This window comes from Cornus florida, unplaced genomic scaffold (genome assembly GCF_030987335.1).
Source record: "Cornus florida cultivar Cherokee Brave unplaced genomic scaffold, ASM3098733v1 CherokeeBrave_3.0.0_Hap2_Chr02, whole genome shotgun sequence".
Classification (NCBI taxonomy): Eukaryota; Viridiplantae; Streptophyta; class Magnoliopsida; order Cornales; family Cornaceae; genus Cornus; species Cornus florida.
The window spans coordinates 60553695-60617752 of NW_026775572.1; the positions used below are offsets into that span (position 1 = coordinate 60553695).

At 37.3% G+C, this 64058-nt stretch overlaps 2 protein-coding genes across 8 annotated transcripts; one reads left to right on the forward strand and one right to left on the reverse strand.

Moving 5' to 3' along the window:
* Window positions 1-4494: 4494 nt before the first annotated feature.
* Window positions 4495-6140, reverse strand: LOC132296300 (uncharacterized). The gene is made up of 2 exons (XM_059794511.1): window positions 5648-6140; window positions 4495-5132 (listed from the first exon to the last, which is right to left on the reverse strand). The coding sequence occupies exons 1-2, from the start codon at window positions 6138-6140 to the stop codon at window positions 4495-4497; spliced, it is 1131 nt and encodes a 376-aa protein (XP_059650494.1).
* A 5701-nt stretch (window positions 6141-11841) lies between these two features.
* On the forward strand, window positions 11842-54725 carry LOC132295107 (putative disease resistance RPP13-like protein 1). 7 transcript variants are annotated; one of them, XM_059793199.1, is made up of 7 exons: window positions 11842-17197; window positions 17281-17454; window positions 17640-17731; window positions 18061-18159; window positions 18422-18618; window positions 19633-19662; window positions 54430-54725. In XM_059793199.1, exon 1 carries the CDS (start codon window positions 12579-12581, stop codon window positions 16398-16400), a length of 3822 nt encoding a protein of 1273 aa, XP_059649182.1. In that variant the 5' UTR covers window positions 11842-12578; the 3' UTR covers window positions 16401-17197; window positions 17281-17454; window positions 17640-17731; window positions 18061-18159; window positions 18422-18618; window positions 19633-19662; window positions 54430-54725. The 7 variants fall into 7 exon arrangements, with proteins under 7 accessions (XP_059649182.1, XP_059649185.1, XP_059649188.1 ...); XM_059793202.1 differs by lacking the exon at window positions 18422-18618; XM_059793205.1 differs by lacking the exons at window positions 18061-18159; window positions 18422-18618; window positions 19633-19662; window positions 54430-54725 and having other exon boundaries at window positions 11842-16468; window positions 16674-16694; window positions 16818-17197; window positions 17640-17985.
* Window positions 54726-64058: the final 9333 nt, after the last annotated feature.

Sequence of the window (64058 nt, forward strand, 5' to 3'; positions counted from 1 at the left end):
TTTTCAATAGAAATAAAGTATGTTGAAGTCATGCTGACTAAAGTCTGGTAGAATCAAATTTCAAAACAAAAATGTTTGACCTTCGAAATTGAAATTTCAAAAACATGTCGTATTTTTCAAACATAACAACTATATTGACTAAATGCTCAGTATATTAGAAAGTCAACAATCTTAAACGGCATTGCTATGAAATGGCTCTATATATATCAGCTTTGTATAGCTGAAATAAGTAGAACTGAAAAACCAACTTAGAGAGCCATTTTCGTGAACCTCATCAGAGCTTCTATTCTAGGTTTCACTTAGCATTTATAGAGATTTTGTTCTGTGTTCGAATTCGATCATCTCTAGTAGAGCTTTTGTTCTGGTCTCTAATTCACATTTACAAAGCTTTTGTTCTGTGTTCAAATTCATCTCTGCAGAGCTTTTGTTCTGTGTTCGAATTTATCTTTAGCAGAGCTTTTGTTATAATCTCTGATTCATATTTACATAGCTTTTTGTTTTGTGTTCGAATTCATTCTTAGAGTTTGAGCCTCAATTGAATTCATATGTACTCTATTATGAGGTTTGATTTGTATTAGTTTTTAAGAGAAAATCTTGTACTACAAATTTCATTTTCAAATCAATTGTAAGGGTTAGTGTGACCTAAAGCCTAAGAAAAGGAGTTTTCTTAGCAAACAAATTGTATGGGTTGGTGTGACCCACGAATTGGGTGGTGTGATTCAAAGGAAGTCTAAAGGAATGTTATTCTCTTAGCAAGGAGAAGCAACTTGCTTCTTGAAGGTTTGCTCTCTACCCATAAGGATATGCCATAGTGGATTGAGAAATGTCAAGAGGGATCTGGAGCCTAGAAGTAGGAGTTTCTAAACCTCATAAAAATCGCAGTGTTATAGTTTGCAATTTCTCTTCCCTTATCTCTCTTATAATTGTGTTATTTAATTGCTTATTTTATATTTTTATAATTGCATAATTGTGTTAAGTACTTTACTTGAAATTTCTTTTTTATAAACTGAAAAATTGTTTGTTGTTTTCCACATGGGCAGAGCTTTTAATGGGCTAACATAGGCTATAGCCCAGGTCCAAAAAATTTTTTAAAAAATAGTACTACTATTCTTATCAGTCAAGTCCATATGTAATTAATTTTAGTACTACTCTTTCTCTTCCTATCAGCCCAATCCATAATAATACTTTTCATCTTCCTATCAGTCCAATCCATGCATATGTGATATGTAATCAATTTTTACTACTCTTGAGCCACTTTCTCTCAACATACGGTGATATTTTTCCTTATCTGTTTGGGGTCTAGCAAAGAAATTGCAGACATGAGAGGGGATCCAATTTCTCATCTTTTTGAACAAATATAGATAAAAAAAATCAATGAAAAGAATACGTAGAAGAAGAAGAATCTCTCTGAGGTCAGGAAACTCTATTTACAAGTGATTTTTAATTTTTATCCCCTAAAAAACTTGATTTGATTTATGAGAACATCATCATTTTTTTGTTTTATTTATAAATATATATAATATATCTTTATCATAAGAATTATTGTGTTCATCTTCAAATTTTTTTATTAGCTTTAGCTCCCCTACTTTACAATCCTAGCTCCACCCCTAGTTTTCCATAGACTCTATTCACCCCCCTCTAAAGTTAATACCTGAGTAACAAATGTATATAATATTATTTTATTATAGCTCAATTATTAGTATTATCTCTACTTGTTTATATCTTAAATAGAAGCATATAATAAAATCTACACAAGGTGTAAATTATCTTAAGATTGTTGGAAATTAAATATATGCTTCAATGACATTTAAGAAATAACTAAACTTATATTAATATGTCATGAAATAATTAATAATAAATAAAAAATTTGGACCGAGGCTAGTATTGGATACTATGTCTTTAAGACAATTTACGCCGCGCATAGTGCTGACAGACTCTGTAGTGCTTGTCTCCCATGATACAACAGTTTACATCCACTAATAACAATACTACAAACTTGTGGATACGGCGAACATTCTCTGTGTAATACTTTCTCGAGCTCAAAAAATGTATTTATACTATATAAATGCTGAATTTGGTGCAATCTGAACCAAATGGTTCAGAGCAATCTTAATATGGCTCGATGAAATTGGATTAGGGTCTAAGTGACTCAGACTACTTGACCTATGATTTGAACACACTTGGGTTGGGTTCAAGTTTAGAGAGGAAGAGAGAAGAAAATGAATTGAACAAATTGCAAATGACTCTCCAATGGGGTATTTATAGAAATAGATGTACCTTTTCGGATTGGGTGTATCTCTTCATCATTGGACACAACTATTTATATATGTCTGTTCATCACTAGACACACCCACTGCAATAGGTTACAATGGTTCACAGTGAATAAGTTATGTTTGTTGGTTTTGAGTCGCATCTTTTCATCCGCAACCAACCAATGATTACACCTATTCAATCAAAAAAATATGTTGATGACTGATGAAACATATTTCATTCAGAAATTCTAACAGAAGGTGAGCACTTGAAGTCATACACCTAACAACTTTTATTATTGACTTTTCTTTTTTGGAAATACCATAGAAAACTATTCAGGAATTTTTTTTGATTGTTAGACCCCTATCTTTGAAGTCTTCAGACCAAATAGCCTCCTATTATTTGATTTGGGAAATTTATAATTTTTTGACAATCCATTTCTTCCTTCCATGTAAAATGTTTATTTTAGAACTACATAATTTTCAACTTATTTTCTAAATTATCTTCTAAATCCAAATAAATATTGTTAATGCATGTGTAACTGTATATCCTATATTTTTTTATTACTGTTTTTTGAGCAATCCACACACTTGGGCTAGAAATAAATAAGGGTAAATTCAACATACATTCCCTTAGGTTTATCAATATTCCACATAACCTCTTTACATTTCATATCTCATTTACCTCTCTTGAGGTTTTTGTTTATGTAACATATCCCCCCTTACGTAATCCCTTACCATTAGTCACCTGACGGAAAATTGATAGAGTATCAATTTTGTCATTGATCTACGGTCTAAAATAACATCAAATATTTCCTCAACAAAATGATAAAATAATATATTATCGTTGCCAAGTTAGACGGTTAAACCAACAACGAAGATAAACAAATCAACGAAGGGAGGAGATCGAAGGTGTCAAGAAAAAGAAGTTTAACTAAGTTTTCGGTTTTTCTTATTGCTCCACTCGCACATGTCTGCATAAGTCATGAAAGTAACTGTAACTTTCATCACAGAAACAACATTAGTTTGGTGATTATAATTAATTATGCTTGAGTGGGACTAAGCCAGATTAAGTGGTACATCTTATAATTAGGTAAAGAAGGTTAAGTCATCATCAAGTTTTAAACTCATTAGAACCAAGAATTTTAGTCCATATGTTTGAGGGGATCTTGAGCTATTCTTAGCCCAGTTGCAGATATCTATGAGAATATATCTTTCTTGACGAAATACAAATCCTTAATATTTAACTTTTTTTCCCCTTTTATTTAGAAAAATCCAATAGTCTGCAATAACATAAAAAAGTAATACATGTACACTTTCTCCTTAAAATTTAAAAACTTTAATTGGAATTAAGGCTTCATATTAAAAGTTTAAAATTGAGGAACCAGTTATTGTTATATTAGTCAGTGGCGGATCCAAGGGCCCATGCATCCTTAGCGGATCGCCGCCTCGTGGCGGGGGGGGGGGGGGGGGGGAATTTTTTTTTTTTTCTTTTTGGTATAGGTATAATTAGCCCAATGTTTTAATTAGTAGTAATATTAGCCCCCTAATTTTAACCCATCCAAACAAGCCCAATATCTATGCCACAAGTTTAAAATAAAGATCCAACCAAATAAGCCTAAGCCAAACAAACCCTAAACAATCGCTAAGCCAAAGCACATAAAACTCTAAAATTCATGAATTTGCACAAATCAGAGAGCTCCCTCCTTCTTTTCCTCTAAAGTCTAATCCTATTTCCTCTAAAATTTTCTAACTCTTTAATCTTTTGATCCCCAATTCCCCCTTGTTTAATATTAGCCCCTCCCATTAACAATTTCTAGATTCGCCCTTGTTCTTAGCCCAATTGCAAATGTCTATGAGAGTATGTCTTTCTTGACGAAATACAAATCCTTAATATGTAACCTTTTTTCCCCTTTTATTTGGAAAAATCCAATAGTCTGCAATAAAATAAAAAAGTAATACATGTACACTTTCTCCTTAAAATTTAAAAACTTTAATTGGAATTAAGGCTTCATATTAAAAGTTTTAAAATTGAGGAACCAGTTATTATTATTGTTAGCATTGGGTAAATAGAAAATTGTTATTGCACAATGGTAAAAGTGAAAATATATGGTGCCCCAGTTAGAGATAAATAAATCCAAAAGAAAATTCATAAAATATTATTGGAAATTTAGAATAATTAATAAATTCTTCACAGAAGTGCTAAAAAAAACCTACTTAAGTTAATCCAACAACTCACTCCTTCTCAGGGTATGCAAATCACCACAAAGCAAGGAAGGAGAGCTCTCGGGTTTAGTGAATAGAGTTCTTCAATATCTGAAGAGAGGTCTACTTTTCCAGCTACGGAATCGAACCCTGTTTGATCAGCTAATTCTTGAAACTTCTCCATATGTTTATGGACTCTTCCAGCAATTACTCTGCATACTATCAAAACCTTCCTCATAGATGGACTATCATCATCAAATTGTTTGATAGTTTCCAATGCTACTGCACATGTGGAACTAGTGAAAACACCCATCACACCATTGAGTGCTTCCTTTCCCATGGAGAACCCGTGTCTTAAGATCCCACACAGGCAACATTTATGTGATGAACATAGGGCATACGAGCCATTTGATCCGAAGGAGCATTCAACAGATGCACCATAGAACCTTAATAGCTCATTCCCATTGGCCAGGCAACGCGTATGTTTCTTGAGCAGTTTGCTTGCCTTCATCTTCACCATTTCTCTATATTCTTCAAACTGAGCTAGTGTCTTTTGCATGTTGTGGACCTTCAAAATCTTGTCTATGTTCCCATAATTGTTGTCAGATTTTGACCAGTTATTTTGACAGATTTTCTCTACAATCTTCGTAGATAAATCTTTTTCTACTAGTTCAGTGACTGCACCAAAAGAAAGGCACCAATTTTTTTTTTTTTTTTTTAAAAAAAGGGAAATTTGAATAACAGAACACCAAAAATAAAAATCAATAAAGAATATATGTCAAGAAATATATAATAGACCCCCAGTCTCTATATATCCTAAATTTAAGACCACAAAAGCCACAGGAGATGCACAAAATTATCACAAAAACAGCAGAACTTAGAAGCTTCTATTTTTTTTATACAAAAAAAAAATTATAATAATTATTATTATAATAAGGAGAATAAAAAGGACACAATAATTATCTGTCATGTCAAATGACAATGAACTTGTTCCAGATTAAATGATTCAATATTTGGGAACTATATTTGAAATAAAATTTTCATTTAAGATGGTTTTTCTAAATTAATATAATGGTCAAAATATAAAATAAAAAATAAAAATTAGGCACCACTAAGTACATAATAGGAATGGCAGAAACATACTAAAACTAATGATATACAACTTTCAACAACAATAAGTACAGAGAATTTACCCGCATGTTTGGAGAGATGATGTGCTTCAACAGCTTCCCTCTTTGCAAATTCTTGACCACATTCATGACAAATAAAACTTGAGGATGAATCTGTCCCAAAAACAGCCTTAGGGCTTGTAGGGGTATCCTGAACTGGAGAGTCTCCCATCCTGGAAAGGCTGTTTGGTGCCTTTATCACAGAGATGGATGTGCTGCCATTCGGGCTTTTATGGGGCACTATAGGGCGCCCACTCCTAATAGTATCCTTAAGTTTACAAGTTGAATCACTCCTACTAGACCTTGGACTACCATTCGGTTGATTTTCCATCAAGTGCCTCTTGCTTCCATGGATGAGATCATCGAGATTCGAACTCGTCCTCGGACGCCCAGACCTGCTTGCTTCTATTGTCAACTGTTTGCCGTTGCCATTGCTCTTTGGCTTTGGATCATAAACATCTGATGGCTTTGATCTGCATTGCAGTGATTTCCTCAATTTAAACCAAACTGGTGGCATCTTCTCGTGTGCTCTTTCAAGCTTCAAACTTCAAAACTTAATTCTTCTAAAATTCTCTTCCTTTGTTTGTGAAAAAAGCTTTGTAATATAGAGAAAGCGCAAATCTATTTCCATATTTATATAATGGCGGCACAATCGTAAGAATAGGAAAGCAGAGTAAACCATCAGGGAAAGTAGTTCTCTTTTCGAATATGTAAAGTTTTATTCTTAAATATGTAAAGTTTTTATTATTCCAAAAAAAGGAAAGTAGTTCTCTTTTAGTTTATGTAAAGTTTTTATTACCACAAAAAATTCTTAATTATGTAATAGAAATATCATCTAGTGAAGGTAGATTATGATAATGATTCTGGTATATTGAATGCAAATATATATTACATTATTATTATTTTTTTCTTTTGGTGTTTATTTATATTCTGTTTTTATTTTTTTTTCATTTATTTTTTTTTTTTTTTTTTGTCTACCTTCCATTTTTTCTATGTTATTTTTATTTTTATTCTGTTTTTCAAATTCATCCTTATGTATTCTTAGCATGCACTGGGGTTCATACGTTTGAAGTGCTTTAATTTGGTTCCTTTTGATTTCACTGCCTTTATGTATTGTTCTGTAACGAGAGACAATGTGAAGCCTTATTTAATGTGTTCTATTCTTTATTATTTTTCAATTACTTTTTTTTTTTGAGCACAGAATTTAATAAACAATTTTATTTTTTTAATGCATGAAATATGGGACAATTGATCAAGTGAGATTGTTGAACACTTAAGCCAATTGTTTCAATTCAGATCAAGACACAATTGATTAATTGTAAAATAAAAAATAAATAAATAAATAAATTGCCACTCTAAACAAATATTATGAGTTTACACGCAAATCATAGATAAAACCAACTTGAGGAGCTTTACATGCAAAATATGTTTGGGTATTAGTAAAATGTATAGAATGGATCAATTAAAGTTCTAATAGAATTATATTATGCAAGCAATAAATTAACCTCTCACTCATCAAAAATGAGATAACCAATATTTATGAAAGCAAACAAAGTTATAGTTTGTTTATTTAATGGCCTAAATTATAATAATTCTAGAAATAGGTTTTTAATGGCAAAGCATGAGAAAGATATTAGTAGTAGTATTTTCTTGGTTAAGTTCTCAATATACTTTCAGGATACTGTATCTTGTGGCCTACTCAGCCAAGCATTAGGTAGTCTTTACCAAAATCATAAATAATCCTAAAACTACTAAAACAAGCAAAATATCAACTTCCAACTTCCATGGTATCCAACATTCCAACCTCTCCACTACCCTTGCAGTAAAGGTATGCTTGCTCAACTCGATCTTCAACCTCGAGACAAATCATCGATTACATCAAGTAGCTATTTCAACATACACTGTGGTTTTATCACTTTTACTATCCGCCGGTGCTTCTTCCATTCAAATGTGTAGGAATACGAGCAATCTGAATCAGATGACATTTTCTTCCACCAATGCAAGAACTTTAGTTTCTCCCCGCACTATAAATTTTGCACACCGGCCTACAAAGAATCATAATATGTAGTATTATTAAAAGCACAATTCTCAAATAGAAATTGAGATTTCCTAATAACCCAAAATAAATAAATAAATAAATAAATAAATAAAATTACTCTACCTAATTTTAACCCACCCCATTGACAATTCTTGAATTCACCCTTTGGTGGTGGTAAGGGTAGACATAGGAAGGTTAGAGAGAGATGAGAGGAGGAGGGGGGTTCACAATATTTGGTTGTTATTGATTAAAGGGCAAAAGGGTCTTTTTAGATTTTTGCTATTTTACCATTAAAAGTAATAAATTATTAAAGGGCAATTTAGACTTTTCACACATTTTTAAGGGCTTGTATGGATCTCATTTTTGACATGGGTGATTGTTAAAAAATTGTCCAAGTTGTAAATGATTGTCTTTAATCCAAACCTGATGGTATTATTGCAATTTACCCTTTCATTAACTTTGGGCATGAATCTTTTTATGTTTTGAAAAGTAATATAAAAAATCCTAATTTAATTTTAAATGGGTTATGGATAAAACAGAAATTAAAATAATAATATATATATATATGGAAAGAGATAGTGATATTTTTGGAATTAAATTAATTTATAGATATAGAATACAAGTATTAAGGAAAAAATTTAAGAGAAAAAAATATTAAATATATATAGAATTTTATGAAGAATGAGAAAATCCCCGCCCGCCGGGGGGGGGGGGGGGGGGGATGGGGGGTGATCTATATTATTATAAAACTAGGTTAAAGTTCAAAAAAACCCCTTGAACTATTGGCCATTTAGCATAAAACCCCCCTGATATAATAATTTGGCATATAACCCCCTGAACTAACCATTTTGTCGCAATTAACCTAGTCCGGTGATCAGCAGTTGAATTTGACCGTGAAGAAGTACGACAGGTCACGTGACAACCCAAATTTCTTTAAATGACCATACAACCCTTTATGAACCTAAAAGACCACAATGCCCCTTTTATGCTTCTATCTATATTATATCCAACCTGTATATACGTATATTTTATATCCATTATGAATACATATATATATATATACACACACACACCGTCATCAACCACCACCCCCATCGTCATCTTCAACCCAAACTGAAAGAACTGTTAAACATGACCCCAAATGAATCAACTGTTGCTAGGGGACTTCTATATATATATATAAAAATAAAAATAAAAATAAAAATAAAAAACACATCTATATTATTATAAAACATAGGTTAAAGTGCAAAAAAAAACCCCTTGAACTATTGGCCATTTAGCATAAAACCCCCCTGATCTAATAATTTGGCATATAACCCCCTGAACTAACCATTTTGTTGCAATTAACCTAGTCCGGTGATCAGCAGTTGAATTTGACCGTGAAGAAGTACGACAGGTCACGTGACAACCCAAATTTCTTTAAATGACCATACAACCCTTTATGAAGCTAAAAGACCACAATGCCCCTTTTATGCTTCTCTTTATATATACGTATATATTATATCCAACCTGTATATACGTATATATTATATCCATTATGAATACATACATACATACATACATATATATATATATATATATATATATATATATATATATAGATACACACACATATCCCCATCGTCATCTTCAACCCAAACCAAAAGGACTGTTAAACATGACCCCAAATGAATCTACTGTTGCTACTTCATGATCTTTAATTTTTCCCAAAAATAATAATAATAATAATAATAAATTTAAAAATAAAAATAAAAATAAAAATAAAAAAACAGAAGTTGGGTCAATGCATCCTTGACTGAACAGTTTCCGATTTGAGAAAATTCTTAAAGACGAAAAAATTTATAAGCTCTTATATACACCTGAAAATTCTTAATTTTTTAGAACCCTAAATTGAGAAAATCCAAAAAAAAAAATCACTCCATGGACACATGAAAACATAAAACGACAATTTCTGAATCATTGTGCCCTAGAATTCCTTGGCTGTTATGGAGATGGATGGCGGAGCAAAGCTTGGGGCGGTGAGCAGCAGGCTGTGATGGTGAACTTGCGGCGGCTAGCTCGGTTGTGATGGAGGAGACAGCGAGCTCAGAACGGGGAGGTCGACAGATGAGGCGAAGCTCGGCGGTGAGCTTGCGGCGGTGCTCGAAACACCGAAGACGGTGTGCTCGGCCGGTGGAGATGGCTGGTTCAGGACAGCAGCGAATCAGCAACTAAAGAAGTTGTGATTCTGGTGATGGGCTGTTATGAAGAAGCTCGGCCGTGATTAGGTTTAATGTCGGCTGGCGGGACTGAACGGCTGCGAGCTTGGCTTTGGATGATGGTGGCCGACGGTGAAGAGGACGGTGGAGTGAACTCAGCCGCGATGGGGCTATTCGCGGCATGATGACACGTTGTCAAATTTTTAGTGGATTACAACCAATGCATAGAAGCAATCCGAGGCTTACCAAAAACCAATCTACGATTGCCTAAAGATCTCCCCGATCCTTCATCTCGCTTGTTGGTTCGCACATTTGACCCAAGCAGTCAGCGCTTTGACTGGATATTTGATTGTGGCGCTGTGTTAAAGAAGTTGTGCTTGTTGAAATTTTTAGTGAAATGACATAGTTTTATATAGGGGTAAAATTGTATTTCACTATAGTCAATTGGCCGGCAATGCCACATCAGGGGTTAATTACAAAAATTTAATAATTTAAGGGGGCAAATTGTAGTTTAAGGGGGTTAATTGCAAATAGTCAATACTTCAAGGGGTTTTTTTTTGCACTTTACCCTAAAATATATATAGAATATAAAAGAGGGAGAAAATTCAGGAGGACACGTGCCTCCCCCGGGTCCTTAACTGCCTCCGTCCCTGAGTAAAGGTATGCTTGCTCAACTCGATGTTTAACCTCGAGATAAATCTTCGATTACATCAAGTAGCTATTTCAACTGGTTTTATCACTTTTACTATTGCGGGTGCTTCTTCCATTCACATGTGTAGGAATACCAAAAATCTGAATCAAATGACATTTTCTTCCATTAATGCAAGAGCATTAGTATGCCCTGGCACTATAACTTCTGCACACCGACATCAAGAATCATAATAGTATATATTAGAGCACCATTCTCAAATAGAAATTGTGATTTCCAAATAGTATTGTCGTAAAAAATTTCACAAAGTACCACCCTATTCCCCAGTTATTAACTCAATTCACACAATCATAGTCATTGGCGGATCCAGGGGTGGGCTTAGGTGAACTCAAATCCACCAAAAAAAAAAAAAAAAAACATTTAATAAATTTTTTTACTATACCTAATTTTAGCCCAATTCAAAAAATATATATATTATTATTATTATTAACTCACCCTATTCACAATTTCTGGATTCGCTCTTTGGTAGTGGTAAGGGTAGACAAAAAAAGGTTAGAGAGAGATGAGAGAAGGGGGATACACAATATTTGGTTGGTATTGATTAAAAGGCAAAATGGTCTTTTTAGATTTTTTATATTTAAATTACCATTAAAAGTAATAAAATATTAAAGGGCAATTTAGCCTTTCACACATTTTTAAGGGCCTTGTCTTTAACCCAAACTTGGTGTAAGTGCAATTTACCCTTTATTAAATTTGGACATGAATCTTTTTATGTTTTGAAAAGTAATATAAAAAATCTAGTTAGCCTAATTTAAATGGGTTGTGGGTAAAACAAAAATTAAAATAACAATAATATATATAATATGATTATTTTATTATATTATTACCTTTTTTTTTCTTTTTTAGATTTTACATATTATTGTTTCAATCCATGTCGTATCTTATTCATGCCAGTGTCTGTATTTCCTAAATCAATAATTTAACAAAGGGCATCTAGCCCAAATGTATAACCACCCCATCCTCGAAGACACTGAGAGAGATGGATTCAAATGTTGCGGGTAAAATATTTGTTTAAGTAGGTATGCTCGTGTGTTTCTTATTAAAATATATATATATATTAAATTAACTTAAACTAATAATAATAAAAATAATACGTAGTAATAATTACTGTAATTTGCAAGAAAGCAATGGTGGGTGTTGTGGGTATTCGAGATTTCCAGACAGCTGACAGCCTCACATCTTTTGGTCTGGACAGGTTTTTGTCCTCATCTCCTTCCCTTGAGGAGTTAATTAACCCATCCTACAACCAAAATTCTCTCACCTACCAATCCGACCCTCTATCGGTGCGACCCAATACAGTTTTCAAGATTACCCATTTCGAGTACTTGAAAAGGGTCACCGACGATTCAGCAACTTGGGTTTGCTCAGAGCCATTTTGCTGTAAAAAGAGAAAGAAGGAGAGTTGAAAGTACAGAGAAATTCAGGAAGGGCGTCAAAAGAGTTTTTGGGAGGATGCATAGAAGATGGTAAAATTCCATTATTGGTGTGGGTTCCATTAGCTAGAAATACCTACCAAAATGAAATTTCTTGGATGCTTAGGAGGCCAACAATTCAAAGTAGCACTTACTGTGTGGGGCTCTATTTATTACTATATTTGTGGTTCTAAAATTGAAGTGGCTCTTCACAGCTGTTCTCTCTTTGCATTATTATCTCCTTCTCACCTTCTCTTCCAACTGGATATAAAATATGGCTGACGCCTTGCTCTCAGCTTCCCTTCAAGTGCTGTTTGATCGTATGGCGTCTCGCGACTTCATGAACTTGTTTTCACGACGAAAAGATGGTGATAGACTCCTGAAGAAGCTGAAGGCAACCTTGGGAGCCCTTGAAGCAGTGGTCAGTGATGCAGAGGACAAGTAGTTCACTAGCCGAGCAGTGGAGGAATGGCTTGATGCGCTTAAAGATGCAGTCTACCATGCTGATGACTTACTGGATGAGTTCGCAACGAACGCCTTGCAAATCAAGTTGAAGGCAGCTGAGCCGTCCCAGAGCAGCAGGAATCAGGTACGAGACATGGTCTCCACTTTTACATCTCCATTTAATGAAGGGATAGAGTCCACGATAGAGTATAGGATAGAGGAGATCATTGTTTCCTTGGATTATTTTGTCAAACAAAAAGATATACTTGGTTTGAAAGGTGATGTTGGAAGGAAACAATCTCAAAGACAACAAACAACTTCTCTAGTTGATGAAAATGGTGTCTATGGTAGGGATGACGACAAAGAGAAGATTATTGATTTGTTGTTGTCTGATGAAGTCACTAGCATTCATGAGATCCCTGTAATTCCTATTGTGGGAATGGGTGGAGTGGGCAAGACAACCCTTGCTCAACTTGTATACAATGATGATAGAGTGCATCAGAATTTTGATATGAAAGTATGGGTTTTTGTTTCTGATGAATTTGATGTTTCTATGATTACAAAGAAAATTGTTGAGGCTGTTACCGCTTCAACCCATGACACCAACGACCTAAATTTACTTCAAATCAAGTTGAAAGATAGTTTAACCGAGAAGAAATTTTTGCTTGTTTTAGATGATATCTGGAATGAGAATTATGATGACTGGGACCTGTTAAAAAAACCTTTTAGACTAGGGGCACCTAAAAGTAGGATTATCGCAACAACACGTACTGAAAATGTTGCAAAAGTCATGTGCACTGTTCCTAGTCATCACTTGGACCAATTGTCATTCGAGGATAGCTGGTCAATATTTGTAAAGCATGCATTTCACAATGAAGATTTTTCTGCACATCAAGACTTGGAGATGATTGGTAAAGAAATTGTGAGCAAGTGTAAAGGCTTGCCTTTAGTAGTGAAATCACGTGCAGGTCTCTTGCGATCTGAAAGAGATATTGAGGAGTGGAAAAATATTTTAGAAAGTGAGATGTGGCATCCGCAGAACAACATTCTTCCATCTCTAAGATTGAGTTATCATTATCTCCCTTTGCATTTAAAGCGATGTTTTGCATATTGTTCGATTTTTCTTAAAAATCATAAATTTGAGAAGGAAAAGTTAGTCCAATTATGGATAGCAGAAGGTTTTGTGCGACAACCTAAAGGCAATAAATCAATGGAAGATGAAGGTAGCAACTACTTCTCTGAACTCTTATCAAGGTCCTTTTTTCAGCGATTAAGTGGCACCCATTCCTCCTTTGTAATGCATGACCTAGTCCATGATTTAGCTGAATTTGTGTCTGGAGAGTTTTGTTTTAGGAAACAGGATGATCATGACAAGCCAGGTGATTTCTCTGAAAAAGTCCGTCATTGCTCGTATGTTCGGGCCCGATACGATGCATTTGAGAAATTTAGTTTTGCTAATAAGGCTAAGAATTTACGAACTTTCATATCGTTTTCTCAAATTCCAACTAATTTCTTAAGCAATAAGATGTTGCATTATTTGCTGCCAACCCTGAGATGCTTAAGGGTGTTATCTTTAAGTGGTTATCAGATTTCTGAATTGCCTCAAACAATTGACAATTTGATACATTTACGCCATTTGGATCTCTCTAGAACAAGACTCATATTGTTACCTCATTCCGTTTCAACCTTGTGCAATCTACAAACATTGAATTTGTCCCAGTGTCAAGATCTCATTGAGTTGCCAAGGGATATTGGGAAGCTAGTTAACTTGCGCCAGCTGAATGTTTGTTGTACAAAGCTAACAAAGTTGCCTGTAACTATGGGGAAGCTAATTAACTTGTACTATTTGAATGTTTGTAATACTAGGCTAACAAAGTTGCCTCTAGATATGGGGAAACTAATAAACTTGCGCCATCTTGATATCACTGGAAGTAAGCTAATAAAAATGCCAATGCAGATGAGCAGACTGGTAGGTCTCCAACATTTAACACATTTTGTAGTTGGCAAGGATAGTGGGTCAAGGATCAGTGAGTTGGGGACACTTCATCATCTTCATGGGAAACTCTCCATTTTAAACCTGCAAAATGTGGTAAATGGTAGGGATGCACTGGAGGCCAATTTCAAGGATAAGAATCACCTAGAAGAGTTAGAATTGGAATGGAGTGGCAATACTCATGATTCACAAAATGAAAGAGATGTACTTGACAATCTAAAGCCTCATACAAACTTGAAATATGTCACAGTCAAAGGTTTTGGAGGAAGAAGATTTCCAGATTGGTTAGGAGATCTTTCATTCTCTAATATCGTTCGTATAAATCTTTCTAATTGTGAATACTGTGACTCCTTGCCGTCACTTGGGCAGCTGTCGTCTCTAAAACACGTTTACATTTTTGGGATGAAAGAAGTCAGGAAGGTGGGTGGGGAGTTCTATGGGGATGCCTCTGTGCTCAAACCATTTGAAGCTTTGGAGACATTACACTTCGAAAAAATGGCAGCGTGGGAGGAATGGCATGCATTAGGGGCGGGAGAGTTTTCTTGCCTTCTAGATCTTTCTCTATTCTGTTGCCCCAATCTGACCGGGGAATTAAGCAACCACTTTCCATGTTTAAGGACCCTCAGAATTTCTGAATGCCAACAGCTAGAATCTAATCAAGTTGGGCTGCAGCTACAGCACCTTCCTTCTCTACAGCAATTGATAATTTCAAATATGCCAAACTTGACGCAATTGCCGCCAGAGTTGCAAAACCTGTGTTCTCTTCAGGAATTGGAGATTTCAAACATGTCAAACTTGATACAATTGCCGTCGGAGTTGAAACAACTACATTCTCTGCAGAAATTGATAATTTTAAACATGCCAAACCTGAAGCAATTGCCGCCGGAGTTGTGGAGACTAATAAATCTTGAAATACTGCAGATAGAAGAATGCTCAAGCCTTGTGTCTTTTTCGGACTTTGCATTGCCTCCTATGCTTAAGACTCTGGACATTCGAGGATGTGACACTCTGCAGTCCCTACCAGAGGGAATGATGCGCTTCAACATTTGCCTTGAGGATTTATCCATCTCTGATTGTTCCTCTCTGCTGTCTTTTCCCATTAGTGGTTTACCTGACACATCGAAAAAGATTTACATCTCTGATTGCGAGAAATTGGAGTTTCCCATAATGTCTGAAGAGGAAATGGAACCCTGCTCCGCATCCGTTGAACAATTGTTCATACGGAACAGCTGTGATTCTATCAAATCTCCGTCATTGCGTTGCTTCCCCAAACTTTGTTCTCTCCATATCTGGAGGTGTAAAAATTTTGAGACCCTTTTGATTCCAGACGTGCTTCAATATCTGGTAGAGATTGAGATCTGCATCTGCCCTGAAATGGTATCCTTCCCCGATGGAGGATTGCCAGCTCCCAATCTGAAGTCCCTTATAGTTGTAAATTGCGAGAAACTGAAGTTGCTGCCGCAACAAATGGTCATCCATCTCCCATCTCTTCAATCATTGAAGATAAGGGACTGTCCAAAAGTTGAGTCCTTTTCAGACGGAGGCTTGCCTGCCAGCATACGTCAAGTTGAGATCCATAATTGTCAGGAACTCATGAGACGCCGCATGGAGTGGGGTTTGCATATGCTCCCCTCTCTGGAAGAATTCTCGATTAGCGGTGAATATGAAGAACAAGTGTTGGAGTCATTTCCGGAGGAGTGGCTGTTGTCCACCCCTCTTACCTCTCTTATGATTGAATACCTTCCAAATCTGAAGTCACTGAACCCCAAGGGCCTTCAACGCCTCACCTCTCTTACACGTCTACACATATTGAACTGCCCTAAGCTACTGTCCTTGCCAGAAGAGGGGCTGCCCAACTCCCTATCTTTCCTGAGTATATACAACTGTCCATTGCTGAAAGAATGTTACAAAGGGAAAGATTGGTCTGAGATTGCTCAAATCCGCCGCATAATACTAGATGGTGAAGACATCATAAACTTTTGAGTAAAACTCACTTAAAATGGATCCTTTAGGTTTTTATTCCTGCTGAAAAAGCCCCGAATTCAATTCAGGTACTTGTTTTACACTCTATACAACATAACCAAAAATTGTTATGTTTCTTCTATCCAGTAATTATTTTCTGCTATTTTTCCTCTCATATTCAACACCAGTGTTATTTGGGTTTCTTGGACCACTAGCAAGATTTATGACCAAATCAATTTTGTGATCATGCCCCAAATGAATCCTCACTTTTTTCAAATCTCAAAATTATTGCAGGGAAATCTCATTCTTCATCACGTATGTGCGTCCTCATTGGGAAGATACAGTCTTAATTAATGTTAATTCTCCAAGTATATGATGTTTAATAGGTCTTATTTAGTTTCAAAAATTGTTGCCAACCAATATACTCTTCTTTTGCAGCAAAGTATACTTTACCTCTGTCCCCCAAGTTTCCATTACAAACAAAGAAGAAAAATAAGGACAAACGAGGGCAATTAAATGGCTTTATGGGATAATCGGTATACTTTTTGCATAGGCAAGCGTAGCAGTATCCAACCAATTTTGTCCACGGAACAAAGAATCGGGAGAGGGAGGGGTTTTAGACAAAGATCTGAATACCGAGAGGGAAATGTAGCTAGAATCTGTAGCATTCTTTGTCTTTCCTTTATGATTCTGAAATTCCATTGGATTTTCCAAAGAACTGCTAAACATTCGACATTCTTGAATATTGTGGCGTGTACAACAAACATTGGTGGCAGAGGGGCAACATTAATCTCTGATGAGTCCTATTTTCAACACAGGTAGTTGATCACAAACATTTTGTTTGAGTAATTTCTATAATTCTGACATTCATGGGAGCTATTTCTTTGTCTTCATTTAATAGCAAGATCGATGAATTTCTTTGGGGCGCTGCCTGGTTCAGAGTAAAACGCTTGAGGATCAGTGTTCTTCTGATTCGAGTTCATGCTTCACAGCAGTCAATCCGGAAAATACAAAAGGTTACGTCTACCTCAGCTCCTCTCTCCCAAGGACCCTTCATTGGCACGACCAGAACTGGGTAATACCCTTTTCTGTTTTTTAAAATTTTTATTTTATTTTTAATTTTTGTCAATGAATTCTTTCAATTGATAAAAAAATTCCCTGCCTTTCCACAAGCGAAGGGCAGTATTATTATTGTCTCAGTATTTTAGGTACTATTATATTAGAAATTCTTGACTTCTGACCCTGTCGATGATTTTGCAGAGGACATCTGGATTCTGATATTGGAAAAACTGTTGCAGAATCACAAATCAGTGGATTCCAGAAGTACTGATAATTGTTAAGTCATATTTTTAGTAAGATAACATATCAGTTCCAGAATATAATTGGTCATTTCTACATTTTTTTTTTTGAACTATACTTCATTGTCCTTGTGAATCTGATAGCCAGAATGAATCTCCCCTCAATTTCACATAGATAAGTCACTCAGGCACGTGTTTAGTTGAGACTTATTAATAGCTATTTTTAATTAATTACTATCATTTATTTGATGACAATTTACCAAATGTTTGTAAATTTAAATATTTTATATAATATACTCCCTAAGCTATGTATTGCAGGTTCCTTTCTCTTTGGATTTATTGCTTCCGCATATTCCTCCATTTTTGGTTTTTTGTAATGGCAGTATGCATGCTGGGAAGGACAAAAGAGATAATTCGTATATGTTTTGAGCTCACATGAACGCAGGCATGATGTGAAGTTGCGCAATTAATTCTATGATGAGGTATGGAAGCTGTCTTGCAGCTTTTCAAAACTTATGAAGACTTTTATTAGAATCTTTTTTGGTTAATATACCGGTGTCAAGTGTCCAAGCCATTGTGACATAGGGACAAAGACATTTGCAGGATGGTGTGGGAGTGTGAGTTCAATTCTTATTGATAACCTCCACCCTCTCCGAAAAAAAGCAATATTATAATAGTTTAAGTAAATTTAGGTCTTATTTTACAAATTATCTATTTATGGCGTCTCTAAACACTTCTGTATAGGACATACATATGAGTGGATAATAATAATGTCGGAAAACGGATAGATTATCACAAACTCAAGGCCTTCTGCAACAAAACCACAGAGCCTTGGCCTCCTGAACGGCTTGGAGATGATTTATCCTCTGTATCTTAAATAAGGGTGGCATCCTATGTCTCATCTCTTATCGTTTCAACATCAGCGACCATGAGAATTTCATGTAAAGTTTATATATGGTTTACAAGTTTATTGCAATTCGTCTTATAATTAATTTGTTTTTTGTTCTTATGATGGGAACTCTCCAGATGCCTCTTGTTCCGTGCCAATTTTAGACTATTTTTCGTCGTGAATTGCTCTCTCTCTATCACTTCATATTCTCTCTTTCCCTCTCTCCAGATTTCATCTTTTTTCTTTCTCAACAACTTCAGATTTCTCAAGATTTCATCTCGAATGCGATGCTCTATCTCTGATCATTTCCTCTTTGAGACTATCCCTGATTGTTCAAGATTTCTATCTCAAATGGTGTAGTTTATGTCTCTCTCTCTATATATATATGTATATATTCTTAGATTTCATTCTGGTTTAGTACTATACTACTTTGATCATTCAACTTTAGTATGAATTCAGCTTTGATCGTTCAACTTTAGTACAATTCAGCTTTTATTCTGTTGTCATACATTCTCACTCTTAATCGATCAATCAATGTGTTTTAGATTTCATTTTTGTTTCAAATTCTAAATGTTAAATGTGTTTGAGCTGATTTTCTCTCTCTGCTCAAATCAACTGAAAGTCAAGCCGATTGTTCAAAGCTTATCACTGAGCTGATTTTCTTACTCTCTGCTCAAATCAACTGAAAATCAAGCCAATCGTTCAAGCTGATCGTTGAGATCTCTCTATCACTGGAAAGACTCAGCTTATCTGGTATAGTGTATGTCTCTATATGTCTGTATTCATGCTTAGATTTAATTCTGGTTTAGTACGATTCTTCTTTGAACGTTCAAATTTAGTACGATTTAGCTTTTATTTTGGTTGTCTTGCATTCTCTCTTGATCGATCCTTCAATGTGTTTTGAGATTTCATTTTTTTTTTTTTTTTTTTTTGTTTCAAATTCTAACTAACTGTTAAATGTGTTTGAACTGCTTTTCTTTCATTAATATGTATTAGATCGTCTTTTATTTCAAATTCTAAATGTTTGATATGTTTAATTAATTTTGAGGTAATTTGAACTTTTCAGTTGGTTGCTGAAGTGAAGTTGAGAATACAGGTAATTTGAAATGATTTTGTTATGGCTATTCTCAATTTTCTTCAATTTTCTCTCTTAAGTCCATTACTTATGGAAAGGAAATTTACAGTGCATGATGTTAGTTAGGTTATCTCCAATCTCGCCTTGAAATGGTTAGAACAACCGAGGGCAATTCAATGGCTTTATGGGATAATCGGCATACTTTTTTTTTTTTTGTGCAAGTGTTGACCCTAAAATCAGCTGGCTAGAGCTGATCTTAAATTGAGATGTTGCGGGCGTGCCAGAACCAAATATATGGTTCGATTGTGAGTTGTCAACTTGCAATCTCTTCGGGATGGTTGACTTCAGGCAATTACAGGAGAAAGAGAACAAATAAACTCCTTAATGAGTTTTACTTGCCTTAGTTAAAAGGACTTTGCAATGAATAATTTATAGTAATAGTTTAAGAGAATAGAAAGGGGGAAGAAATAGATATCGAAAGAAAGAGATAGAGAGAGATGTAGAGGGAGAGAGATAGAACGTGAATAAGAGAAATAGGGATAGAGAAGAAATAGCGAGATGCTATTATGGGAAAGATCTTGAGAAAGCAAACAAATAAAATAAAGATTCTGAGAGTGCTGGACCCCTTACAATGAATACTTCTACAATTATTTATAGAAGTCATAAAGAGTCCTAAAATGAATAACTACATAAAAAGATAGAAATTAATACCTAAACAAACTCTATTAGATAAGACATATCATACCCAAGGTGCCAACTCTTTTGAAGATATTACATATTCTGATAAAGTCCTTCTTGATATCACTTCCGTGCAAATTCACCGTAGTTGAAACAATATGATGATATATATCCTCCTTTATCTCCCATAAAATAAGGATAATTAAGGATAATAACAATTCCACTTGATCCAAAACTCTTAAAATAAATCCTTAATTATCTCTTTTAACAATTCCAATTATCCCTTCATAACCCAAAATACGTATATATCTGCCACATCATCATGCCACCTCACTACCATGTAATTTACCAAAATGGGTGTCAACAATGCCCCCCCATTTTAAATGTCTTATTGGCTGTCGGCCGCCCAAGCCGATAAGATATTTGAAATTTAAAGTACATTGGAAGGAAATTAATGGCTGAGCTAATCACTTAGAATAAGATTGCAAATCAACGAGTTCCAAAGCTTTATTTCTTCTAAATCACCCCTAAGATGATCTTTATTTCATATTAGCCAAATCTGCCGATTTAGGTTTCTTTTTAGATTCTTAGAAAGTTTGCCGATATCGCCAGCCCATAAACCAATGAAGGACTTGCCCCCCATGCATTTTCTAACTCCTTTAGCAAATCATGATCATGATCGTCAAGAATTAAATTATTGTGAAACGTCATTCCAGCCGATCTGCCTCCTATCTCTACTAGATAAATGACATTATCCCAACTAGGAGTTTTCTTAGCTGAATTCCTTTCAGCCGATTTCATCTTAGCCGATTGCCTTTTAGCTGATTTTTTCTTAGCTGATTTTTCTTCCAACTCAATCGGCAGGATTGGATCATGCCCAAAATTCCATTGATCGGCAAGCATGGCCTCACTATAATCGGCAGGAGTCGAGATATGTCGTAGAATAACCTTTGCCGATTTTACATTCGGTTCAATCAGCAAGACTGTATCATGCCCAAAAGTCCATTGATCGGCAAACATGACCTCACTATAATCGGCAGGCTGAAATGGAACGTATGGATCAACTAACTTTTGTTGGGGTTTTGCAATCACATGCCCCCCAGCAGCCGCTGGTTTTTTAGCCGATTTTCTTTCTGCCCTTGCCGATTTTGTCTCAGCAGGTTTTCTCAACCGATTTCTAAGTACCCTTTTGAAATTAACATCGGCTAGTCTTTTTCTTTTTTCTTGAAGTTGGGCTGAGGACAGCGAGTTAAAACAATTCTTTCAACTGATGATTGTTTTTGCCGATTATTAGATGTCACAATCGGCAAAGAATTCTAATACATAGGCCGCTTTGCTTTTAGTTGATTTGTACCATTCCATTCATCAGTACCAGACTGATTTACCACCTGCCGATAATCAGTCGCTGGAACTTGTCGATAATCGGCAGTCGGTAACTGATAATATTCTGGCACACTTTGCTACCAATTTTCTAATAAAATTTCCTGCCGAGGTCGACAGGACTGGCCAATTTCAATACTGGTTTATCGGCAGCCCCTCATGTAACAGAGGTTGTGATACAGGGGTGACATGATGATTTGCCACTTGGTCAAGATAAGGTTTCCTGTACACAGGCTGAGCACGTTTATGCCCTTAAGTTACCTCAGCCTGGATAAGCTGAGCTATCAATTCTTTAATCTCTTGATCAGTCTCCCTCATTTCTTACTATTTTCTCTGAGGGGAAATTGGCATAACTGGTGGGCGTTCTATTTAAGCCATTAATGTTTTCATCCTCTTCTTAAATTCTTGCCAACTTTCTTGCTGATTGGCTGCCCTCCGAGTACCGAAGATTGTGATACGGGGGTGACATGCTGATTTACCACTTGCCAATAATCGGTTGCTGACGTTTGTCGATAATCGGCTGCTAAAACTTGCCGATAATCGAATGTTAGCGTCTGCTGATAATCGACTATCGGTACTTGCCGATAATCGACTGTTAGAACATGTCGATAATCGGCTACTTCTGGAACATGCCGATAATTAGCGACTTCTGGAACATGCCGATAATCAGCGACTTCTAGAACATGCCGATAATCAACGGCTGTTGGCGTCTGCCGATAATCAACAATTGTTGGAACATACTGATAAGCAGCGACTTTTAGAACATGCCGATAATCAGTTGCTGGAACATGCCGATAATCATTTGTGGAACATGCCGATAATTGTCTATCCAACCATATGGCTGATTATAATACTGGTACATCGGCTGATTTGACTGATCAGAATATTTGTATGTCAGTTGAGAAGCCGACTGCATACTTTTACTATAAATCACTCACCTAGTGGGGTCTCACCGGGCGTGCCAAGAATGTTGACGTTAAAATCGGTTGGTTAGATCCGATTCAAAATTGATGTGATACGCGTGTGCCAGAACCAACTATATGGTTCAATTGTGGATAGTCAACTTGTAGCCTATTTAAGAATATTGACTATCAGGCGATGCGAAGAGAAAGAGAAAAAATATAACTCCTCTTTGAGTTCAAGAATTGCCTTAATTAAAATGACTTTAACAGTGAATAATATGTAGTAATAATTGAGAGAATAGAAAGGGGAGAAATTATAGATATAGAAAGTGATAGGGAGAAGAAATAGGAAGAAAAGATATAGGAAGAGAAATAGAACGAGACTGAAATAGAGAGGGAGAAAGATAGAGATAGAGAAAAATAAGTAAAGAGCTTGAGAAAACAAAACATAATAATAAAATGATTCTGAGGGTGCTGGACCCCTTACAATGAATACTTCTACAATTATTTATAGAAGTCATAAAGAGTCCTAAAATGAATAACTACATAAAAAGATAGAAATTAATTCATAAACAAACTCTATTAGATAAGACCTATCATATCCAAGGTGCCAACTCTTTCGAAGATATTACATATTGTGATAAAATCCTTCTTGATATCACTTCCCTGCAAATTCACCGTAGTTGAAACAATACGATGATATATATCCTCCTTTATCTCCCATAAAATAAGGATAATTAAGGATACTAACAATTCCACTTGATCCAAAACTCTTAAAATAAATTCTTAATTATCTCTTTTAACAATTCCAATTATCTCTTTTAAAATATGTATATATCTGCCACATCATCATGCCACCTCACCGCCATGTAATTTACCAAAATGGTTGTCAACAGTAGGTAGTCCGAGTAAATGGAGCTCGAATCTATAGCATGAATAGGAGGGGTTTTAGACAAAATCTGATTCCGAGAGGGAAATGGAGCTCAAATCTGTAGCATTCTCCATCTTTCCTTTTTGGTTCTGAAGTTCCATTGGATTCGTCATAGAACTGCTAAACCTTCGACTTTCTTGAAGACTGTGGCATTTACTAAGTAGTACAACAAACGTTGTCGAGAAAGGAGCAACAATAATCTCTAGTGAGTCTTATTTGCAAAACAGGTAGTTTGATCACAAACATTTTGTTTAAAGTAATTTTGATAATTCTAACATTCGTGAGAGCTATTTCATTGTCCTCATTTAATAGCAAGATCGATGAATTTCTCTGACAACGCTACCTGGTTCAGGCTTCCAACCTCGGTATTCTGACGCGAATTCAAACTTCAGAGCAGTCAATTCGGAAAATACAGAAGGTTAGGTCAGTCTCAAGTCTTCTCTCCCTAGGACCATACATTGGCAGGACCAAAACTATGACTTGCTTGTCACTGTCGCCTTGTTCACCAATGGGGGTTTCAGGAAAGAAATAGGCTAATTCACTTTCTTTTGGAATTAATAGCTTGTCAAAGATTGAACCTTTTTTTGCAGTAGAGTTGTTCTTTCCAAATCGAAAGAGAAATTATCCTAGAAACTCATAGCAACCTTAATTGAATTTCCTAAAGAATGTCTTAGTATTGAAAGCAGCATCAATGTTCAATTTATGCCAACCAGCAGAAGGACAAAGATGGTTTCTATGATAACGATTTGAGTTAGAAGATCGAAAAAAAAGTGTTGGGTCGATTATATGAGCTTCGCTTGTGCTCGTGAAAATTTGATAAAGAACGATCCAAATGAAATTGAGGATCCCATTTGTGACCATTATCGACCCATTCATTTGGACCCTCCCACAATTGCCAACAGATAAACAAGCCAAAACTAATAATATCAATAAAATTATCAGATTGCTTCCACACGTTGCATAAATATACCCATTTTTATTTCCAAGATAGATGGCCAATACCAATGAAATCCAACCTCGGAGGACTCATCTTCCATATAACTTGAGCAACTGTACAATTATACACTGAAAATGAATGACAGTTCTCTCTTCATCCTTACAATCTTTGTAAGTGCAATCACAGTAATACCCTTAGAGACATTTTAATCTTACTGTATGTTCAATTTCTCTATATGCTCTTCCAATTAGGCATGAATTCTTGAGTATATAACTGACACACCAAAAGAGAGGGTAAGCTTACATTTGAAAATCTCTAAAGCCACCTGATAGGCACCCGTAACAATAAATTGACCATAAGAATTTAGAACTACATCCCCAAATCTTTGTGTCCACACCTCCAAAATCCCTGAAAGGGATTTGAAGAATAAGATGGGCATCTCTGTTATTAAACAATATTTTAATAACATCAATTTTCCATGACCTTGTGCCCTGATCAATAAGATAAGAGATCACTTGAACATGAGAAGGAATTTAAGGAGTAGTGACACTAGCATTTGTTCTGTCAGGAAGCCAAAGGTCTTGCCAAATTCTGACTTGTTCCACAAGAGGGAAAAATCCTCCATATAAGACCTCTTCTAACGACTTCCTATGCTTCAAAGGCACTCCTCCACAGCAAGAGGCATTGGACTTGCAAACAGAATCAAGGAATCCACAATTAGAAAAATATTTCCTTTTGAAAATCTTATAAAACAATGAGACCTTCCACTGCTCTAATCTCCATCCTAGCTTGACTAAGAGAGCAATATTTAAGATATCCAAATGCTTGAAGCCCAAACCACCTCAACCTTTGCATTTACACAAGTTCTCCCACCTAATCCATCTGAACTTTGAGATTTTTCCACTCAACCAAAAACTTGATAACCTGCTCTTGAGAGAACTACCTATTGAGTTCCAGAATTTAAAGCACGGGAATGCATAAGTTGGGAGGGAAGCCAAGACTGACTTGATTAGAACTTCTCTACCAGCCTTTGAGAAATAGAGAATTCATGTACTCATATACGTAATACGTATCAGATTAAGGGAAAGATGTGTTATGTTTTTTGTGATGGAGTCTGATCACGTGAAGATTTTGGGAAACTAAATGGTTCTTATATTTTTTTTGGCTACTGACGTGTGGGAACCGGTTCAGAGATTTGGTACCGGTTCCACGGAGTGATAGCCAAAATCAAAAAAACGTTAATCAGCCACTATCCAGTGGGAACCGGTAGCCAATTCTGGAACCAGTTCCAGAATCAAAGAAGATTCGTCTATGGACATTGGGAACTGGCAGCCAATTCCTGTACCGGTTCAACTTTTCTGGAAACCTACGTGATTTACTTTCCTTGTTGGTTTTGGACTCTACAAAAGGCAATTCTTGTTGGATAAGTTGTGTTCCATTGTATGAGGCTATATATATCAACCCTAATCAGTATTTTTAGGGGGTGGTGAAAATTAGAGAGAAATCATACATGTTGTATGATTAATTTGTGCCAACACAAAAGAGAGCAATTGAGAGAAAATTCTCCTTGTAATTTTTCATCTTTTTCATAGTGAATTTGTTCGGTGTGCTCCATGGACGTAACCCTAAGATTTGGGTGAACCATATATATCTTGTGTTCTTGGGTGTGATTTTTTTTTTCTTTATCATTGCTTATGATTATTCCTCGAATAACGTTGTTATTTGCGTTTTTACTACAACAACTGGTATCAAAACCAGTTAATTGTGCAGAGCAACTCCAACAACTGGTATCAGAGCCTTTGGTTGAAAACTTAGGGCACAGAAGGTGTTTGACGAAATTCCAAAAGTCTTTCGATCAGATCTCTCCGTTGAAGTGGGAGTAATGGCATCAGAAGATAAGACATCGACATCTGTGGTCGAGAAGTTCGATGGCATAAACTTCAGTTTCTGGAAGATGCAAATTGAAGACCTTTTGTTTCAGAAAAATTTGTATTAACCTGAGGATATGAAAGGTGATCTGGGCCGGATACAATTCAGATTATTGAGAACGGGTTGGGCAAGAGCAACAGCCCCGAATCAAGTATTCATTGACTAGGCCCAGGACTAGGAAATCAAGCTGAAAGCCCGACTCTAGAAAGAGGAAATTGAGCCCATGACCAAGAAGGGCCCAGGCGATCAGCCTAGTGCAAGGAGTTATTTAGGAAGCTTCTAGAAGATCTATAACAGTCTATAAATAGACTAAAAATAGAGGGAAAATGAGTTGAAATTTTTTTGAAGTGGAAGATCATTCTGTCAAAATTAGGGAAAATTTCTTACATCTTCAATGGCATCGTCCGTGGGAAACGATGAAGATTGATTCGATCACGAATGATTCATGAAGGAGAAGCTTGATCTCTAGAAGGTGAATTCGGATCAGCAAGATTGCAATCTGTTTTATCAAGCGTTGGTTCCAATTGATCTTTGGAGATCGGAATCGGATTTGAAGCATCCTGATCTGTTTACTGAGATTAGATCTGGTGAGTTTACGGCACGAATAGAATCAATCGATTGTAAATCAGATCCGGTGTAAAAAGATCAAAATCTGCTAATTTGAGGCCAGATCTAGCGAGTTCGTATTAGCAGAAGTCAGATCCAATCAGGAATTCACGGTTAATGATTCTGCTTCGATCAGGAACGATGATCGGAGGTGAGAGTTCTAATCCACATTAGAATGGCCAGCAGATGAAGCTGGATGAGTTGATAAGCATGGTCAACGCCCTGAGAAAAAAGAATGCAGAGTTACGAGTTGGAATAGAGCGTCGGGAAGCTCCGGCGATTCCATCAGGAATGATGATCGGAGGTGAGAGTTCTAATCCATATTAGAATGGCCAGCAGATGAAGCTGGATGAGTTGATGAGCATGGTCAACACCCTGAGAAAAGAGAATGCAGAGTTACGAGCTGGAATAGAGCGTCGGGAAGCTCCGCCGATTCCACGACCACCTCTAGTAGGGGAAAAAGGTATGCAACCTGACGTCGTACATCAGGGCGAGCAGGAAGGCAATGATCGCGTGGATCTTTACCGCGAAGAGATCAAACCGGGCGATTTGCCACCAAATGCTCGTCACATAGAGGATCGAGAAGGATCTGTCCATCTGGATCCGCATCATGAGCGAATCAGGCAAGAGGAAGCCATGTCATTCAATCCATATCACGAAAGCCTGAGGCGAGAAGAAACTATGGCGTATGGTCGCAACAAGGCTACACCGACTTGGCAGAGGGAGTTCATAGAGGAACGATCCTACGATCCTCCTTATCGACCATCAATAGCCACATACAAAGATAGAAGTCTGGACAGGGGGTTTGTTGAGCAGAAGACATTCTCGAAGCATCTAAGGGAGAATGAAGCCCTCTATTCATCAGCAAGAACGGTTGTTTCGCCATTTACTGATAAGATTCTGCACGCTCTTAACCCAAGCAAGTTTTCCATGCTAGTTTTCATTCTGTTTGTTGGAACGAACAACCCGATCGATCACATTTACCACATTCAGTTGAAAATGGCTCTGAACACAGAGAATGATCCCTTGATGTGCAAGTGCTTTCCTACGAGTTTGACCGGGCTAACGCTCAATTGGTTCAAGAATCTGGCCAAAGGCTCGATCGCTAGTTTCCAAGATCTGTGTGACAAGTTCATCAGTCAGTATTATGGGAACAAGCGTCCGGCCAAAGATATTTCAAGCTTGTTTATAATGAAACAGCACAAAGATGAGTGACTCCAAGCTTTCCTCACCAGGTTCAACCTTGTCAAGATCATGGTAATGGAATGTCATCTATCCATTGCGGTTCAGGCATTCAAGCTGGCAATGAATCGAGGGACACCGTTCCACACAAGTCTAGTGGTGAATACGCCAAAGACTATGGGCGAGCTGAACGAGAAAGATGATGGTTTCGTGCGCTTGGAAGAAGAAGAAGTAGCTAATGCAAGGAAGCCGTTGATCATATCAACAGAAGAGAAGTCCAAAGCCAAGATTCGGCAAAATAAGCTTCGCCACATCGTTAGAGCTCCTGGAAGGCAGAAAAGAGGCATAGGGAAGAGGAATTGGTCACTCCACTAAAGGTCACTCTCGTGAGGCTGTATCAAGAGAACAAAGATAAGTTTCGTTCTCCTTTACCAATTAGGCAACCTCTCGAGCAGAGAGATCAATCTAAACATTGCACTTTCCATACTGATTTTGGTCATCAAACTAACGAATGCAAGAACTTAAAGAGGCTGGTGGAAATGTTGATAGCGAGGGGAGAGTTTTTAGGATACATTTAGGGCCCGGCGGTAAAACAGAACCGATCTGTGGAACAAGTGAAAATGAGTCAAAAACTGAGTTACCAGAGCGCACAACCTATATGGATAATAAATGTAATCCACAGCTGACCAGAGTCGACCAAGAAATTGGAAGAACTACTCTGAACACGCCTTCGTTAAGCACAGATGAAGAAAATGATAGGCAATGTGAACGCTTTGCACCAATAGACTGCATCGATTCAGATAAAATTCGCCAGAATGGACTTGCTGAGAGTACAGGTGCCGCACAAAGATCCTCTGGTCGTAAGTTTGACAGTGGCAGAATACTTGGTATGCAGAGTTCTGATCGATCCAGGAAGCAGTGCGAATGTCATGCCAAGAATAACGTTTGATCGGCTCGAGATCAAGTCCGAAAAGCTCAAGCCCACTAGTAATCCATTGCTGGGGTTCGATGGGAAATGAGTAAAGCCCATTGGGATGGTAGAATTATCAGTACAAGCCGCAAAATGAGTTCTGACGGAGAGCTTTGTGGTCGTTGAGATCCATCCATCTTACAATCTCCTGATGGGTATAGGGTGGATCCATAGGGTCCACGGTGTCCCATCAACACTACACCAGGTGATGAGGTGCTTGAGTCCTGATGGGAGCAGGGTGATTGACATTTATGGAGATCAGGTTGCAGCTAAAGAATGCTACTCCGTGACTGTAAAAGCTACTGGAAAGGGAAAAGCTCTAGCTCGGTCTGACAGACCGAGATAACAATTACAGGAACCTCCCCTAAAAGTGATCGGGGGGTGGATGAACCAATTATTCTTACTAAGGAGCCCCTCATCGATGTGCAGATAGATCTTCATAAGCCAGATAGAACAACAAGGGTAGGACCAGGGCTTGCAGAGTGGGAAAAACAGCAATTACTTGACTTCCTGTCTCAGAACGTAGATGTGTTTGCTTGGAGCCATTCATACATGCCAAGGATTAGTCCCTCCGTGTCTTGTCACTCTTTCAATGTAGACCCGAACACTAAACATGTAAGACAGAAGCAGAGAAGGTTTGCCCCAGAGCGCAATCAAGTCATAACTGATGAGGTTGATCGATTGCTGGATGCAGAATTCATCAGAGAAGTTCAGTACCCGGCTTGGCTCTCCAATGTAGTTGTTATGCAGAAGAAGAATGGAAAATGGAAAGTGTGTATTAACTTCACCAATCTGAACAAAGCATACCCAAAGGATAGCTTCCCATTGCCAAAAATTGATCAAATAGTGGACGCCACCACTAGATACAAGCGGTTAACCTTCTTGGATGCTTACTCAGGCTACAACAAAATCCCTATAAACCCGAATGATGAAAAGAAAATTTCTTTTGTCATCGAACGAGGAATCTACTGCTACAAAGTCATGTCGTTCGGATTAAAGAATGCTGGAGCTACTTATCAAAGGTTGGTCATCAAGATTTTTAAAGATCAAATGGGAAAGACCGTGGAGGCTTATATTGATGACATGGTGGTAAAGAGCAGGAAGAAGGACGATCACTAAGAGCATATGTGCGATATGTTCGGTGCGTTGAGAAGGTATGGAATGAAGCTAAATCTATCCAAGTGCTCATTCGGCGTGGGCTTAGGGTAGTTTCTGGGACACGTAGTCAATAATAGAGGAAGTGAAGTTAGCCCAGCTCAGGAAGAAGCTCTGATCAGAAATGCAGAGCCAAGAACGGTCAAAGAAGTGTAAGCTCTTACCGGTCGAATAGGAGCGCTAAGTCGATTCATCTTTAAGCTGTCAAATTGCTGCAAACCATTCTTCGACACAATAAGAGGCCATGGAAAGCAGGCCTGGGGGGATGAGCAACGATAGGCATTGACCAGCTTGAAAAACTATATGTGGAACCCACTAGTATTATCTGCCTTAGGGCCAGGTGAAAAGCTCTTTTTGTACCTTGGCGTGTCCAGCATCGCAACGAGTGCTATCCTGGTGTGCTATGAAAAAGGTAAGCAATTCCCAATATTTTATGTTAGCAAAACAATGACCGAGCCGGAGAGAAGATATTCAAAGGCTGAACGAGTGATCCTATCATTAGTAAATGCAAAGAGGAAACTCAGGCAATACTTTGAGTCTCACCCTATCATCGTTTTGACCGCCTTTCCTATAAGGGTGATCCTACATAAGCCAGACCTATCAGGAAGAATGACAAAATGGGCCATAGAGTTGAGCTCATTTGACATAACGTATGAACCCAGAACGGCCATCATAGGACAGGCGGTGGTTGATTTCCTGCTGGAATGTGATGCAAAAGACATAGAAGAAGATCTTGGAGGTTCTTCTTAGAAGCTCTTTGTGGATGGTTCTTCTAATCCAATGGGGGCAGGTATTGGGATCAAACTACAAATGCTAGAGGGAACCACTCTAAGTCAAGCGATCAGACTTGAATTCAGCACAACCAATAACGAGGCAGAATACGAAACATTGTTAGTTGGATTGAAGCTGGCAAAAGAATTGAAGATCAAAAGTCTAATTGCTTTTAGTAATTCACAGTTGATCATTCGCTAGGTGGCTGGAGAGTACAGAATCAGAGATGAGATAATGGAGGTGTACCATTCTGCACGAAACAAAAGACTTCGATCAAATCAAATTCATCCAATTACTGAGGGAGTGCAATGAAGATGCCGATCGATTGGCTTGTAGCGTATCAAGTTCTGGAGAAACGTTAGCCAGGGTTATACCAGTTGATATGTTGTCTCAACCATCTATCTTTGAGGAACTGTTCGATTCGGACCCTCGGCAAGTTAATGTCATACCATATGAACCAAGCGGGATTGACCCAATCATGACTTTCATATGGGATGGTGTGCTGCCTGAACTGAAAGATGACGCAAGGAAGATCAGGTCAAATGCTGCAAAGTATGCTATTGTGCACAATCAGTTATACAGATGGTCTTTTTCAGGTCCGTACTTGAAATATGTAACCCCCATGAAAACTGGACAGATTTTGCGAACCATCCATGAGGGTGTTTGTGGCAATCATTCAGGAGGAAGATCTCTAGTGCACAAAACGATGACATAAGGATATTTTTGGCCTAACATGTCACGGGATGCAGAAGAATTCTCTAGAAGATGTGATAAGTACCAAAGGTACGGACCATTGATCCACCAACCACCTGAAGACCTGCACGTAATGGCCAAACCATGGCCTTTCGCGCAGTAGGGGATGGATGTGGTTAGCCCCCTGCCGACCGCGAGGTCACAGAACAAATACGTTCTGCTGGCAACAGATTACTTTACCAAATAGGTAGAGGAAGAGCCATATCCTAGTGTGAGCCAAACTCAAGTAAGGTGTTTCATCTGGAATAATATTATTTGTCATTTTGGCGTACGAAGATCGATCGTTATGGATAATAGAACTAATCTCGATAGTAAACAAGTGGGGAATTGCTGGAAGAGTATGGGATCAATCACAAGTTAGCAGCGGTCATCCATCCGCAGGCAAATGGTCAAGCTGAAATTACAAATAGAACAATCTTTGCTTGTATTAAGAAGAAAATTGAAGATGAGAAAGGCAAGTGGTTGGATGAGCTTCCCAACGTTCTGTGGGCTTACAGAACAACCCCAAGGCAACCGACCGGAAAAAGCCCATTCGCTATGGCGTATAGCACTGAGGCGGTAATACCGGTTGAGCACTTAATTCCAACTGTTCGAAACCTGGCTTGAAATCAGGAGCAGAACGATAATATGCTGAGATTTAATCTCGATTTGTTAGAAGAAAAAAGGCATGCAACAGCAATAAGGCTCATATCGTATTAGCAAACGCTTATGAATAGTCACAATAAAAAGGTGAAACATAGAGATTTTGCACCTGGTGATCTAGTTATGAAGAAAAAGGTGGCAATTGTTAAAAAGATGATGTCACCTTAGGAAGGACCGTATAGAGTTGCAAAAGTCATTGGAAATGGGGCATATGTCCTAGAGACCGTGGCTGGAAGATTGGTCAATAAACCATGGAACACCACATCTCTACCAGTAGAAGGTTGAATTCCATTTTGAGTAACGCACGTTTTGGGTTATGTACTCACAGGTGTATGTGTAGAATTTTCAAAATTTATAAAAGAGATCATTTCGTTTCTAAAAGCTGATTGAGCAAAAAGTACTTAGCAAAGTAAGTGGCAAGTGGTACTATTAGCCTAACGCCAAACACATGCACAAAAAGCGTAAAGTGGCAAGTGGCACTATTGGCCGAACGCCAAACACTTGCACAAAAAAGTGTGAAGTGGCAAGTGACATTCTAATCGAGTGCCAAGCACTTAGCAAAATAAGTGGCAAGTGACACTATTGGCTAATGCCAAACACATGCACAAAAAAACGTGAAGTGGCAAGGGGCATTCTAGCCGAGTTTCAAGCACTTAGCAAAATAAGTGGTAAGTGGCACTATTGGCCGAACGCCAAACACTTGCACAAAAAAATGTAAAGTGGCAAGTGGCATTCTAGCCAAGCACCAAGCACTTAGCAAAGTAAGTGACAAGTGGCACTATTGGGCGAACGCCAAACACATACATAAAAAAATGTAAAGTGGCAAGTGGCATTCTAGCTGAGCGTCAAGCACTTAACAAGGTAAGTGGCAAGTGACACTATTGGGCGAACGCCAAGCACTTGCACAATAAAGTGTGAAGTGGCAAGTGACATTCTAGCTGAGCGTCAAGCACTTAACAAGGTAAGTGGCAAGTGACACTATTGGCCGAACGCCAAGCACTTGCACAATAAAGTGTGAAGTGGCAAGTGACATTCTAGCTGAGTGCCAAGCACTTAGCAAAGTAAGTGGCAAGTGGCACTACTAGCCATACGCCAAACACTTGCACAAAGAAAGTGTGAAGTGGCAAGTGGCATTCTAGCCGAATGCCAAACACTTGTGCAAAATAAAAGTCAAGCAGCAGATGGCACTAAAAGCCGAACGCTGAACACTTGTGAAATAAAAATCAAATAAAAAAATCAAGCTATCAACTCATTCAAGATTGAAGAATGGGAGCTTTGCAAAACAGAAATATCATTTCATTCATTATAGGATAAGTCGCTGAAATACATGAGTTAATGTTTAAAAAAAAAAAAAAATGCAAAGATCAGCAGAACGCTAGTCTGCTGCTTCCTCTCCTAGTCTAAATCGATTGCCTCCCCCATCATTACCAGCTGGCTCGTTATTGTCCTCTTCACCATTGGTTACATCACCATCTAAGGAGGGAGAGTCAAGGTGAATGACCCCCTCAGTCAGCAAAACTCTGTCAGAGGCAACTGATGTGGAAGGAATGGTGGTGGTGATGGGAGGAACATTCAGAGGATGAAATGGTGGGACAATCCCTGAAGCTGCAATCTCTTTACACTTAATAAAGATGTTTTCAGCAGGGGCAGAGGGTGGATCTTGGTAAGTGTTCAGTGGATTGATATCTAGGGAGGCGTCCAGCTCGTCAGGACCAGCACAGGTGCTCGACTTTCCCTCAGTTGGAAAACAGTCAATGAAACCATCTCTGTACCCCTCAGCATACCAAAGAGCCCCAATCCTGGTGAAGCAAGCATAGAAAGCTCTCATGCGACCATCAACTCTGCCTATGACGTTCAGTAGAGCAGAGCGTTCATTTGAGAACTTCTCCTCAGAATTTGCAAAGGTCAACCGTTCAGCAATCAAGGTATACTAAAGGTTACCCTTCTCTGCCCTCAATGCATTCCTTTCTGTCAAGGCGACGTTTTTCTCAATCTTCAGAACGTCGGCCTTGTCTTGGAGAGAATCCCGTTCAGCCTTAAAAGCATCTCGTTCAATCTTCAGAGCGTCCCTCTTAGCCCTCAGAGCGGTCATTTCCTTTTCTGACTCGTTCAGCTCAACCAACAGCTCTGAGTTCTTGGCCTCGGTTAACTTTTCTGAGTCAACGGATCTTTTAAGACCAGTAGAGAGGGACTTGAGCTTCTTGTTCAGAACTTCAATGCTCTTCTGAAAAGTTAACATCCCAAATAGAGTCTGGACAAAGGCAAAGATGGTCTGATAAGTACAACCATCAAATAATCAAAACGAAAAAGAAATATATTACAAGGAGATGAAGAGTTACCTCAATAGCAGTTGTTGGGAATCGCTGGTACATTTCATTGAAGGTTATTTAATTTTGAACTTCAATGTCTTTGGGAGTCCAGAAGCCTTTATAAAAGGCAAATGATGTGAGCAGGTCCTTGAATAATGAGTCTGTGGAGGCAATGACTGACCCATCCTCACGACTGAGCAAGGGGCGCCATGGGATAACTGTTGGTAAGGAACCGGAGGTTCTGGCTGATTTATCCTCCGGAATGGATAGTTGAGGAGAGGGGGAAGGATTGGTGACCCTGAAAGATGTACGAGCCCTCTGTGTTAGAGGAAGGTTACTTTGGTCAAGACCACCTTCAGGCATTGGTCTTTTTCCCAAGCTCTTCTCTAAAACGCCAGCTTGGGCTGGAGGAGATCCTCCATTGTTCTGAGAAAAACCCCCAACATCCTGAGTATCAGCTGGGGAAGTTTCAGTTAGAATGTCAGAGGTTTCATTGTTCGGCACGGTAGGCTAAAATTCAGTAGAGGTGCACACAGAGGGCCCAACGGTCGGATGCTCGGTAACTTGAGCCAAAATCGGAGCAGTTGAGGTGGCCATTATGGTGACTGGTGCAGTAGAAGGAGTGGGAGCGGGGTGCCTCCTCCTGCTGAAAAAAAGAATCTGGATACTCTCCATCGTAGATCGAATGAGGGATATGTCAGAGAGATTGTCAGAGGTGAGTGAGTCAGTGGCTGAGGGGATGTTGTTCAGAACTCTCTCCTTCAGAATGTCAAGCCTGGCCCGTAAACGTTGTAAACCAATTCATCATGTGGAATCTAAAGGCAGCTACAAAGAAAAGTGCAGAAGCTAGGAAGGCAAGTTTCACAATGGCAATCGGCTAAATGTTTCTTAGGTTTCTTGTATTGAGGAACAGAGCACTCTCCAAAAGTGGTTGGGATGGGGAAAGTCTGAGTGAATGGGGTTCGTCAATTCCCACTGACCCCAATTAGGTTTTGCCTCCAATCCGTTTCAAAAGATAGCTTGTCCGTATAGATGGATCGTTTCTCGATGGGAAAGAAGTGGAAATACCTTTCACTATTTCTAAATTTTGAAACTTGGTAACAGAGGAGAAGGTCTATGATATCTAATTCAAGATTCCTATCACGGTTTAAAATCAAAAGTACCAATATTACCTAAGGAAGTTAAGGTTAACCTGAAGGGGAGTAAGCCCTAATTTGTTGAAGACATAGTAGAAGAATGGGTGTGAAGGAAATCTAATCACATTCAAGTGAGGAACCGAGAAGAGAATCTCCCCAGGAAGGAGACCTTCGTTGGAACTCTCATCCAAACTCGTGGGATAAACCCTAAGGGAAATGTCGTTGGGGATGTTATTCTTTAAACGAATAGCATCCAAATCAGGATGAGCCATTTAAAAAGAAATGGGGAAAAGAGGTCTCTGAGGGTAAAGTTCTATTTTTTCTAATAAAAAATAGCAAGAGAAGGGAACTAACCTTGGAAATAGAGTTTGCAAGGCACCCAGTAACAAAGCAAAAGTCGAATCGCAAAGGAAAAAGCTCGCCGAAGAATATAGGTACGAGACAAAGGTGAAAAAGGTTGAAGAAAGACACAAAGTGATTGACTGGGGTTTTTAAAATGAAAACTAATCGGCATCTAGGAAGCTACAGTAATAATGGTACAACAGATCTCGAAGTACAATCCTCTGAACCAACCACTCGCTTACCCATGTCATCACTCCAAGCTGTCATGCTATGATTGTGTCTTTTCGATAATGCCACCTAATTAATTAAGGAGAGATTATGGGGGCAGATGAGGATACGAAAGGTGACCTGGGCCGGATATGATTCAGATTGCTGAGAACGGGTCGGGCGAGAGCAACCGCCCCGAACCAAGTATTCACTGACCATTAGGAAATCAAGCTAAAAGCCCAACTCCGGAAAAAGGAAATTGAGCCCACTACCAAGAAGGGCCCAGGCGATCATCCCAGTGCAAGGAGTTAGTTAGGAAGCTTCTAGAAGATCTGTAACAGTCTATAAATAGACTAAAAATAGAGGGAAAAGGGGTTGGAAAATTTTTGAAGTGTAAATCATTCTGTCAAAATTAGGGGAAATTTCTTACATTTTCACAACCTTTGGGAGAGAAGCCAAAGAATACAAAGGATGCAGATTGGGAATTACTTGATAGGAAAGCTTTTGGCACCGTCAGATTGACGTTGTCAAAGTCAGTCGTCTTCAACGTCAAGAACGAGAAGACAACGATGTCTCTCATGGCAACCATTTCTAGTATGTATGAATAGCCTTCTGCAGTGAACAAGCTGTACTTGATCAAGAAGTTGTTCAACATGAAGATGGTCGAAGGTGGTAAGTTCAACGAACATCTAAATGCGTTCAATGAGATAGTTGGGCAATTAGAGTCTGTTGATATTGACTTCAATGACGAGGTCCGAGCACTGTTAAATCTAGGGCAGATACCCGAGAGTTGAAGTGGCAAAGTTACAGCGATCAGTAGCTCTGCAGGGAAGACCAAGTTGAAGTTTGATGAAGTTGTGAGCATGATTCTGACTGAAGAAATCAGAAAGCAAACAGTATGGGTTTTCACCAGTGGTTTAGCGTTGAATGTTGAAAGTAGAGGCAAGGGTTCAAACAAGAAGAATGGCAACAGTAATAGAAACAAAGGCAAACCTAAGTCAAGGAATGGAAAGACACAGTCTCAAAATTTCAGGAATTCCACAGATCTCAGTGATGTTGAGTGTTGGAATTATGGAAAGAAAGGACATTACCGTGTTGATTGTAGACTTCCAAAGAAGGGTACCGAAAGAAAAACTAAAGCAAATATTGTCTCAGAAGAATCAGATGATGTATTGATATGCTCTTTGAAGAGCAAAGCAGAGTCATGGGTTTTAGATTCCGGCGTATCGTTTTATGGCACCTTAAGCAAAAAGCTATTTAATAGCTATGAACCGGGTAACCTTGGCAAGTTTTATCTTAATGATGATCAGCCCTACAGCGTCGTTGGCAAGGGTGAAGCACAAATCAAGTTGAATGGATCAGCTTGGAAGTTGAAGGATGTAAAACACATCCCTGACTTGAAAAAGAATCTAATTTCGGTAGGACAATTATCAGAGGAAGGTTTTTTTACAACCTTCAATGGAGACTCATGGAAAGTTTCCAAATGCGCTATGACCATTGCACGTGGTAATAAATCTGGCACTCTCTACATAATTACCAGTGCTAGTGGGTCCATAGCAGTTGTAGAAAATAGAGAAGATCACGACCTTTAGTATTAAAGACTAGGTCACATGAGTGAAAGGGGGCTCAAGATTATGCACTCAAAGGGGAAACTACCAGGCATACGGGCAATTGATATTGACTTTTATGAGAGTTGCATCATGGGCAAGCAGAAGAGGGTCAGTTTCAAGAAAAGTGGCAAAGATCTCAAAAAGGAGAAACTTAAGTTAGTTCAAACAGATGTTTGGGGCCAACCATTGTTTCATCCATTGGCGAAAAATCCTATTTCGTGACTTTAATTGATGGTCACACGAGGAAGGTATGTGTTTATTTTTTGAAGCACATATCTGAGATATTTGATGTGTTCAACAAGTGGAAGGCCATAGTGGAGAATGAGACATGTTTAAAGATCAAAAGGTTGAGGTCAGACAATGGTGGTGAGTATGAAGACACTGGGTTCAAGAAGTTCTATTTTGATAATGGGATCAGACTAGAAAAGACTATTCAAGGAACCCCACAGCAAAATGAGGTGGCAGAACGGATGAATTGAACATTGACAGAAAGAGCTAGAAGTATGCGCATACATTCGGGTTTACCCAAACAGTTTTGGGTAGAAACAATCAATACAACATCCTACCTAATTAATCATGGACCATCGGTGCCTTTGGAGCATCGAATACCAGAAGGGGTATGGATTGGCAAAGAGGTAAATCTTTCATGGTTGAAAGTTTTTTGTTGTATTGCATATGCGCATATTGGTGAACATGCTAGGGGAAAGCTCGACCCCAAGTCACTAAAATATATCTTCGTTGGGTATGGCGGAGATGAGTTTGGTTATCGACTCTAGGATAGTTAAAACAAGAAAATCATCAGAAGTAGAGATGTGATTTTCAACAAGAAGGTAGTGTACAAGGGTAGAGATGCAGCACAATTAACTAATCCTTGTCACGCCCCGAAATCCCATGACTCGGGTCACGAAGAAATAAAATAAAAATAAATAAAAATAGATAATAAAATAAATTAATAGATAACTAATTAATTAAATATATAAATAAAAATAAATTCTATCACCAGCACTCTATTCAAATGCCGAATGAAAACACGACTCATCCCCTTGGTTAATTCCATTATCTCAGATTCCACTAGTCACATAAATCATTCATACTCAAATAGTTTATTAATAAAAAAATAAATAAAAAGAAAAAGAAAAAGAAAAATCAATAGGCAGAATAGTGAGGGTTTGGATGACCAGTTACCCACATGGGCAACAACACATTGGTGGTGAGCAATATCATAGTGGTATGGTTAACATGGGAAGCAAAATCAGTACGTGGCCAAACTAATGGTCATGGTTTCAAATAAGAATCTACCTTAGACAATAAGTATATATAAGTACAAGTACAACAACACGTGATGGTCATGGCCCACCCATGAATATATGAACTTAGTTTTATAACAAAATGAAATAAGTCAGGCAGCTAATGAAAATGGAATCCTAGCCTCCCTAAAAAAATACATTAGTGATTGCTAAGGATACAAAATAATAATAATAAATGAATAAGTAAGTAGATAATAATAATAATAATAATAAATAATTATTATTATTATTATTATAATTAGTAATAAAATCTTCAAATGAAATCATAGTAGTAATTGATCCCAACACATGTATTCATTATAGTTTCATGAACATGGCATCTAAACGATATATATGATCCAAATAGAAGTTATGGCCCCCATGGCCTCATTACAAACCATAAAGTGAGAAATAATGTTAAGGGATTACATAAGTAGAGATGAGAGAGGAAATTCCACAAGAACTCCAAAAGATGGATGGGTGAGTTCTTAAGTCATTTTCCCCCTCCAAAAGAATATGACAAACATTTGTCATCAAATACATTTTCCAAGTACACCTTGAGTCAAAATACAAGTCTAAAAGTAAGCTACATAATGGATGTTACAATTATCACAAGTAGCTCAAAAATGTTGTCAAGATCCCAATCAAGCTAGGGATGAGGAACCTCCTCTTGGGCAATACCCTTTCCTGCAAAATATAAGAATCAACGGGGTGAACAACGAATTACTCTGTAGGAATGTCTCATGAATATAAACTAGGTTTCTCAAAATTTTACAAACATTGCATGGTCATACAATACAAGGAACATGCTCCCTAACGTTTAGTCTCAAGAGAAACCTAAATAGGATCATCCTAGTCTAGCATAAATAATATTAATTCATTCATTAAGACAAGCATAAACAATATAGTGTAATGTACATAAATCCACAAGTTACAATAACACATAAAATGCCACCTTGGAAATAAAAGTTGAAATCAATTAATGGGATAACTCGGAACACACCCACACTCCCAGTCATATAGTCATGTTATGCGCCTAAATAAAAATAGTCATTTTCAGATTACTAGTCCGCCGAAAACTAACTGATTGGCCAATATAAAGTGGAGAAACTCATGTTTCACCCACGAGGGCCAAGCCCTCGCATTCTCAAAGTAACAACCCCCGAGTATCTCCCAAAATCAACAAACAAGTCCATATAATAACCCATATACCATGATATGCCCAAATTGAACTTCACGTGCGCACATAAATTATACTAATCACACAATCCATGTCCTATGGTCCAAATCACTATAATGGCATACTCTTTGATGCAATGTCAACAAATTGGGTATTTTAAAGTCATATAAATTCATATTATCATCATATCAAATTTCAAGTATGTAAAAGTTTAATGTCATTATAGAAATGTACATCTTCAAAGTTAACCCTTACAAGATAACAAATACATAAAAATTCATGAACAACCACAACATATAAGACACTTTAATTTCAAGTAATTGTACACACTAAAATCTAACACTTTAATAAACATCAATAATATCAAAAATGAAACAAATAATATGTTACACATGAAAATTAACATAAGAACTCAATAAAACATTATGGACATGCAATTAAATCATTATATAAGCTCTCTAATCCAACCCACACATACAAGTGTATGCATAACTCACACAATGGTCAAAAAATTTCAAGAACTCCTAGGTTATAAACATAATACACCCCTGCCTCAAGCTATGAGCAAACCCTAGCTACTCTAAAGAAAAAATGTGCTCTAAATCCGAAATTGATTAAGGGGTTTTGTTTCTCTCGTAGTCCCCGTCAACTTCCCTTCTATGCAATCTCAAAATCTCAAAAGTTCGAGGTGAAATAGTGGAGAAATGATTGAAGTAAAATGAAAAATAAAAGAATGGGAGAGAGAAGAGAAAGTGTCGGTGGAGTGAGAGAAATAAGAGGATTTTTGGTCTATCTTACGCTTTCTCTCTCTATACACACACATATACATGTCACACACATTCTCATCCACACATATCTCACCCACTAGTCAACCTAGGCCCCACAACATAACAAAATGCAATTAAAAGGAAAATAAAAATAAAAATAAACTTGGTCATCACAACCTCCCCAACTTAAAGGGATTTCGTCCCCGAAATCAAGTCATAGCTTAAGTCGCAAACAAATCCGAGTACTTGGAGCGAACCTCCTCCTCCCGTTCCCAGGTAGCCTGCTCAACTCCGTGATGCCTTCATAAAACCTTGGCCAATGGAATGGTTTTATTCCTCAACACTTGCTCCCTAGTGTTGAGAATCTGCACCGGCCCCTCCTCGTAAGTCACATTTTCATCAACCTCAATGTCAGCCCATCTCAAAATGTGTGACGGATCTAGCTCATACTTCCTCAACATAGAAACATGGAAGACATTGTGAACCTTATCCAAATGTGGCAGTAACGCCAAGCGATACGCAACCTCACCAACGCAATCCAAGATCTCGAATGGCCCAATGAACCTAGGAGACAATTTTCCACTTCGCCCAAAACACATTAATCCCTTGCGTGGATATTGAGATATATACGGGGTACCACAGATAGATGCTTATGTTTCAAAAGGGGCAAAGTAAAGCTACATGGTTTTATAGATTCAAACTTTACTGGTGAGGTAGACCATCGAAAAAGTACTACCGGATATGTGTTCATGGTGGGTACAACTGCAGTTAGTTGGGTTTCGCAAATACAGAGGATTGTAGCGTTATCTACTACAGAGGCAGAGTATGTGGCGATGACAGAGGCTAGTAAAGAGATGATATGGTTACAAGGTTTGTTGACAGAGTTGAGATTTGAACGGGTGAAGAATGTTTTGCACAGTGATAGTCAGAGTGCGATACATCTGGCAAAGAATTCACCATTTCATTTAAGGACCAAGCATATAGGACTTCAGTATCATTTTATCAAATCTTTATTAGAAGATGGGGTGTTGACACTTGAGAAAATACTTGGCACTAAGAATCCGGCCGACATTTTGACCAAGACAGTGACTATGGAGAAACTGACATTGTGCGCAACTTCAGCTGGTCTTCTAGCTTGAAGATAGAGAGAAGTGCACCGACATGCATGGGACTTGCATGAGAAGAAGATGGAATGGGTTTACAAGTGCTCCAGTTTCCAAGTGGGAGATTGTTATGTTTTTTGTGGTGGAGTCTGATCACGTGATAACGTGAAGATTTTGGGAAACTAAATGGTTCTTATTTTTTTGGCTACTGACGTGTGGGAATCGGTTCAAAGATTTGGTACCGGTTCCACGGAGTGATAGCCAAAATCAAGAAAACGTTGATCAGCCACTATCCAGTGGGAACCGGTAGCCAATTCTGGAACCGGTTCTAGAATCAAAGAAAATTAGTCTCTGGACATTGGGAACCGGTAACCAATTCCTAGTACCGGTTTAACTTTTCTGAAAACCTACGTGATTTACTTTCCTTGTTGGTTTTGGACTCTACAAAAGGCAATTCTTGTTGGACAAGTTGTGTTTCATTGTATGAGGCTATATATATCAACCCTAATCAGTATTTTTAGGGAGTGGTGAAACTTAGAGAGAAATCATATGTGTTGTATGATTAATTTGTGCCAACACAAGAGAGAGCAATTGAGAGAGATAGAGAGAAAATTCTTCTTGTAATTCTTCATCTTTTTCATAGTGAATTTGTTCGGTGTGCTCCATGGACGTAGTCCTTAGATTTGGGTGAACCATGTATATCTTGTGTTCTTATGTATGATTTTTTTTTCCTTTGTGATTCCTTGTAATTATACTTCGAACAGCGTTGTTATTTGCGTTTCCATCACAACAACTGGTATCAAAACTGGTTGATTGTGCAAAGCAACTCCAACAAGATGATGTTGATAATGATGTTAATATAATCTATGACTCCAACAATTTTGATCAAATTATGACCATTCCACTATTAATCTTAAAAGTAATATCAAGTGATCTTTCTTGGCAAAAGGTATGAACTCTATGAAATAAGTTATATGATTTTGTACAATATAATTGAAATAAGATTATATGATTTTGATTTATTTTTATAAATCTAGATATTGTGTCAGTGGACCATTAGATCAGCTTGTATAACCTCTCCTCTCTCAAAAGGGAGGTTAGGAGTTTGATCTCACTTTGAACTTTTGCGAAACGTTCAGTATTTTACCAATAAATAAATAAAAATCAATATTATGTTCAATTTAGTGTATGTAACCTCCTAGTAATTTCTTCCTTAAATATATCATGAATTTGATGCAGACATCGACTTTGATGAAACTCTATTTCTAAAGGAAGCCTTAATGCAAATCCTAAATTAAACCCCGCTGCTGAGGAACTTGTCTTGTCTCGAGGTCTCTCAAAAGTTGAGACAGCGACAACAGAGGCGGTCTATACCTTCATGCTGCCTAAATTAGGAAACCAAGCATTGTTGATCTACAACACAACTAACCTCTATATACACACATAAACATTGAAACATAATGTGACGTTTCACATTTTCAGTATTTTTTTATTTTTTGTAATTATTTTATTTTTTCATCGTTTAACGTGCCATGTGGGTCTCGGAGTTCATTTAGGTCATTTCTTTGAGTTAGAACTCTTAGAAATGCATTTTAGGTCATTTTAGCATTTTTAGGAAATTTTGGACTAGGAGGTCCTTTGTGGACCCCACACCGGGATTTTTCATGCTCCGGATTATTTTTCAGGTTCATTACCTTCCATAATTATTATTTGATCTATATATGTGTGTGTGTGTGTGTGTTTAAATATACATGTACGGCATGTTGGTGGTTTATATTACATGTTAGGGGCATGTTAGACAATTGTTGGTCAAAGGTGGGACCAAGGATTTACCAAGCATGTAACTAAGGTGGGTGGACAATATTTTTTTTCCGACATTTTCCTCTCCTTCTTCAGTTGTACATTACCCTCTCCCTCTATATCTCTTTTTCTCTCTAGTTTTCCATTTTTATATATACAAAAGCTTGGTTTTGGCCTAGTTCTCGAGGGAATTTGCCTTGGCCATAGAAAACAAAGTTAGAGAGCTTGGCAAGAGCTTCATTTTGATCCAAAAACATTTGCAATTGGAGGACATTGAAGATTTCAAATTTGGGGCTTTTGCTCTCCATTGAGGTGAGTAGTCTAATTGGTGTAGTCCTTGGGTTTTGTGAGTAATTTCATGTTTTTCCCCTTAGAAAGCATGCTAATTTGATGTTAATTGATTACTTGATTTCTAGGGTTTTATGGAAATGCATGTTTTTGTTAGGTTGTTGAGTTATATGATGTTATATGCTCTCTTTGTGCAAAAATTATGAATACCATGTTATCAATGTGCTATGTGTAGACATTTATGAATTATTTGATATCAATATGTTCCAATATTGTTAAGGTGTATGTTTAGCATGCTATGTGGCTATCCTAATGTTGTGTGATGTTATTTTCCCCAAATTGATGATGGTTGTAGGCATGGATCACCTTTAGAATTAAGAAGTTGAATGGTGTATGTATGGTGCATTTCCTCCACATAGCATTGATGATATTTTCAAGAACAAATTTTTTTATTATTTTTTTGATAAGTAAAAATGTATTATAAAGCGTTCAAAAGGGGAACGCGTCCCAAGAGCTGTACAAAAACCAAAAAAAAAAAAAAAAAAAAAAAAAAGAGAAAGGGGGAGTCTTATGACCCAAAGAACCCAAAAAGTCCATAATTTCATCTAAAGATATACAGTTTCTCCCCATAACCCAGCTAAAAAGAGAACAAATAATAAAAAACTTCAACGCCCCAATGGATAATTCCTCCCCATCAAAAAATCTTTTATTCCGCTCTTTCCAAAGCTCCACCAAATACGAAGGGTCGGGGTCGTCACCTTCCAATAATCACGAACATGAGCCCTGTAATGACCCGGTCATTTTCCTTTCTTTCATTTTTTTCAGATTTTCATGGATATTTTTTTTTTTTTTTTGTTGATCTTTTCCTTTCTGAGTTCGGATTCTCGTCACTTAGTGTCATCTTGAGTGCTCTGGAATGATTTTCGAGACTCTTTTCTTTGGATTGACAACTTCCTTTAAGGATCGCGTCATATCCACATTTTTATTTTTTCAACACTATTCATTTTTCATCTTTTTCCCCGTTTGTCACTTTTTGGCACAACTTAACTTTTTGTGTTCGGAGTTGGTTTTTGACTTCACGTATCTTCATTCTATGTGATTTCCACAAAATACGTATCTTTACTTTTGTAGAAAGGTACTCTGGTTGCTCCCCGTGTCCATAGGGGCATAGATGCATAGTTCTTCAAAAATATTATTATTTCTTGGGGTATTTTTCATAAATAACTTTTGAAGATATTTATTTCAGGGGTTTTTAAGAAAATATCTTTTTAGAAGATATTTTCATTCTGGGTAAGTTTCGCAGTTATCACTTTTTGTAGGGGCCATTGTGCAATTAATGAAAGTTATTGCAAAATACCACGTTTTGAGCCTGGATCCTCATACAGGATTCATTTTTACTTTTCGTCGAGTCGTGTACTCTTAGAACTTCCTTCTGATTGTTTTTTTCCAGTTTCAGGGTTTTTGACCCTAGTTGCCGCCAAACTTATTTGGGACATATCTCTCTGCCCGGGACTCAGTTTTCGATGCCGTTTCTTCCGTTGTTTATATTTTCTCATTTTGGTTCTTTTTCGTTCACGGAGTTTTGCCGTTTGAGTGTGTATGCTTAAATTCCACTTTTCCGGACCCGGCGGTGCCCTTTCGGGGCACTTTTAGGGTTTTTCTATAAATATGAGGTCTTAAAAGAAAAAGCCAGATTTTTCTCTCTTTCTCTCCTCTCTCTTGGCCGGCAGCCATGGTAGCCAAGGGGCTGCCACCCTTCTCTCTTCTTTCTGGCCACTTCCCTTTAGTAAAACGCCGTAGTGCCTTAATATTTTATATTCGCCTTGGCGAGGCCTTCAATTCCACCAATTGGAATCTCATTTTGCCCATTTTTTTGAGTTCAGGTTTGAAGTCAAGTTGTGATTTTGATAGGGCTTCCTTGGGGTTCTTGTTCATCGTGTTGTCCCCGACAAAACCTAAAAGTTTCGTCGGATTCGGAGTACTTTTCTTTCGATGGGGATGTTATAGTTTCATATTTTTGTTGTCTTGCATACTATTGATGCTTATACAACTTGTATGCATACTTTTGTTCATAATCTAGAATTTAATTTAATTATTTTCTATGTTTAAGATTTAATTCACATGATGATATATAATTTAGAATTAAATTGTGGCATGCTAGAAAATTAGGCTTTGATATGTTTGTTCACATATATTAAATTGGGATTATTTGAATAAGAATTGCACTTTTTATTTAATAATTATCTTTTGTGAAAGTTTAATTATCATGGATGTATCATGCATAAAATTAACTTGTGATATGCTTTTAAATTGAGTCTTAGCATGTTCTTTAACATAATTTAATTTAAGAGCATTTGAATGAATTTAAAAATTTAGAGATTTTAATTAAAATAATTAATTAAAATCTATTTAAAGGTTCCATTGGCTTGATTGAGTTTTTAACTTGATATTTGTAATAACTAGGACTTGTTTAGTAGCATATATTAAATTAGGATAAATTGAAGTTGTTTTAGAAGTTAGAGATTTAATTATCATGATTTAATTAAATTCTACCTTGTTGTTCCATCGGCCTAACTGAGATTTTGAATGAATATATGTAATGATCATATTATGTTATTAATTAAGATTTGAAACTTAGAGAAATTAATTAGGTTATGTAATTAATTTTCGTTTCTATTACGTTAATGATTTAATCATGTGTTGACATTGGTAGTATGTTTAAAGCATGATTTTGGACTTGTATTAGATTCTTCAGTTTATGTTTTCAATATTGAATTATATTGTTATAGCATGTAACGAATCGCACACTGAAGATTCGACATGTGATGTTATTATAGTATGTAACGAATCGCACTCTCAAGATTCGACATTGTTATCCTACAGTAGTGGTGGATTTAGATCATGTTATGTGTGGTTCCAACCTACTTGTGTATGAAGGTAGTTTCATGTACTATTTAATACGTATACAAGTTGTTAACTTATTTATTTTGGAACCGCTTAGGACATTGCATGATGGCTAGGGTTTGGCTCTAGTACGGGGACAAGAGTCCTCTAAGTCAAAAGTACGCGCGTTGAGTAGGTTGCCCATGGGTTAGTAACCCAGAAGTAGCCCTGTGTCGGTCTAATCCGATTGATGTCCAAGTATATCCGCTTTTGTTGATTTCGCACTTTAGATTTCAAGTTGATAACTTTGAGAATCTATGTCTTGATGTGTGGTAGTAGAAATTCTAATTATACTAAATTGCTATATTTAAGTATTTTCATACTTTAGATTTCAAGTTGATAACTTTGATAATCTATATCTTGTTGCTTTGTATAGCATGCTTTTATGCTGTTGGAATTGCATGAATGATGTGATTTATGCTATAAATGTTCTAAGGTAGCTTAGGATGCTCCCTGAGTCTCACCTTTGACATAGACACTAGGTGGTATGAACCACAATGATTAATTGATGCAAACTTGTAAAACGTTAGGTCTATGCATGCTCATCTTCTACGAGTAGCTTTATGTTACTCACCCCGAAGTTACTGGGGATTTGTTTTAGGTACAGGATTCAAGACTTGGAGATTTCACTTGTCTTGGGTGATTTGTAGCCTCTTATGACAAGACTTGTATTTTTGTTCTAATTATGTAATGTGTACATAAGTACACCTTTTGTAGTGCATTTGACATGTATGGCATGAGGCCAAGTGCCAAGCAAGTTTACATTTGCACTAGTAATCATTTGGTGCCATATTTTGCTGGAAAATGTATCTTAACCAACTTTGGGGGTTTGACATGTGAAATATTTGTAATTGTCATGTATGAGGCCATGAGCCATTGCAATACATTCATATATTCATATTACACTTGTTGACATGTTCACATGCTCACATCTCCTTGAAAACCAGCTTTAAACCTTTGTTTTTGAACCAAATCGTCATGGGATTTGAGGCTTGGGTTAAACATCAATGTTTTTGGCATATAACAGGTTATTTAGCAACTTTTTGAGTCATTTCGGTCGACCATTTCTTTATTTTGGTCGACCGATGGCTTTTGGGAACTTCATTACACAGTAAAACACTCATTCCAATAGCCATTTTCATTATTCAGGCTTTTTTCGATCGACCGATGGCTTATTACCGAAGTGACCTCCCCCCAAAAACATGTTTCCAGGAAAATTTCTGTTCATTTTGGTCTTTTGAAATACCATTTCAGTCCACCGAAATGGCCCTCATGCACCAGCCTTACAGGTTTTGTTTCAGCTTTGATGTTCCAACTTCGAAGGGTCATAACTTCTTCATTTCTAATCCAAATGGAGTGATTCTTAAGCCTAAACTCAAGGATTCTGAGTCAGCTTTCCAATCATACCAATGCCATTCTCAGATTCAAATCACAGTAGGAGTTATTCATGTTTTAATGAGACGGTGTTAGTTTTCGCTTAAACCGGGAATGGGCGTTTTGTGGGATTCTTGGCCAAAGTTCTTAGAACCTCTTGGCATGTTGTGAAATGACTAGGTTAGGTTTTTTTCACCATGTTTGACTTGTTTAGAGTTACGTTTCTCTTTTTATTTGCAAATTGACCATTTTGCCCCTTGGTTAATGGATTTTGCCCGTTTTAACCTTTGTTTCCGCTTTCATTTCCTTTGAGTTTTGTGACTTTATGGAAGGTCACATTGGTGTCTTGGAGATGATTTATATCTCTATAGACTTTGGTTTTTATCTTTTGCTTCCGCATTTCGGACCCGTTATCGGATCAACTTTCGGTTCATCACTGACGCACCGGGTTGCAAAACTTGGGCCATCACAAGTGGTGTTAGAATGCCTAGGTTTGAATACCTTGGACGATGGGTTTTGGGTGCATTTCATGCTTTTGTTGATTTGCCTTGATATGTTCACATGCTTTTTGATAACATGTTTACGTGCCTTTTGATAACATGCTCGGTATGATGACATGTTTTCTGTACTTATATGCGTATGTGTTTACAAGCATCCTGGTTTGATACGTGCTTAGGTGTTTAAGTACTTAGAAGTTTTCATTATTTGTTTAGCATGTTGTATATGCTTATCTGCTTTATCATAACTATATGTTACATACATTGACGTGCTACTTATTTGATGCATTCACTGAGCGAGTTGCATTCGGTCATAATAACTTACGTTATTATTGATCTCGTTTCCTTTTTACGCATATAGCATTACATTCTTAACTCACGGAGTGTCTTCTAATTAGGGCTTACGTGAACGTAGGGTTGTAGTCTCCGTCTGACGAGATGAGACATGGGCCACGGAGGCACCGTTTCATCTCATTTTCTTTTGTTTCTTCGTGGTGTGGTCATGGTAGTGTTAGAGGCGTTGGTGTCATCTTTTAGGAATTCGTAGTGGTCTTGACGTCTTGATGTCATCGAGGTCCTTATTTATAGCGTCATAGGAAGATGAGTTAGGATTGACTCAAATCCTTCCTTGGGGAATCGGGAGTTGCTTTGTGAGCCTTAGGGCGAGGTTCTCGTGTCGTGTTTTCTTAGGATGGTGGTTTCGGGATTTGAATAGGTGTGTTGACCTAGGACCCTTCTTGTGTTGCCTTAGACAGCTCTTATGAGCTACGATTGGGATGTAAGTGGTTTCGTGTAATTAATTATTTTGGTGCAATTAATTACTCTCCCTTGTCTTTGGAGACTTGAGGCGTTGTGTTAGGGTTCTAGTAGAATCCTATAGAGTTCCTATCGAACTCGTTGGCATCTTGGATTAGGGGTTTTCTTATTGATGTCTCGTAATGGTTAGCATTGGGGCTATCCATTTCGTTGTTGTTTTGTTTCATGTGGTGTTGGGATTCTATCGGGGTATAAGCTAGTCCTGGGAAAGACTTGTTGACCCTATGTCTCGAGGACTTTAGTGGTCGTTGGGGGGGGGGGGGGATAATTCCTTTCCTTATAGTGAGAGATTGGACTCATCTAGATTTTGTGTTACGTTTTCTGAGAGGTTGTCCTTTAAGAGGCATTCCATTCATTTATTTTGATTTTATGAACTTGTCATTTGTATGATCACTTTTACATGTTTATGAGCCCCATTATTTTCGGGCATGCTTTAGAAACATGTTTAGGATATGTGGCTATGTGGTAGTCCGTGTGAGGATATAGATGATACGTTTTCATATAATGTATCTATTTCATATACTTGTGCCATTAGTGGTGTATAGCATGTTGTCATTTATTTGACCCCTATATGAAAGGTGGCATACTTCATTTACCTTATATGTACTATGTGCTTAGTACTAAGGCATTTTTTGATTTATGTGATTTAAAATTGTGAGTATCTACTATGCGAGTATTTGTACTGTTTCATCTTTCCTGCACTTGTGTGGGGGTTTTGTGACCTTGGTTGTCGGGATTGTCATGAGTGAGCTACGTAGTAGACTTGTATATTGAGGTTTTTATTTGTCCACTATAGGGATTTTTGACCCAGCATTTTGTCCTCTGTATGTAGCTTTACGGTAGGTCTACTACAAATCTGTGCTTAGGTTTTCGGTTTATAGGTCTGATCCACTGGCTTGAGGGCACAAACTTATCAGGCTGTGGATTCAGGACTGGTGTCGTTGTTGTAGCGCTTTTAGATGTGGGAGTCGTTAGGTACGCCAGCATTAGGGATTTAAGGCCTTAAGCATAACGGTGCCTATGACATTGTTGTTAGAGTTTTGGGATTAGCTACCCCAACTCTCGCAGATGCCTGGTTCCTGTAGTGCTTTTGGTAATGATCATTTCTGACATTGATGTCATTTGTATCGAAAAGTTTCATTCTGGGTTGATCTATTAAAGGCATGTTATGAATTAGTGCCTTATACTACTATCATGCTACCTTACTGACGAGTAAGTGTGGGTAAGTTCTGGTCATTGTTCGTACTACCATATCATTCTTAGCCATCTATCTTGATTCGACTTGTTGCTGTCTTGGGATTCTCTCGATGATTGACATTGGGTCAATATGCCGATTCATTTGGGAGGTGTTATTCAGTTCTTGGTTTTTGCGTTCCTATGGATGATCTTCAGGCTTTTGGAGTTGTCCTTCAGCACCTTATGATCTGTTCTTCAGTTTGACCTTGCTTCGATCTTGTTCGGTACTCTTTTGTGTGTTCCTAATTTCGGGGACGAAATTCCTTTAAGAATGGTAGGTTGTAATGACCTTGTCATTTTCCTTTCTTTCCTTTTTCTCTGATTTTCACGAATATATTTTTTTTCTGTTGATCTTTTCCTTTCTGAGTTTGGTTTCTCATCACTTAGTGTCATCTTAAGTGCTCTGGAATGATTTCTGAGACTCTTTCCTTTGGATTGACAACTTCCTTTGAGGACCGCGTCATTTCCACATTTTCATTTTTTTGACTATTCATTTTTCATCATTTTCCCTATTTTGTCTTTTCCCCGTTTATCACTTTTTGGCACAACTTCACTTTTTGTGTTCGGAGTTGGTTTTTGACTTCACATATCTTCATTCTATGTGGTTTCCACAAAATACATATCTTTACTTTTGTAGAAAGTACTCTGGTTACTCCCGGTGTCTATAGGGGCATGGATGCGTAGTTGTTCAGAAATATTCTTATTTCTTAGGGTGTTTTTCATAAATATCTTTTGAAGATATTTATTTCAGGGGTTTTTAAGAAAATATCTTTTTGGAAGATATTTTCATTTTGGGCCAGTTTCGTAGTTATCACTTTTTGTAAGGGCCATTATGCAAAGTTATTGCAGAATGCCTCGTTTTGAGCCTGAATCCTCGTACAGGATTCATTTTCACTTTTCGTCAAGTCGTGTACTCTTAGAACTTCCTTCTGGTTGTTTTTCTCCAGTTTCAGTGTTTCTGACCCCAGTTGCCGCTAAACTTGTTTGGGGCATATCTCTCTGCTCTGAACTCGGTTTTCAACCTCATTTCTTTCGTTGTTCATATTTTCTCATTTTGGTTCTTTTTCGTTCACGGAGTTTTGCCGTTTGAGCGCGTCTGCTCAAATTCCACTTTTTCGGACCCGGCGGGTCCTTTTCGGGGCACTTTTAGGGTTTTCTATAAATAGGAGGTCTTAAGAGAAAAAGTCAGATTTTTCTCTCTCTCCTCTCTCTTGGCAGGCAGCCAAGGGGCTGCCACCATTCTCTCTTCTTTTCTAGCCACTTCCCTTTAGTAAAACGCCGTAGTGCCTTAGTATTTTATGTTTGCCTTGGTGAGGACTACGATTCCACCGATTGGAATCTCGTTTTGCCCATTTTTTTGAGTTCGGGTTTGAAGTCAAGTTGTGATTTTGATGGGTCTTCCTTGGGATTCTTGTTCACCGTGTTATCCCCGACAAAACCTAGAAGTTTCGTCGGATTCGAAGCACTTTTCTTTCGGTTGGGATGTTCTAATTTCATATTTTTTTGTTGTCTTGCATGCTATTGATGCTTATACAACTTGTATGCATGCTTTTGTTCATAATCTAAAATTTAATTTAATTATTTTCTATGTTTAAGATTTAATTCACATGATGATATATAACTTAGAATTAAATTGTGGCATGCTAGAAAATTAGGTTTTGATATATTTGTTAACATATATTAAATTGGGATTATTTGAATAAGAATTGCACTTTTTATTTAATAATTATCTTTTGTGAAAGGTTAATTCTCATAGACGTATCTTGCATGAAATTAACTTGTGATATGCTTTTAAATTGAGTCTTGGCATGTTCTTTAACATACTTTAATTTGAGAGCATTTGAATGGATTTGAAAATTTAGAGATTTTAATTAAAAGAATTAATTAAAATCTATTTAAAGGTTCCACTGGCTTAATTGAGTTTTTAACTTGATATTTGTAATGACTAGGACTTGTTTACTAGCATATATTAAATTGGGACTAATTGAAATTGTTTTAGAAGTTAGAGATTTAATTATCATGATTTAATTAAATTTTACATTGTTGTTCCATCGGCCTAATTGAGATTTTGAATGAATGTATGTAGTAACCATGCTATGTCGTTTAACATGTATTAATTAGGGATCATTACTTGAGATTTAAAACTTAGAGAAATTAATTAGGTTATGTAATTAATTTTCGTTTCTATTGCGTTGATGATTTAATTATGTGTTGACATTGGTAGTATGTTTAAAGCATGATTTTGGACTTGTATTGGATTCTTCAGTTTATGTTTTCAATATTGAATTATATTGTTATAGCGTCTAACGAATCGTACACTGAAGATTCGACATGTGATGTTATTATAGCGCGTAATGAATCGGATTCTGAAGATTCGACATTGTCATTCAATAGTAGTTGTGGATTTAGATCATGTATTGTGTGGTTCCAACCTACTTGTGCATGAAGGTAGTTTCGTGTACTATTTAATACATATATAAGTTATTAACTAATTTATTTTGGAACCACTTGGGACATTGCATGATGGCTAGGGTTTAACTCTAGTACGGAGGCAAGAGTCCTCTAAGTCAAAAGTACGCGAGTTGGGTAGGTTGCCCGTGGGTTAGTAACCCAGAAGTAGCCCTGTGTCGGTCTAATCCGATTGATGTCCAAGCATATCCGCTTTTGTTGATTTCACACTTTTAGATTTCAAGTTGATAACTTTGAGAATCTATGTCTTGATGTGTGATATTAGAAATTCTAATTATACTAAATTGCTATATTTAGTTATTTTCGTACTTTAGATTTCAAGTTAATAACTTTGATAATCTATATCTTGTTGCTTTGTATAGCATGCTTCTATGTTGTTGGAATTGCATGAATGATGTGATTTATGTTAGAAATGTTCTAAGATAGCTTAGGATGTTCCCTGAGTCTCACCTTTGACATAGACGCTAGGTGGAACGAACCACATTGATTAATCTATGCAAACTTGTAAAACGTTAGGTCTATGCATGCTCATCTTCTACGGAGTAGCTTTATGTTACTCACCTTGAAGTTACTGGGGATTTCGTTTCAGGTACAGGATTCAAGATTTGGAGATTTCACTTGCCTTCGGTGATTTGTAGCCTCTTATGACAAGACTTGTATTTTTGTTCTAATTATGTAATGTGTACATAAGTACACCTTTTGTAGTGTATTTGACATGTATGACATGAGGCCAAGGGCCAAGCAAGTTTACATTTGCACTAGTAATCATTTGGTGCCATATTTTGCTTAAAAATGTATCTTAACCAACTTTGGGGGTTTGACATGTGAAATCTTTGTAATTTTCATGTATGAGGTCATAAGCCGTTGCAATACATTCATATATTCATATTACACTTGTTGACATGTTCACATGCTCATATCTCCTTGAAAACCAACTCTAAACCTTTGTTTTTCAACCAAATCATCATAGGATTTGAGGCTTGGGTTAAACCTCAATGTTTTTGGCATATAATAGTTCATTTAGCAGCTTTTTGAGTCATTTCGGTTGACCATTTCTTACCGATGGCTTTTGTGAAGTTCATTACATAGTAAAACACTCATTCCAATAGCCATTTTCACTGTTCAGGGTCATTTCAGTCGACTAATGGCTTATTTCGGTCTACCGAAGTGACCTCCCCTCAGAAACATGTTTTCAGGAAAAATTTTGTTCATTTCGGTCATCCGAAATACCATTTTGGTCAACCAAAATAGCCCTCATGCACCAGCCTTCCAGGTTTTGTTTCAACTTTGATGTTCCAACTTCAAAGGGTCATAACTTCTTCATTTCTAATCCAAATGGGTTGATTCTTGAGCCTAAACTTAAGGATTTTGAGTCAGATTTCCAGTAGTACCAATGCTATTCTCAGATTCAAATCACAGTGGGAGTTATTCATGTTTTAGTGAGACAGTGTCAGTTTTTGCTTAAATCGGGAAAGGGCGTTTTGTGGAATTCTTAGCCAAAGGTCTTAGAACCTCTTAGAATGTTATGAAATGACTAGGTTAGGTTGTTTTCACCTTGTTTGACTTGTTTAGGGTAAAGTTTCTCTTTTTATTTGCAAATTGACCATTTTGCCCCTTGGTTAATGGATTTTGCTCGTTTTGACCTTTGTTTCCGCTTTCATTTCCTTTGAGTTCCGTGACTTCATGGAAGGTCACATTGGTGTCTTGGAGATGATTTATATCTCTATAGACTTTGGTTTTTATCTTTTGCTTCCACATTTCAAATCCGTTATAGGATCAACTTTTGATTCAACGTTGACACACCGAGTTGCAAAACTTGGGCCGTCACAAGCCCCCACCCTTTGGCCCCTCCAAATGTCAATCAAATCCCTTGAGGTATAACCCACTGGATGCCAAAAAGACACAAAATTAGACTCCAGTAGCCATGAGCCACGAGACAATGGAAAATAAGGTGATTCACAAACTCTCCATCATTCTTGCGTAGACAACACCGATTGACAATGATTTGTCTTCTCTTCTCAAATTATCCAGAGTCAAGATCCTACCCTAAGTTGCAGTCCAAGCAAAAAAGGTCACCCTAACAGGTGCCTTCGAATGCCAAACCGTTTTACATGGGAAATTGGTACCATGAAACTCGGAGAGGCAAAGAAAGAAGGGCCGGACTTGAAAATTCCCTTGCAAAGAAAGCACCCAAGTCAAAGAATCCAAACCAGTGCCATCCACTTCCTTTCTACACAAAAGGTCTAGCAAGCCAGTGACGTCATCCAACTCCGAATCCTGAAAGGATCACCGGAATCCCACATCCCAAGGCAACCTACCGCTATCGAGTCAATAGCAGTCAGTAACCAAAGCATGTCTATCAACAGTAATCCTGAACAACCTTGGGAACAAACAAGACAATGGACGGTCCTGGCACCAAGTAGCCTCCCAAAATCGGACGTCCCTTCCTTATCAAACTCGGAATCTAATATGCTTAGAGAACTCATCCCAACCCTTCTAATGGATTTCCATACCCCCACGCAAACAACAGATCTGACCGGCATAGATGACCATCCATCTCTCTCCTCCCCAAAACGACATAAAATAATCTTCCTCCATAACATATTTTCATGAACATATGAGGTGGGTATGTAGAGACATGTATGTGGAAATGTGAAGAGGTGAAATACGAATTTGAATTTTTTTTGAAAAAAAGGTTTTTCTAAAACCCAGCATTGGGGAAGTACCCCTTTGACGGTGGTAGTAATTGGTTAATAGGGCACGTGAGGTATCTGTGAGTAATTTAGTGACTCGGGCCCCAAATGGTAATTAGGAGGTACCATTTTGCTAAGGACAACAGCAAATTCCCTTAGGGACAGAGGGAGGTACTAAAAGTCCGGCTAATTAGTATGTTTTCGGTGTGGGTGTGTGGATATGCGGGGGTGTGTGTGGTGTGCGGTTGTATAATGTATTTCATGCATTGTATTCGACTAAATTGATGATGATGATCCCTTGATGAGTTACATGAAGCTTTGTGAAATCCCTAGCATGATCCTATTATCCCATCTCTATTATTTGTTGTGTAGAACATGTAATTGTTTACTTTGTTAGAATAGATGTCACTTAGGTAATATCTACTGAACTGCCGTGCTCATTCCTCTACTATATTTTTCAGGAAATGGAAAGGAAGTAATGGATGACCTACAACCTCACTTTCAAAGCATTTGAGAACTTCTATTGTCGGCTTGTTGTTTAGTCCATATGAAAGATGTACCTTTTGATGTAAATGAAACTTGTGATCAATCTTGTAATATTTTGTTAAACTTGTACTTGAAGGTTAAATATATGTATTTTGAGTATAGAAATGACTTAAAGACCACTCGTCCATCTCTTGCGGTGTCATTGTGAATTCCAATCCACCCTATGATTTCTTGACGTTATTATGATGTAAATTGATCTCATTTTGTTCATGAATAATGGTAAATCGAATCTATTATGATGTAGGGATGTTATTTAGTTGTTGTTTTTCGATTAAATACATGTTTTGGGGCAGGTTTCATATCATATCCAAGCTTACATTTGAGTCAAATGGATTGCCAATTGCTTATAACACACAAGCAGGCCTTACAAACAAAGTCTGGGCAGTTTCAATTGACGCCTACTTGTATCTCAAATTTTTGGACAATATACTATTTCACTGTACACAGCACATGCCGTTCAACGTTTGAGGACCACACGTCGACCGAAAGTCCTATTTTGATCGATGTGTAGGCCTCCACATGTCGACCGAGTCTTGTACACAGGTTGTTTCTTTTCCCATTTTGCCCATTCCTCACCTTTCCAATGGTACCATTATGCACCGTGGGACCAGTAAAGTGTGTTACACCATATTATCCTCGGATGACCTCGGGTTCGAGTAAGAACCTGATTAGCGATTCGAACCCCGGGTTCAGGTCATTACACATATATACATCTGCCTCAAAATTATTATTATTATTAGGATAAAGTGTTAAAAACCTCCTTGAATTGCTACCCTTTTGCAAATAACCCCTCTAACTATTGATTTGTTACAATTAAGAACAAACCTATCACAAAAGACTATTTTATCATTTCTCATTAAGTCATGGCTTATTAAATTATTTGATTATCTTTTCTCTTATATAAGTATTAATTATACAACTTACTTTAATTTTTTTCATAAATACTATGTACCTTAATTTTATTATTAGTATCAATTTATCATAAAAAATGACCAAAAAAAAAAAAAAAAGATTTGTAACTACCATTTTTTATAATGATTAACTTATTATTAAAGTTTTATTATTTATTAAACTTATTATACCCAGTTTAAACATTTTTTCTATAGAAAAATACTTTCTTTTTCATACAATATATTGATGAAAAATTACTTAAATAAAAAATACCTTCTTTTCATGTAATATATTCATGAAAATTTAATAAATTAATTAAAAATTTATAAAATTTTACTGAAGATTTTTATTTAAACAATTAATTTTAAAAATTAAAGGAAAATTATGCAATTTAGTGGAGAATGTGGCATAATATTAGTATGATTTTTTTTCATAATTTATTTCAATAAAAAAATAGATTAAGTGTAACTCAATAAGAAAGGGCATTGTGGTCATTTAATGAAATATTGTATAGGCATTGGGGCATTTTGCAATAAAATGTGATAGTTCAGGAGGTATTATACAGGTATTATGCACAAAATATAGTTCAGGGGCTTACATAAAATTTCAAACATAGTTCAAGGGGAATTTTTGCACTTTACCCTTATTATTATTTCGAAAGTCTAACTTTCTTTTTCAAATTTCAAAACTATGTATTTTAAACTTATAAGTTCATATTGTTAAGAACGTTGTAACTTATATAATTTTTTTAGAATTAAACTTTTTAAATGCAGACAAAACCATAAAGTGGCAAAGGATGGTCAGAAACAAATGAACAGAATCATGACTCAAGTTTGATGTGTTACAGTGCAAATTTAGCTATAATACATCATTGATTGATGACTTGGTGCAAATTTAGCTATAATACATCATTGATTGATGACTTAGCTTACCTTAGCATTAAAGTGTTAGCGATCGATACCACTCCTTTCAACTAATCACTTTGGCAACTACCTCATAGGGAATTACTCTTACATCAAATCAAGCAAGCACGCCTCGAAGTCTCTAAGGATCATAAAAGCTCCTTTATCGCACTTTGTACCTGAAATTGTTGGGGTGAGCACACTTGCCTAGTAGGAAAATATAGTACATACTTAACCTACATTCCATGAATTCAATAAGTATTAGACCGTGCAAGGCAAAACAAATACATTCTAGCTTAACGGAGCTTGATAGTCCAAATGCATCTATAGCAAGCATTTAAGTTCAATGAGCAATGTCAATCATAACCACTTCATTTTCACCAAAAATGAGCAAATATAGAAGTGTTATCAACAATAGCCATAAGTTGTAATTTATATACCAAATTTAACAACTGTTGGTGATAGAGGTCCTTTCCCTTCGCAGTCTTTTTGACGCTCCAAGGCTCTCCTTAAGGTGGCCTTCTTTGCTTGGACCTCTATCTTGGATAGGATTTTAACCCATGATAATTTAAGGAGGAGGAATCAGGTGGTTGTCAATCGTTGTTACTTGTGCCTACGCAATGAAGAGATAGTTGATCACCTTTTATTGCATTGCAGCATGGCTAGAGACTATTGGGATTTAATGATTGGTTTATTTGGGGTCCCTTGGGTTATGCCCTGTTCCTCTCAAGGGTTGATTGAGGTTTGGAGAGGTGTCTCAGGTGGGGCACTTATTCAAGATGCATGGAGGGCTACACCTCTTTGTATTTGGTGGTGCATTTGGCTCGAGAGGAATCAGAGATATTTCGATATAAATGAGAAGCCTATTTCTATACTTAAGTTCTCCATTATTTCCACTCACTTTTATTGGAGTTCAGGAAGAGATTATCATTCTGCAAAGAAGATTGTTATTTTCTTTGCCCTCTTTGAAGGCTTGAGGCTTTTTGTGGCCTTTTGTTCCTTTGGAATTCGCTCCCCTTTTGAGCGTTTTTTATAAAATCTTACTTATCAAAAAAAAAAAAAAAAAATCAAACGGGTTTATGCTTCTTATTTTCTAAGTTAAAGGAGCAAGTATTGTCCCAAGCAATTAAGAGCATTTCAACTTATCAATATCGATCACTTATACATTAACCAAGTATCACATTGTCAAATTTCAACTTTAAGCCCCACATTATCAAAATGAGCAATGTAATGTAAAGTAAACAACCACAAAGCCTAATCACCTTATCTATTACCAATAAGCAAGTATACTTTAAGCCTCATATTATCCAAATTACAAAACTCAACAAATGGATTATATCTGAAATCAAATCGAACTAGGATTGCTCGTACTAACACAAATGCCCAAATACATGTCAAAATCTCAAACCGTAAGTAGTGATTCCCGGGCTACTAACCTACCGATGACAAGCCGCTTGGCCAAGTTCGAGGATTTCCAACTTGGAGAAGTCTGTTCCCACTTACTTTTAAGCCGAGACAATCCCAAAAATCACAAGTAATCCACAAGATAACATGTATCACATTTATCGCATTACAAAGCACTTCACAAGTGCACATAGATAATGCAATTGAACATCATCGGATGCTTTATATGATGCTACTATAGTGACATGCATTTCAATGCAAAGTAGGGTCAACACTAATCAATTATTTTTTTTTTTTTTTTTTTTTTTTTTTTTTAATTTCAACACTCATAATTGTCGTCGACATTTGTAACTCAAGCATCTCATAAACATTTTGTCAAATTACTTATCAAATAATAATAATAATAATAATAATAATAATAATAAGCATTTTGTCAAACACCTTGTGGACAATGGAACAAGTTGTATATATGCATCATATGCCATAATTTCATATCAAGTTCACAATTAAGCAATTTACATTGCAATTATCATCTTCTAAGAGAAATTTCGAGAGAACTAATATAATCAATCATCCTTTTAACAGCATATATATGCTACAAATATGTGAATACCAACCCATTTAAAGTGGGAAATCACATACCACATTGGATCACAAGAAATTTTACATTTTTACACATGGAACATGGATTTATCATGTTTAACATACAATGATCACTTAAGGCATGTGATTCCCTCATATACAACATAACAAAATTATATAAAGCATGAAATCCATCACATATCATATCAAAACTATATAAAATCCACACTACTTCAATTTATATAAATCAACCTCCCATTTAAGCATGAGTGTATATATTAACACTCAAAAACCACAATTAAAGCATGCTTGATACAACTAATTTCTCACCAAGATGATTCCCATCATATACATACATATCTCAAAGTGTAAATGGACGACTAAGCATGTGAAGTACATTAAATCAAATATACACACATGATTTCATCATATCTAACATCCAAAGGCCACAATCATGGTTCGGCGAACCAGCCAGTTCGGGACGGTTTTAAGAACCTCCAATTCCAATACACACTAATAAATTGGTTCGTGTATGGAATCACAAGAGAACCGGCCGATTCCGTACGAACCGGTCCATTTTTTAATGAACCGGCTCACTCCAAATTTTTAAACGCCATTTAGTATGTTCATTATTAATATATATATATATATATATACATATTTTTTTTAATAATCAGCCTTGTGAAGAACAAGGCTGATTATTGTTATATTCATATAGGCCAATTCAGCTATTTAAACCAGACCTAGCCCACCACATTTAAGAAATTATCAATGCCTTCCAAGGTTTTATAACTCATCCTTGTTACTTTGTTCCAATATATATGGAGATAGAAGTATTACCATTGTTTCTCAGCTTTTATAACTCACCCTACAAAAATATCTTTGCTTTTGGGAGTGGGTTTCTTTTGATGTGTGTTCCATTCATGTATTTTTACACTTAAATCTATTCTTCTTCTTTCTTTTTTTCTTTTTTTTTCTTTTTTTTTTTTTTTTTTCCCTGCCAAGAAAACGACAGCCCAACACAGCAACAAATATTACATAACCATCAAATTACATAGACTATATAGACAACGTATTGGGGCACTCCTCAGCAGTCAACTTAAGCACCTCCAAAGGATAGTGCACCGGAACATGATCCGAAGCCAAATGAAGTTTCAGTAAGGGAGGGAGTATCACAGGTTTAAGTTATGTTACCAAAAAAAAAATGTGTATTGGTGCATTTTGGACCCTATGTGCAAGATCAAAAAAAGGTTCACGACTAAGATACACGATTTCGTAACGTAACACCGATACATGCTCGATTCTCTTACACCGCGTCTGCAACAACAACCAATATCGTGATTGCGAACCTTGGCCACAATGTAGCATGCTTTACACGCCCACACACTCACAAAACTCATAGAAATTAAGGACATAGCACACCCCTATCTCAAAAGGAAGAAAACCTATTCGTCCAACCGAAGTGATAGTCACCCAAATGGAAATCTGAGACCATGTTTATGTAGAACACGACGAGCCCGGCAAACTTTCCTTCTTCGCTTTCTTCCAAATCAGATAAAAAATGGGGTTAAGGAGGAGAAATAAAGTTAATCTAAGAGACTTTTAGAGAGAGAAAGAGGTGAGGGCGATATTTTGGCTTGCCAAGGAGTTTTGTGGCCTCAGATTAGTCAATCCCACCCTTTTATACTCCTCTCTTGCACAATTACATCAATGCCCCTCCTTTAATTGAAATCTCAAAAATGCTCTAATGTTGCGTTTGGTGTGTAGGAATAGAATGGAATAAAATGTCCATTCCAACCATTCATTTATTTGGTATGCAAATGGTCATTCCATTGGAATAAAAATTCATTTTTAGGAATGAAAATTCACTTCACAACTAAATCTATAGAATAGTCATTCCATTCCTAAGTAAATTTTTTTAAAAAATCAACTTCCTAAAAAGCCCTCATATAACAAGTCCAAAAACCATAACTACCTTCCACCACAACCACCTTCGCCTTTCACCACCACCACCACTGACTTCCACCACCACCGCCCATCGCTTTCCACCACCACCATCGCCTTTCAGCACCGCTACCACCTTCCCCTATCATCATCACCTTTCACCACAGCCACCACCTTCCACCACCACCACCGTCACTACCTTCCACCACCACCGCCGCCACCACTACCTTCCACCACCACTGCCGCAAACACCACCTTCCACCACTACCACCACCACCGCCTTTCACCACCACTACCACCTCTCATCACCACCACCGCCACCGCCTTTCACTACTACCATTGCTTTCCACCCCCACTGTCTTCCACCGCCGCCGCCGCCACGCCACGGCCTTTCACCACCACCACCTCCGCCGCCTTCCACCATCACCGCCTTCCACTACCGCCACCACCTTCCACCGCCACCACAGCCATCATCACTGCCTTCTACCATCGCCACTGCCTTTCACCACTTTCCACCACCATCGGCTTTCACCACCACCACCACCGCCACCATAACCACCTTCCACCACCACTATTGCCTTCCGCCACCGCCACCGCTATCGCCATCGCTTTTCACCACCACCATCACCAATGCCTTCCACTATCACCACCATCCACCACAGCCACTACTACCCCTTCTACCACTGCCACATCCACTGCCTTCCACCATCACCGCCGCCACTGCCTTCCACACCACCACAGTCACCTACATTGACTTCCACCACCGTCACCTACACCACTATTTCCTTCCACCACACTACTACCACCGCCTTTTACCATCGCCGTCATCGCCTTCCACCATTGCCACCACCGTAGCCTTCTAACCCCACCACCTACACTACTACCACTTTCCACTTCCACCACCATCCACCATTGCCACTGCTACCATTTATTTTTTAAACAATTATCGAAGAATGCCATTTTGTTATTTTAATTTATTTGTTACTAAGAGGGATAGTTTGGAGAACTCAATTTGATATTTATTCCATTCTAAATTTTAAATCAGTCAAACCAAACATTAAAATGATTATTGTCATTTTATTCCTGCACATTTCATATTTCCAACCAAATAATAGAAAGAATGGCCATTCCATTCCATTCTCATTCTCATTCCATTCCCATTCCCATTCCCATTCCCATTCTATTAGAATATTTTGGGTCATTATCACTATAAGAAAAATGACTTTTTACCACGGTGAAAAAAACTTTCTACCATG

Excerpts from the sequence above, each read along its gene's own strand:
- LOC132296300 (XM_059794511.1), bottom strand. The coding sequence starts at position 6,140 with ATGCCACCAGTTTGGTTTAAATTGAGGAAATCACTGCAATGCAGATCA. Across the intron at positions 5,133-5,647 it reads TCATCTCTCCAAACATGCGG|TCACTGAACTAGTAGAAAAA; the intron begins GTAAATTCTCTG and ends CTTTTGGTGCAG.
- LOC132295107 (XM_059793199.1), top strand. The coding sequence starts at position 12,579 with ATGGTCTCCACTTTTACATCTCCATTTAATGAAGGGATAGAGTCCACG.